We start from the raw sequence: 70217 nt of genomic DNA, 5'->3' as shown, positions 1-70217 counted from the left end.
CTCGTTAACAAATCTTGGTGTCGTGCTCATGTGATTGCTTGGTCCTCGGATGATCGAAGGTATGGTCTCGGACTTTATTCTAACAAGTGGTATCATGAGCTAGGTCGGTGGAGGTCGGTTGTTGATCCAGAGGATGTCAGTTTGATCGATGGAGCGGCTGCGAGGGTTGCCAGGTGATTGCGGTGAGATCGAAGTTGTTCGTGGAGGTCAACGGAAAGATCAAAAGCAGTCTAAACGGTGAAAAGTAGCGGCATGTTTCGACCAAAGCGGTGGTCGAGAGCAATCAGAGTTTTCGGCGAGTTCGTACAGCAGCAGATTCGATCCGGACAGGCAGGAGTAAATTGCATAAAACCACCACTTTAAGGGCTAGGTTTGTGAAAAACACTAGGATACAGATTCGCTGCAGAAAGCACCACGTCTAGCGTAATTATTTTGCAAAAACCACTGATCGGCGGATTTGGCTCGGTTAAGGGCGTTTATGACAGATGGGGCCCGCTTTTGCCTACGTGGCGTAACATTTCGTGCCAGGTCAATTTTAATATAATTTTACAAACTAGTCCATAGATTTTACAGAGACACCCCTAAATCAAAAAGGGAAAAGCAATCAGCCCATGTTCATCCTCGCAACTGGTTGGGGCGGTCAACGCAGCCAGCGTCGGGCGCCTCCTCGCGCAGCAGACCAAATTGAGGGGAGGGGGCGGCACCCCTCGCCGGATCCGGCAGCTGACGTTGGGCGGCTCCTCGCGCTGGAGGGCAAATCGGGGTCGCGGCGCAGCATCCCTCGCCGGGTCCGGCAGCTCGCACTGGGCGTCTCCTCGCGCGGGAGCCCCAATCGGGGCCGCGAGGCGGCATCCCTCGCCGGATCCGGACGAGGTGGCGACCGCGTGTGGTGCCTACCACCACCGTGGTGGAGTGGAGCGGGGAGCGCCGAGGCTGGCTCGAGGTGGGCCCTTACCCGCCTGGTCTCGAGGCCGGCACAGCGTGCGGAGTCGAGCAGCGGCTGTGGCAGGCGCGTGGTGGCGACCGGCGCCATCGAATTCGAGGAACGCTGCGGCGGGCACGCGTTGAGGGTGTTCGACTTCAAGTCCAAGAAATGGACCGTGGTGCGCCCTCCTCAGCAGTTCGCTGGCTTCATCTGCTCCGACGAGCTACCACTTGCGGCAGCATGCGGGATCCTCTCCTCGGACGGCTGCAGGAGCGAGGAGACGGGGGAAGGGCCTGGGCGGTATGGGGAAAGGATGTTGGGGGTGTTCTTGCCTTTTGACCCATCTAGCGCTCTTTTTGAGAAAACGTTACGCCACGTCAGCGAAAAGCGGCCCCCATCTGTCATAAACGCGTTTAACCGAGCCAAATCCGCCGATCAGTGGTTTTTGCAAAACAATTACGCTAGACGTGATGCTTTCTGCAGTGAATCTGTGTACTAGTGTTTTTCGCAAACCTAGCCCTTAAAGTGGTGGTTTTATGCAATTTACTTGGACGGGCAGCGGTTGGTTGGTTCGGTGCGGAAGCGCAGCAGCGAGGCACGCGTGGCGGTCCAGGAAGCTGCGTCAGGTGCGGCACGTACATAACGCGGTCCGCTCGGATGCTCGGAGTGCAGGAGGTTGGATCCAAGTGCGCGTGGCGGCTGAGGACCTGGCAGCGACACGATCGATTGGGTGCAATACAGCGCATGTGTCTGGACTGGGTGCAGCGCGGAGCCCACGTGGCGCCAGGAGCAAGCAGGCCGTGCTGGGTCATGGCTCGGTGGATAGATTGGGCCGTGAGGGAGCATGTGATAGCTGGTGGTCAAGGCGTGTTGTTCACAGGAGGCTGCGGAGCGTACGGATATGCTGCTGAAGTGCTGAGACATGAGATTTGTTTGAGGAAAAGATTTTGGCACAAGGACCTAGAGTTTGATCGTGATACTATCATCAGGAAAGAAATAAAAGAAGGGATCCAGAAGCTACATACGTGTGGTTCACACGGGAAAGCTATGAGGGAATTTTTTTTCTTTGGTTTTCTTTGTTGGTACACATGTGTGTATGGATGACGGTGGTCACGGTGATGACTTGAGAAGTCTGGAATGTGTCTGCAGTCGGAGACGTTTGGCTGGGTCGGACTGGACAGTCTGACAGATCGACGCAAGTCGGTTGGTACAAAAGACGGTGGTGGGATCGGCGACAACGACATATGGGCGTGATGCTGATGGTGACCGACTTCTGGGCGTGGAAACACGTGACGCAGGTCCGAGGGCTTGTGTGGCTTCGACAAGACTATGGCGCGGGATTGGTTCAATGTGGTGTATACACGGAGCTTGAAGTCGATGAGGCGCGGGGGTGGACTGATCATCTACCATGGAGTCATGTTGAAGGTGGAGCTGGAGTCTGGAGGACTTCACTCGGTGCTGATTGAGGGGCTACGGCGTAAGTGCACAGAGAGTCGAAGCCTATTCAACAGGAAAAGCGAGGGATACGTAATTCGGACTGGAGCCCAGAGGTCTGAAGCGTGAAACTCGTCATCGGTCGGTGATGATCGGTGGTACTCTGCACTGGTGGTTGAGGGGTGTGGGTTCACGACCCTTGAGACTCGACCGGGACAACAGAGGCTCGACGCGGTAATAGCGGCGAGGCGTGTGGTTAGCACGAGGCATGGAGACGGACCAGGGCTCTGGTGGTCATATATGTGGTGAGACAACTGCGAATTTGACTCGGGGTGACTACAAGCAATGGTGAAATTCCTTCAAGTTTCAGACAGACGGTCAAGAAAGGAGCGTTGATGTTGAGTTCAGGTAACTCTTATGTGTGACACCCAATATGTGAGTTGTTCACTTTCACGCAGGTCAGTGATCAGTGTGTGATGGCGTGGACGGATACTCTGGAAGTTGGGAGCACAGACTAGAGTAAAGAGGAACTTAATTTTGCTCGAGCGTTGACTGTGGTCAAGAAAAGAAGAGACTACAAGTTGCAGGTGGACTCATATGGAGTCTTTGGAGTAGCAGCGGTGCTCATGTGTAAGCTCAAGTCCAATGTACATGGAAGTTTGACGCATGGACGAATTCAAGGTGGTGGAGAATATTCGCCAAGGTGGAGCTTGTTAGAGTTGTGTCGATTATTGTGTACAAGGTAGGTTACAGTTGGACTTGTAGTTATATTATGTTTAGATAGGATATGGTGTCGCGTCCAAGTAGGACACTTGTATCCTAGGCCTATCTTATATAGCAGGGGTAGACACACGATGTAACCTATGCCAACATAATAGCACAGGCGCGCAAGGTGGAACCGGCGGCATGTGCCGGCGCCCGGGTGGCCGGTGTGCGATATTGTGACGGTGTCATGGGGAGGAGCGCCCGTAGTCAGGCTCCGGGATGTAGCCATATCGATGAACCTTATTAACAAATCTCGGTGTCGTGCTCGTGTTATTGCTTGGTCCTCGAATGATCGACGGTATGGCCTCGAACTTTATTCTAACATTTTTCTCATGCAGAAACATATGCTCCCAGCTAAACTAAATTTTTGTAACCGTGTGTCTTTGTTTGCCTCGGTGTTTCGTCGTAATTCTGGTTGGCTTTGCTAATTCAAAACTACACTGTCTTGAGCCTACACATTTCTAGAAAAAGGTATAAGTTAAACTAGTTCTAGCCACCAGAGTTTAACTCCTAACTTGATATTAGTGCTCACATTTTTCTAAATTTATTTCAATCCTTTCGGCGATGTGCGTTTAGTGGGAGGAGACATTTTCGTTGAATACAAAGACGTTTGTAGCAGCTTTATCAATCCCAAGATGATGCGCCAGCACAGACTTCCGGATGTGCTCATCAGAAAGGGTAGTGTGTGCATGTGTACGTTCATAGGAGTGACTGCATGTGCATCTGTATAACCATTGATGTTTGTATTATGTCAAGAAAAAATAATTAATTTCATCAAATCCAGCTATAACTAATCCGACGATCTTGGGTAGAAGCCGCGATAAAATGTTGTGTACTCGCTCCATCTCCCAAAGCAGAGTATATATAACTTTCCCTCTTTTCTCCAAAAATAAGGCATATGGTAATTTGGATCAATTACTCCCTTCATTTTTATTTACTCTGTATTATAAATTTGACTTAAGTCAAACTTTATAAAATTTGACCAAGTTTATAAAAAATATATGAACATTTACAACAGCAAATCTATATGATGTGAAAGTATATTTAATAATGAATATAATAGTATTGATTTTTTATTGTATATGCTAATAGTTTTGTTTATAAATTTTATCAAAGTTTAGAAAGTTTGACTTTGTTCAAAGTTAATATGCGGAGTAAATAAAAATGGAAGGAGTACAAGTTAAGATGAGTGGATGATTAATGGCTTGATTGGTTTAACATGGCAAGTTAGGCGTTCGCTGCGAACTCAAGACATCGCGGTCCTTTATTGGAGATCAAAGGGAGCAAGTCCTAATCTATACCTAATATTAAATGTTGAATTGTTTCTCCACTATTTTTGGTCCATCAATGTTTTTAGTACATTTTTATTTTTCGTCCGTCGCTGTTTTACGTGAAAAAATAAAAAAAATTGCTCTCACTCAGACTCAAACCCCTGCCCTCTTAGAGCATCTCCAGCCGCGCCCCCAACAAGGCCCCCAGGCGATTTTTCGGCTGCCGGCGCCGAAAAATCGGCCCAGTCGCGCCCCCAAAGGCCCAATTTCCGCCGGCTCGGGCCGAAATTGGCGCCGGCGGACCCAGGCCGAACCCGGCGCGCTGGGGGCGCTCGGGGGCGCCGGCCGAATCGTTTTGGCGCGAAAGTCGGCGGGCCCTCCTTGGCAACGACTCGGCTCTTCTCGCCGCTTCGTCGTCCTCATCGCCTCGGTTCCCGCAGCGAATCAATGCCAAAGATGCCGCGTGCTGCCGCGCCGGTCAGCCTCCTCCATAGATGCCTCACGGGCGGCGCTGTGAAGACCGGACGACGCGCGTCCCTCGCCCGCCACACGTAACACGGCGGCCACGCGTACCCGTGGCGCCTCCGCCTATATAAGCCGCCCCCCAGCGCACCGGTGACGCACAAACTCTCCACCGCCGACGCCCCATTCCTCCCCCGTCCCTCCCTCTCCTCTCGCCGTTCCAGTTACACCATGGCCGAGCGCTTCCCAGGCGACGGCGCGGCGGCGAACGGCTTCGGCCGACGCCACCTCCACGAGGACGAAGCTCGGCTCCTCTATGAGGCCGAGTACCCGGTCCCGCCGGACATGCGGGTGCCCGGGGCGTGGAGGATCAGCGTCGGCGGGGACCCCGTGCCACCACCACCCACCGGGGCGGCGGGGCGCGCGGAGATCGCGCGTATCCGCGCCTCTCTGCCGCAGGCGGCGAGGGAAGGCCCGCGGTACGTCCCCGACAGCCCGCTTTGGAAGCCCTACTTTCGTCGCCGCCACACCGACGAGCTCGAGGCCACCAACGACATCGTGCCCTCCGGGAAGCTCAACTCCGAAGGCCGCCGCTGATGGTGGGGCGTGCCCGGCCGCACGCTCGAGGCCGTTCTCGGGTACATCGAGGGCGGCAACACGCCTAGGCTGGAGTACCCCACTCCCCCGTCCTTCTCCCGCCGGCGTGGGAGCTCATGGGCGCCGAGGCACATGGACCCGGGGGCGTCCTCCTCCTCGTCCGGCTCTCCCTGCCTCCGCCCCGTCAAGCCGGAGCCCCAGGACACGCCGGTCAGCCACCGCACCCGCAGCTCCGGCGTCCGCATCGCCGACTCCTCCCCCGCCTCTGGTCGCCTCGTCCTTGTCAGGCCAAAGCCGGAGCCCGGCCTCCCCGCGGAGGATGAGAGATAGCCCGGCGCGGCTTCTCCGACGAGGAGGCCCTACAGTGGGCGCGGGACGACTACCTCCGCTACGAGATGATCCGGCAGCGCCGGGCCCTAGAGGAGATAGCCGCCCGCAAGCGTGGGCGCGAGGACGAGCACGGCGTGGTGATCCTCGACAGCGACGAGGACGAGGATGTTGGGGAACGTAGTAATTTAAAAACAATTCCTACGCACACACAGGATCATGGTGATACATAGCAACGAGAGGGGAGAGTGTTGTCCACGTACCCTCGTAGACCGAAAGCGGAAGCGTTAGCATAACGCGGTTGATGTAGTCGTACTTCTTCACGATCCGATCGATCAAGTACCGAACGCACGGCACCTCCGAGTTCAGCACACGTTCAGCTCGATGACGTCCCTCGAACTCCGATCCAGCCGAGCTTTGAGGGAGAGCTTTGTCAGCACGACGGTGTGGTGACGATGATGATGTCCTACCGACGCAGGGCTTCGCCTAAGCACCGCTACGATATTATCGAGGTGGATTCTGGTGGAGGGGGGCACCGCACACGTCTAAGAGATCAATGATCAATTGCTGTGTCTCCAAGGGGTGCCCCCCTCCCCATATATAAAGGAGTGGAGGAGGGGGAGGGCCGGCCCTCTCTATGGCGCGCCCTAGGAGGAGTCCTACTCCCACCGGGATTAGGATTCCCCCCCTTCCAATAGTAGGAGTAGGAGTCAAGGAAAGGGGAGAGAGAAGAGAAGGAAGGAGGGGGCGCAACCCCTCCCCCTAGTCCAATTCGGACTAGGCCTTGGGGGCGCGCAGCCTCTCCTCTCTCTTTCCCCTAAAGCCCAATAAGGCCCATATACTCCTCGGCGAATTCCCGTAACTCTCCGGTACTCCGAAAAATACCCGAATCACTCGGAACCTTTCCGATGTCCGAATATAGTCGTCCAATATATCGATCTTTACGTCTCGACCATTTTGAGACTCCTCGTCATGTCCCCGATCTCATCCGGGACTCCGAACTACCTTCGGTACGTCAAAACACATAAACTCATAATATAACCGTCATCAAACTTTAAGCGTGCGGACCCTACGGGTTCGAGAACAATGTAGACATGACCGAGACACGTCTCCGGTCAATAAGCAATAGCGGAACCTGGATGCTCATATTGGCTCCCACATATTTATCTTTATCGGTCAAACCGCATAACAACATACGTTGTTCCCTTTGTCATCGGTATGTTACTTGCCCGAGATTCGATCGTCGGTATCTCAATACCTAGTTCAATCTCGTTACCGGCAAGTTTCTTTACTCGTTCCATAATACATCATCCCGCAACTAACTCATTAGTTATAATGCTTGCAAGGCTTATACTGATGTGCATTACGGAGTGGGCCCAGAGATACCTCTCCGACAATCGGAGTGACAAATCCTAATCTCGAAATACGCCAACCCAACAAGGACCTTCGGAGACACCTGTAGAGCACCTTTATAATCACCCAGTTACGTTGTGATGTTTGGTATCATATAAAAGTGTTCCTCCGGTAAACGGGAGTTGCATAATCTCATAGTCATAGGAACATGTATAAGTCATGAAGAAAGCAATAGCAACATACTAAACGATCAAGTGCTAAGCTAACGGAATGGGTCAAGTCAATCACATCATTCTCCTAATTCCCGTTAATCAAATGACAACTCATGTCTATGGTTAGGAAACATAATGGCCATCTTTAATTAACGAGCTAGTCAAGTAGAGGCATACTAGTGACACTTTGTTTGTCTATGTATTCACAGATGTATTATGTTTCCGGTTAATACAATTCTAGCATGAATAATAAACATTTATCATGATATAAGGAAATAAATAATAACTTTTTTATTGCCTCTAGGGCATATTCCCTTCAGTCTCCCACTTCCACTAGAGTCAATAATCTAGTTCACACCACCATGTGATTTAATAGCAATAGTTCACATCACCATGTGATTAACACCCATAGTTCACATCGTCATGTGACCAACACCCAAAGGGTTTGCTAGAATCAATAATCTAGTTCACATCTCTATGTGATTAACACCCAAAGAGTACTAAGGTGTGATCATGTTTTGCTTGTGAGAGAAGTTTAGTCAGCGGGTCTGCCACATTTAGATCCGTATGTATTTTGCAAATTTCTATGTCAACAATGCTCTGCACGGAGCTACTCCAGCTAATTGCTCCCACTTTCAATATGTATCCAGATTGAGACTTAGAGTCATCTAGATCAGTGTCAAAATTTGCATCGACGTAACCTTTTACGACGAACCTTTTTGTCACCTCCATAATCGAGAAACATATCCTTATTCCACTAAGGATAACTTTGACCGCTGTCCAGTGATCTACTCCTAGATCACTATTGTACTCCCTTGCTAAAATCAGTCTAGGGTATACAATAGATCTGGTACACAGCATGACATACTTTATAAAACCTATGGCCAAGGCATAGGGAATGACTTCCATTCTCTTTCTATCTTCTGCCGTGGTCGGGCTTTGAGTCTTACTCAATTTCACACCTTGTAACACAGGCAAGAACTCTTTCTTTGACTGTTCCATTTTGAACTACTTCAAAATCTTGTCAAGGTATGTACTCATTTTAAAACTTATCAAGCGTCTTGATCTATCTCTATAGATCTTGATGCTCAATATGTAAGCAGCTTCACCGAGGTCTTTCTTTGAAAAACTCCTTTCAAACACTCCTTTATGCTTTGCAGAATAATTCTACATTATTTCCGATCAACAATATGTCATTCACATATACTTATCAGAAATGCTGTAGTGCTCCCACTCACTTTCTTGTAAATACAGGCTTCACCGCAAGTCTGTATAAAACTATATCCTTTGATCAACTTATCAAAGCGTATATTCCGACTCCGAGATGCTTGCATCAGTCCATAGATGGATCGCTGGAGCTTGCATATTTTGTTAGCACCTTTAGGATTGACAAAACCTTCTGGTTGCATCATATACAACTCTTCTTTAATAAATCCATTAAGGAATGCAGTTTTGTTTATCCATTTGCCAGGTTTCATAAAATGCGGCAATTGCTAACATGATTCGGACAGACTTAAGCATAGATACGAGTGAGAAACTTTCATCGTAGTCAACACCTTGAACTTGTCGAAAACCTTTTGCGACAATTCTAGCTTTGTAGATAGTAACACTATTATCAGCATCCGTCTTCCTCTTGAAGATCCATTTATTCTCAATGGCTTGTCGATCATCGGGCAAGTCAACCAAAGTCCACACTTTGTTCTCATACATGGATCCCATCTCAGATTTCATGGCCTAAAGCCATTTTGCGGAATCTGGGCTCACCATGGCTTCTTCATAGTTCGTAGGTTCGTCATGGTCTAGTAACATAACCTCCAGAACAGGATTACCATACCACTCTGGTGCGGATCTTACTCTGGTTGACCTATGAGGTTCAGTAACAACTTGATCTGAATTTCCATGATCATCATCATTAACTTCCTCACTAATTGGTGTAGGTGTCACAGGAACCGTTTTCTGTGATGAACTACTTTCCAATAAGGGAGCAGGTACAGTTACCTCATCAAGTTCTACTTTCCTCCCACTCACTTCTTTCGAGAGAAACTCCTTCTCTAGAAAGATTCCAAATTTAGCAACAAAAGTCTTGCCTTCGGATCTGTGATAGAAGGTGTACCCAACAGTCTCTTTTGGGTATCCTATGAAGACACAATTCTCCGATTTGGGTTTGAGCTTATCAGGATGAAACTTTTTCATATAAGCATCACAACCCCAAACTTTAAGAAATGACAACTTTGGTTTCTTACTAAACCACAGTTCATCCGGTGTCATCTCAACGGATTTAGATGGTGCCCAATTTAACGTGAATGCAGCTGTCTCTAATGCATAACCCCAAAATGATAGTGTTAAATCGGTAAGAGACATCATAAATCGCACCATATCAAATAAAGTACGGTTACGATGTTCGGACACACCATTACGGTGTGGTGTTCAAGGTGGCATGAGTTTGTGAAACTATTTCACATTGTTTTAATTGAAAATCAAACTCGTAACTCAAATATTCGTCTTTGCAATCAGATCATGGAAACATTATTTTTCTTGTTACGATGATTTTCCACTTCACTCTGAAATTCTTTGAACTTTTTCAAATGTTTCAGACTTATGTTTCATCAAGTAGATATACCCATACCTGCTCAAATCATCTGTGAAGGTCAGAAAATAACGATACCTGCCGTGAGCCTCAACACTCATCGGACTGCATACATCAGTATGTATTATTTCCAACAAGTCTGTTGCTCGCTCCATTGTTCCGGAGAACGGCGTTTTAGTCATCTTGCCCAAGAGGCATGGTTCGCAAGCATCAAGTGATTCATAATCAAGTGATTCCAAAAGCCCATCAGCATGGAGTTTCTTCATGCGCTTTACACCAATATGACCTAAACGGCAGTGCCACAAATAAGTTGCACTATCATTATTAACTTTGCATATTTTGACTTCAATGTTATGAATATGTGCATCACTAAGATCGAGATCCAACGAACCATTTTCATTGGGTGTGTAACCATATAAGGTTTTATTCATGTAAACAGAATAACAATTATTCTCTGACTTAAATGAATAACTGTTTTGCAATAAACATGATCAAATCATATTCATGCTTAACGCAAACACCAAATAACATTTATTTAGGTTCAACACTAATCCCGAAAGTTATATGGATTGTGCGATGATGATCACATCAATCTTGGAACTACTTCCAACACACATCGTCACTTCATCCTTAACTAGTCTCTGTTCATTTTGCAACTCCTGTTTTAAGTTACTACTCTTAGCAACTAAACCAGTATCAAATACTGAGGGGTTGCTATAAACACTAGTAAAGTACACATCAATAACATATATATCAAATATACTTTTGTTCACTTTGCCATCATTCTTATCCGCCAATTATTTGGGGTAGTTCTGCTTCCAGTGACTAGTCCTTCTGCAGTAGAAGCACTCAGTCTCAGGCTTAGGTTCAAACTTGGGCTTCTTCACTTGAGCAGCAACTTGCTTGCCGTTCTACATGAAGTTCCCTTTCTTTCCCTTTGACCTTTTCTTGAAACTAGTGGTCTTGTTAATCATCAACACTTGATGCTCTTTCTTGATTTCTGATTTCATCATCATGAAAAGCTCGGGAATCGTTTACGTTATCCCTTGCATACTATAGTTCATCACGAAGTTCTACTAACTTGGTGATGGTGACTAGAGAATTCTATCAATCACTATCTTATCTGGAAGATTAACTCTCACTTGATTCAAGCGATTGTAGTACCCAGACAATCTGAGCACATGCTCACTGCTTGAGCTATTCTCCTCCATCTTTTAGCTATAAACTTGTTGGAGACTTCATATCTCTCAACTCGGGTATTTGCTTGAAATATTAACTTCAACTCCTGGAACATCTCATATGGTCCATGATGTTCAAAACATCTTTGAAGTCCCGATTCTAAGCCGTTAAGCATGGTGCGCTAAACTATCAAGTATTCATCATATTGAGCTAGCCAAACGTTCATAACGTCTGCATCTGCTCCTGCAATAGGTCTGTCACCTAGCGGTGCATCAAGGACATAATTCTTCCGTGCAGCAATGAGGATAAACCTCAGATCACGGATCCAATCCGCATCATTGCTACTAACATCTTTCAACTTAGTTTTCTCTAGGAACATATAAAGATTAAACGGGGAGCAACATCGCGAGCTATTGATCTACAACATAGATATGCTAATACTACCACGACTAAGTTCATGATAAATTAAAGTTCAATTAATCATATTACTTAAGAAATCCCACTTAGATAGACATCCCTCTAATCATCTAAGTGATCACGTGATCCATATCAACTAAACCATGTCCGATCATCACGTGAGATGGAGTAGTTTCAATGGTGAACATCATTTATGTTGATCATATCTACTATATGATTCACGCTCGACCTTTCGGTCTCAGTGTTCCGAGGCCATATCTGTTATATGCTAGGCTCGTGAAGTTTAACCTGAGTATTCCGCGTGTGCAACTGTTTTGCACGCGTTGTATTTGAACGTAGAGCCTATCACACCCGATCATCACGTGGTGTCTCAGCACGAAGAACTTTCGCAACGGTGCATACTCAGGGAGAACACTTATACCTTGAAATTTAGTGAGAGATCATCTTATAAAGGTACCGCCGAACTAAGCAAAATAAGATGTATAAAAGATAAACATCACATGCAATCATAATATGTGACATGATATGGCCATCATCATCTTGTGCCTTTGATCTCCATCTCCAAAGCATCGTCATGATCTCCATCGTCACCGGCATGACACCATGATCTCCATCATCTTGATCTATATCAATGTGTCGTCACATGGTCGTCTCGCCAACTATTGCTCTTGCAACTATTGCTATTGCATAGCGATAAAGTAAAGCAATTATTTGGCGCTTGCATCTTATGCAATAAAGAGACAACCATAAAACTTTTGCGAGTTGTCGATAACTTCAACAAAACATGATCATCTCATACAACAACTTATATCTCATCACGTCTTGACCATATCACATCACAACATGCCCTACAAAAACAAATTAGACGTCCTCTACTTTGTTGTTGCAGGTTTTACGTGGCTGCTACGGGCTGAGCAAGAACCGTTCTTACCTACGCATCAAAACCACAATGATAGTTCGTCAAGTTAGTGCTGTTTTAACCTTCTCAAGGACCGGGCGTAGCCACACTCAGTTCAACTAAAGTTGGAGAAACTGACACCCGCTAGTCACCTGTGTGCAAAGCACGGCGGTAAAACCAGTCTCGCGTAAGCGTACGCGTAATGTCGGTCCGGGCCGCTTCATCCAACAATACCGCCGAACCAAAGTGTGACATGCTGGTAAGCAGTATGACGTGTATCGCCCACAACTCACTTGTGTTCTACTCATGCATATAACATCTACGCATAAAACCTGGCTCGGATGCCACTGTTGGGGAACGTAGTAATTTCAAAAAAAAAAATCCTGCGCACACACAGGATCATGGTGATGCATAGCAACGAGAGGGGAGAGTGTTGTCCACGTACCCTCGTAGACCGAAAGCGGAAGCGTTAGCACAACGCGGTTGATGTAGTCGTACGTCTTCACGATCCGACCGATCAAGTACCGAACGCACGACACCTCCGAGTTCAGCACACGTTCAACTCGATGACGTCCCTCGAACTCCGATCCAGCCGAGCTTTGAGGGAGAGTTTCGTCAGCACGATGGCGTGGTGACGATGATGATGTTCTACCGACGCAGGGCTTCGCCTAAGCACCGCTATGATATTATCGAGGTGGATTCTGGTGGAGGGGGGCACCGCACACGTGTAAGAGATCAATGATCAATTGTTGTGTCTCCAAGGGGTGCCCCCCTCCCCATATATAAAGGAGTGGAGGAGGGGGAGGGCCGGCCCTCTCTATGTCGCGCCCTAGGAGGAGTCCTACTCCCACCGGGAGTAGCATTCCCCTCCCTTCCAAGTAGTAGGAGTAGGAGTCAAGAAAAGGGGAGAGAGAAGAGAAGGAAGGAGGGGGCGCAGCCCCTCCCCCTAGTCCAATTCGGACTAGGCCTTGGGGGGCGCGCAGCCTCTCCTCTCTCTTTCCCCTAAAGCCCAATAAGGCCCATATACTCCCCGGCGAATTCCCGTAACTCTCCGGTACTCCGAAAAATACCCGAATCACTCGGAACCTTTCCGATGTCCGAATATAGTCGTCCAATATATCGATCTTTACGTCTCGACCATTTTGAGACTCCTCGTCATGTCCCCAATCTCATCCGGGACTCTGAACTACCTTCGGTACATCAAAACACATAAACTCATAATATAATCGTCATCAAACTTTAAGCGTGCGGACCCTACGGGTTCGAGAACAATGTAGACATAACCGAGACACGTCTCCGGTCAATAACCAATAGCGGAACCTGGATGCTCATAGTGGCTCCCACATATTCTACGAAGATCTTTATCGGTCAAACCGCATAACAACATACGTTGTTCCCTTTGTCATCGGTATGTTACTTGCCCGAGATTCGATCGTCGGTATCTCAATACCTAGTTCAATCTCGTTACCGGCAAGTCTCTTTACTCGTTCCGTAATACATCATCCCGCAACTAACTCATTAGTTACAATGCTTGCAAGGCTTATAGTGATGTGCATTACTGAGTGGGCCCAGAGATACCTCTCCGACAATCGGAGTGACAAAACCTAATCTCGAAATACGCCAATCCAACAAGTACCTTCGGAGACACCTATAGAGCACCTTTATAATCACCCAGTTACGTTGTGACGTTTGGTAGCACACAAAGTGTTCCTCCGGTAAATGGGAGTTGCATAATCTCATAGTCATAGGAACATGTATAAGTCATGAAGAAAGCAATAGCAACATACTAAACGATCAAGTGCTAAGCTAACGTAATGGGTCAAGTCAATCACATCATTCTCCTAATGATGTGATCCCGTTAATCAAATCACAACTCATGTCTATGGTTAGGAAACATAATGACCATCTTTAATTAACGAGCTAGTCAAGTAGAGGCATACTAGTGACACTCTGTTTGTCTATGTATTCACACATGTATTATGTTTTCGGTTAATACAATTGTAGCATGAATAATAAACATTTATCATGATATAAGGAAATAAATAATAACTTTATTATTGCCTCTAGGGCATATTTCCTTCAGGGGACGCCCCCGAACCGTCCAACCCGTCGCGCCAACCTGGGGAGGGGTGCAGCAGGGACGGCGGCCGCGGAGGAGGCGACGACGACGACGATGGCGACTACACGAAGTTCTACAGGCTCCTCAGCATGTAGAGCTTCATGGGCGGCGGGCGGCGAGGGCGAGGGCGAGGGCGGGCCTAGTAGCTTTTTTTCTTTTTTGTAAAATATTTTAAATATGTATGAACTCGCCGAAGTTTGGTTGAATTTGCGCCTAGTTTGCGAAGTTTGGTTGAATTTGTGCCTAGTTTGTGGTTTTCAAAAAAAATGTGTGGGCGCCACGACTGGGGGCATCACGCCCCCTGCACGTGGTTTTCGCCGATGCGCCCCCAGGGGGCGATTTTTAGCTCCTCCTGGGGGGCCAACGGCTGGAGATGCTCTAATGTGCAGCCGCAATGGAACAACCAGCTCATCTATACATAGTGTTTCTTGAAAAAATAGAGGAAATTTGCCTTATATATATGCTCCTCTCAAGAGCGCCCTATTGGGCCGGCCCATCAGTGGTGAGGAACTTCCCTTTTCCCTATCTTGTTTTTTTGTTTTTATTATTTAAAATAATTTGGGATTTCAGAAAGTTCCAAATTTCAAAAGAAAATGTGAATATTGAAAAATGTTTTAAAAACCGTGCGCCCTATTAGGCTGGCCCATGATCGGGGAGGGACGCCACTGTTTTCTTATTTCTTATTTTCTTTGTTTCTTCTTTAAATAATTTGGGATTTCAGAAAAGTTTCAAATTAAAAAGGAAAGTGAATTTTGAAAAATGTTTCAGTAGTAGTAAAATGTTTATGAATTTAACAAAAAAATTGAATTCAAAAAAATGTTCATTAATTTTTAAAACAATGTTCACAACAATAAAAAAATGATTGTTAATTTCATAAAAAGTTCATCGATTCAAAAAATGTTTGTTGATTCAAAATCTTCATGCATTAAAAAATAATGTTTGTCAAACAAAAAATGTTCATTAATTTCAAAAAATGTTCACCCATTCCAAAAATATGTGCCTACTGAAAAAATGTTCAAAAGTTATATAAACTGTTCATATCAAAAAATAATCATCTTGCATTGTAAGAAATTTTCCAACTCACAACAATATTCATCGAGATGCCGTCAACCTTCTAGATTTTGTTGATGGTTTAATTATTGTTGTTGGCTGCACGCAATATGATCCGTGCAATCCATGGTCATGAACCTGATGTTGCAAACTCCGTCATCGCCTCGATGAGGTCATCGAAATTTTGCTCCGATGTAAAATTTGTGTCACTTTGTTGCCCTAATCTCTTTTTTATATATACTAATTATTATATATTAATATTAAAGGAAGAAAGGATTCTTCCGTCCAATTATAGTTTCGGCTATAATCTATCTACCAATGTACGACACACCTCTTATGTTTCTCCGACGCGTGGGCCGAGCTAGGCTGCTTCACACTTTTTTTCTTTCTTCGATTCAATTGTGGAGCAGTGAAAAATAATACGTTTCTATTTCTCCCCTACGTCGGCCAAGATGGGCCTATTCCGAAACATTTTTTTTCTTTCTTCTCATTTGGTTGTGGCATGGAGGCGAGAATGAAACTATGAAGCCGCAAACTGAACTATGATCATTTTGCAAAGATGGTATGATTGAAAGCATAATTCTTTTTCATATTGGAAATAATTATCGTAGATTATAAATTAAATAATGGTCTATATATTAGTCTATGCTAGGGAAGTTCAAATTTCTCCCGTTGCAACGCACGGGCATTTATGCTAGTTACATTCAAAATGCTGCATGAGAAAACATGTGGTTATTCTTGGACACTGCATAGGACCTAATGCGGGGGCGAACCTTGGTCCGGAGCTCTCCCATGTGATCATACTTGCGGCTAAACAAGGTGACACGGAGCACGCTGTCCCCAACCATCCTTGCGACGCGCAGGACGTTCTCGACGAGGCAGAACCTGCCGCGGCCCATGCAGGTGAGGGTGGCCTTGAGGTGCCGGCCGCCGTTCTGGTACGTCTTCTCGCCGTTACGGAGGAACAGCTTCCCCTTCAACACCCTGCACTCCGGCGGCCGTCCGGCGGCGGCGCTGCGGGAGGCGACGGGGCAGCAGCAGACGTGCCCGTCCCCCTTGCGGTGGATCCCGACCCACGCGTCCAGGCCGGCGTCGAAGTAGGCCTGGCCCTTGAAGGGCAGCACCCAGTCCCCGAGCTCCCTCCACGCGCCGTCGCTGGTGTCGAGGGAGTGGGTGGCGGAGTCGGTGGACACGAAGAGGGTCCGCCCGTCCGGGTGCAGCGCGTGGGCGACGACGTCCATCCCGCAGCACGGCGGCGGCGGCGATGACGACGGTGCGGCGTTCCAGAACCAGTCCGCCCGGTCTCCTCTGGCGGCGAGGTCCCACGACAGGGCCTGCAGGCAGGGCGCCTCGGGATGGTAGGGGCTTGTTAGGGCGTAGAGCTTCCGACCGGCGGCCATGGCGGCCCCCAGGCTATAGAGCCCGGTCGGAAGGGGCGGGCCCACGGCGAGGGCGGCGGCCTGCGTTTCGTAGACGAAGGTTGCGGGTGGGGCGTCGTCACCGTGGAAACGCGGGCCGGCGGCGAAGAAGATGTCGGTGCCCAGAGCGGCGAAGTGCATGGGACCGCGCACCGGCCACCTGATCCGGATGGCGGCGGGCTCGGGAAGCTTGCGCACTCCTCCAAAATCGTCGTCCAAGATGTCGTCGGCGTCGAGCTTGTGGATGCTGTACCCGCCGTCCCAGTCGTCCAGCGCCAGATAGAGGTGCTGCTTCCGCCGCGGCCTCCTACTCTCAGCGCAGTCGCAGTCACAATCCCGCCGCCGCCGCTTAGACGACGACGAGGAGGAGATGGAGGAGGAGGAGGAGGAGGACCCCTCGTCCAACCAGCCGGCCATCGCGAGCAGCTACAAAAATCTAATCTGTGGTCGATGGCTCAGTTGATTATGAAGCGGTGTAGAATAGGTGATCTCTCTGCTGGTGGGAGATTGACTTTTATAGTAGAGGTGAGGGAGCTGCGGGGTGAAGAATCCAAGTCGTGATCGATTTCGAGTCGGCATCGGCACCCGGCAACCAAGACGCGACGGAATCGGAAGACTCGCAGCGGCTATTACCCGATTCAATTCAATCCTACTGCAGGGGCAATCGGTAACGGAGGCTGTTAGAGTACGTAACGTGCCTAATAGACCTAGGCTGCCGGTATAGCCCGTTAATTTTAGGGTTAATTAAAAATAAGGATCGCTTATTTAGTGGTCAAGTAAGCATTGCTTGCGAGTCAATGAAATCTTTCTATATAAAGAGAGGAGATATATCAATTTAACCAAGTAAGAATTAAGAAGAAAATCCCTTCCCCCGCCCGTGGGCAAAATGTCCCCCGGCCGACCCTTTTGCGCCCTTCTTCTAGCAGACACATAACGATCTGGTATCAGATTTCCCGGGTTCGATCATGTCCAGCCCTCCACCGAGTTCTTCCCACCCACCGCCGCCGCACACCAACCCGCCGCCACCAGCGTCTTCATCGGCGCTGCTGCCCCACACAGCAGGCGCGCCGGCATTGGGCGTGCCGGTGTCCTCAGGGGCGATTGCACCCTCTGCCCCGGCGCCGTCCGCCCTCGTCCTCACCCCGGAGCAGATGACAGCCGCAATCCTGAAATTACGGCAGGCCGTGGCGGGTATCAGGGCCTTCCTCGTCAGGCCCTATGCGCCCCAGCCGCATCCCCAGCAGCCACGCCTCCTCCGCCGCTACACCAACAGCAGCTACCCCCGCCGCCACCGCCCTCGACCGCGACCACGGCGCCGGTCATCTCGTACCAGTATGGGATGCCCTACGACGGGACTGTGACGACCTCGTTCCCATCAGCGCCGCCGCCGTCCCACGGCGTCCCCATCCAGCAGATCAAGTTCCCGCCGTCGCCGTCACCGTTTCCGTCTTGGATCGCTACCCGCCACGTGTCGGCGGCGGTGAGGCTGCAAGCTGCTGCGCGCGGCCTCCTAGCGCGTCGGCGTGTGCAGGAGATGTGTGGTCTGCAGCTGCCGCTCCTCCAAGTTGCCCTTCGCTGCGCAAAGGACCTCGATCTCGTCCGTTGCGTCGGGGATATTGGGCATGCGGTTTCCCCCACAGGCGGCGGGCATGCTGTTTTCCCCGCGGGCAGCGACCTCAAAGTCTGCAACATCGGCGGTTGGGGGGCACCCCTCCTCGTCATTCTCCATCGCAAGCCCTCCACTCTTCCCTGTGCGGTGCAGACCAACAGTCGTCGGCAGGGAGAAGGCACCGTGTAGCACCACTGCATTCCGCCGCGAGGGCGCCTCTGCTGGTCGCTCTTGCGACCACTTCCAGGTGGCCATACACATGCACTTCTTTTGTCCAGATGGTGTCCATGAGATCTAGGTGGCTGTACACGTGCACGTCCGACGTGCGGATGGTGTCCACTTTTTGTTAAGGGGTCCCCCCAGTCCATTTTAGGTTGTGAGTAATAAAACAAGCCGAGATGTAAAAGGCTTGTTTTTAGGTGTTAGGTTTGTGTTGCGTCGAGTCATGGTTATAAGTTGATTAGGGTGCAGCTCGAGGACAAGCTGCATGTCCAGGTGGGGTGTAGTGTTAGAGTACGTAATGTGCCTAATGGGCCTGGGCTGGCGGTATAACCAGTTAGTCTTAGGGTTAATTAGAGATAATGGTCGCTTGCTTAGGGGTCAAGTAAGCCTTACTTGAAAGTCAAGTAAACCTCTCTATATAAAGAGAGGAGACGTATCAATCTAATTAAGCAAGAATTAAAAAGAAAATGCCTTCCCTCTTGCCCGGCCGTAGGCAAAAGGCCCCTGGCTGGCTCTCTCGCGCCCTCCTTCTAACAGACACATAACAGGGGCACTACAGATACTACAAGCTAGATTTTCAGGCTTACAGAAAACTCAACTTTTCAATATCTCCTCTGCATTTCACACAACATCTAAGTACAAAACGTACCACCATAACTCATCGCAAATCACATCTCTATTTTATTCTCACTGTTATGCAAGGTGCAACAGATCTAACCAGCGTGACAACGGCCTTGCATACCAGGGTTTTTATTCTCCGATCGAGATATAGAAGGACAACAGGGGGTGGATACAGGGGCAAGGCCTACTCCTTCCCCAGGAGGGCAAGGAGCATGCTCTCATAGTCGCCGGAAGTGTCGCCTGCGACGGCCTTCTCCAGGGGAACACTGTTCCTCTTCTGGTACGCCTCTTTGATCAGCTTCAGGTCCACCTCGGCACGGGTGGTGATGACCCTAGTGAGGGAGTTCTCATCTGTTCCATTCCCTGCAATGGCCAGCCTGGCCACCTTCTCAAAGTACCTATCAGGGCAGGTGAAGCACCGGATAACAGCCCGCAGGGTCTTGAGGAACTCATCCTTGGGGTCAGCCTTCAGATCCTGTAAAAAGCAGGGATTGTGAGAAAGAATGCCTTAAATGGATACAAACAAATCTAGAACGAATTGAATTGGTCAAGCAAGATTGTCCCGAAACTCGTATGTAGAATTTTGCTAAATATCATGAACTGTGAGAACAAAACTAACAAATCTAGAACGAATTGAATTGTCAAGCAAGATTGTCCCGAAACTCATATGTAGAATTTTGCTAAATATCATGAACTGTGAGAACAAAACTGAGGAAAGCAGAGAACACAAAATATGTATAAAAATTGATTCGAACCGACTTTAGAAGGAAAATTTTGAGTTTGCAGAGTAGTTAAGAACTTAAGATTCATAATAATAAACAATTCTGGTATGTCCTAAAAACAAATCAGGTAGGTGAGTACTATTAAGTTCTTCCTTCTAAGTTGCAAGTAACCAGTTAAAAAGGTTTTACAAGAAAAATGGAGCGTTCAGAGCCACGCATACATCTCAGCGACAAAAAAATCTCAACTATACAGAATAGCAGAATAATTCTTAGTAATATGAACTCTTAAAATAACTAGGAATGTATTCAAATTTAACAATATGCATCTTTTTGAAAGAAAAAAACACCAAGGCAACAGATCCAGATAATATGCATATGGAAATTTATCTAAAATCCAGCTGGGTACAAAAGGCAGAATAAAGTTAAGCTTCAATTTGAATACATAGGCCCCTACCAGGCAGAGCAGGTAAAGACTACTTGTTGATTACTTCCCTTTAGAATTTAAATAGTGGAGTAGCATTACCAAAGATCATTAGTCATGTGAAACTGAGGTAAAATATGCTATGTTGCATATTACATATTTTCTGAAACAGAGATGCATCTTACTTATTGAACATTTGGTAATGCAAAACAGAGCAAAGGCACAACAATTACAACAGAATGAGCTGGTTACATCCTGTCAGATTTTCAACAGCAGAAGGGAAAAAAACAGAGCATAAGATATTTCTGCACCTTAGTGATTGGGTGACCAAATGTATCATTGTAATTATTGAATGTTGCAAGCAGCTGAGCTTTGCTCCTAGTGGTGAGAATTCTGATGACCTCATCATCACCATAAGCCTTATGCTCAATCTTCTCATGCAGTAATTTGGCCTCTGAATGAGCCAACCTTGTGTTGACCTCTGGTCCCTCATAGCGGTGTGAGCTTACAAGTGGCACCAACAGCTGAAAAAGAATAAAGAAAATTCAGGCCCCGCTTTGCCAAAATTATCTAGATCTGCTCAAATTTCCACCTCCAAAATCAGAAAATGGCCAGGAACAAGGTAACAAAAGCCACCATCGCAACTGAATTTGATCTGAATGTAGCCCAAAGGGATAAGATACTGCATTTTGAAATTTCAAATTTCATGGTTCATGAGTTAACACCAACAGCATGCAAAATAGAAGAAGCACTTTCATATCGTTTTCTAGAAGAGAAGATCAGTGTCATGAACAAAAGGAAGCACAGTAATTTCCTTTCATAGCAGTGAATATTTGGACCCATAAACCTTACTGTCATTTTAGCACAGTGCACGCAGATCAAATCCATTGTAAATGACAGCACAGCTTCGAACGAATTTGTTTATCACCGGGTAATTACGTCGAGTCAATTTAGGGACGCGCCGGTATATATAGCAGAGTATGCCACCTAGTAAGACTGAATGTGCAGGAAGATAGGAACGGGACAAGACAGTACCTTGCGGAAGTCGCCGGTGACGTGTGCAGCGACGTCCTCCTCGAGCGAGCGCTTGAAGCGGTCATGGTAGGCCTGCCTGGCAGCGAAGAGCTGCTTGGAGCCGCGCGCGCAGGCGATCTCGACCAGCACGGGGTTCCCGGGGTGCCACTTCTTGGCGGTCTCGTTGGCGAGCACCGCGTCCCGCTCCGCCGGGTCCAGCGTCCACAGGATCACGGCCCTCTGATCACATCACATCACATCGCAGCAGACCAAAACGCCCGATCAGCCAGAGATCTGGAAGGGGACGGGGGTTCGCGTGAGGGGAGGTTGTGCTGATGAGCCGGTGAACTGATTACCTCGAAGTCGCCGGAGATCTCGTCGGTGATGCTCCGGAGCAGCTCCTCGCCGTAGGTGTCGGCGTAGTGCTTGCGGATGGCGCGGCGCTGCGCGGCGTCGCGGTGGCCCAGGATGGAGATGATGAGCGCCTCGTTCGTGCCCCACCCTGAGAGACAGACGGAAAAAAAACCCGACAGATCAGACGATCGTGCCGCACCACGCCACACGGCGGAAGCGCGCGGGGGTGAAAGCGGCGAGTGAGCGTACCTTGGAAGGCCTTGCGGAGGTTGTCGCAGTCGTCGGCGAGGGCCGGGACGTTGGAGGGGACCTTGAGCGTCGCCATCGGGAACGGGCGCCTGCCGGGGATCGGACGCGGTGCGTGCGATGTGGGATCTCGAGACCGGGCGGGGAGTGAACGAATGGATTGCGCGTTTCTGCAGGGGGGGGGTGGAGGGGGGCTATTAAAATGGGTGGGGAGAAGAGGGGTTTAAGGAAAGCGATGGTGGGTGGGTGGGTGCCATGTAATTAGTGGGGTAGCACTGATTATCTGACCTGGATTACAGTAGTATGATTAGTGTAGTATGGGCGCGTGATGCACGGGGCCGGCCTGTGTCCTGGAAACATCTCGGAGTCTTAAGCGCTAAGTCTGCAGAGATGAGCTGAAAATGGAAATGTGTGATTAGTTTAGCGTGAATTGGCACGGGCAACAGCTCATGGTGAATAAGAAAATGATGATGTAAATTAAGACGACAGCTCATTTTGATGGTGTGTCGTCGATGGTCTGAGGGGGAGCCATGTGTGCTTGCGTGGTTCATCCTCTTTTGGACTTTTGGACTGCACTCGCTTGGATTGGAGGTTGGTGGGTCGCCGGTGCAGGTGCACCATGTGTGAACGGCCGCGACCATTTTGTCGCTCCTGGTGAAGTGGTAGCCATCGTGGTGCTGCTCTCGGCTAAGGGCATGTTTGGTTCTAAATAAGTCACCAACTTATAAGTTGAAAAATGAAAAAGGTGACTTATTTTATCAAACAGACCCAACTTATAAGTCACCCCAACTTATAAGTCATAAGTTGCTCCACCCAACTTAAAACTTACCTAAAATCTAAAAAGCGGCCGGCCACTATCTAACAAAACGGGCGGCTGATTCCTGGCCGTTCAATCGCGCCAGCGATCGCGCCCAGATCCGCCAGGTGCCACCTTGTTTGGATTGGCCGCTCGTTGCGGTCGTGGGCGGTTGTCCGTATCCGGACGTGGGCAGGCCCACCTGTAAGCGGTAGAGGAGGGGAGTAGTGGGGGTCGTGGGTGGCGGTTTTCGAAATCCGTGCCTGAAATCCCTCGCCGCAGCGTGCTTTCTCCCCATTCCGTCTTCGTCTTCCTCCTCGCCATCCTCTCCACCGAACGGGGCGTCGCGGCGGAGTGCTCTGATCGGCGGCGGCCTGCGGGTGGTTCTCCTCGCGGGGGAATCACTGGTGCTCCTCGCCGTCAGAGGTATGCTCGCCCTCCACTTCTACATGCTTCTCCTCCCTCTCTCTATCTCGCGGAGCGCGGATGGTGCCGAAATGTGAGGGGAATGCTCTCTAGGGTTCGGGAACGGCGCGAACTACCCCTGCTTATCCTCGATTTTGGTCACGTTGAGTTCCCTTCTCCTCTCTGGTAGCACGCGCCCAACAGTGGTCGGGATATACAAGGAGGTGTAGTTCACGGCACGGGGTGGCTGGCCAGGGTCAATGTGTAGTTGGCCAGGGTACGCGGTAGTCGTTAGGTAGAAGGGATGCATGTCCACGGCGCCCGTTGCGCGATTTTAGGCGATTTTAGGGGTTTGAGATCTGTTCATGATTCTTAGTCATTCTGCAAGTTGTATTAGATGTGCGCAATGTTGTGTGCAATGCATTGGCTGATTTTGTAGTTGGTGTTCAAAGATTTAAGTGGTTAGTTGCACAAAATTCTCCTCAGTTGGATGCGTCCATATAGTACTTGGCTGTCCATATGCTCTGCAGTTGCAGCAGTTGTCTTGGTCAGTTGGCTCACTGTTTATACTAGTTGGTTGTCTATACGGTGTTCAGTTGCACAAGTTGCCTGCTCAGTTGGCTGCATCACTTTTACTAGTTGGTTGTTCATATGTTATACACTTGCGCTAGTTGCTCTACTTAGTTGGCTTTGCTGTTTCCCCCTCTGCTGTGTGCAACCAGGGACTCTTGTTTGTGTAATTTAGCACCAATGCTTGCTAGTTTTCCAATATAGTCTATCCAATCTACCAGCCTTGTGGTGGCTGTGGTGGTTCATGTGTTTTCTCCTGCTTTGTGCAACTAGGGCCCCTTGATTGTGCAAATTAGTACAATGCTTGCCAATTTTCCAATTTAATATTCTCAATCTGCAGGTTGTGGATGTGGTTGTTTTCATGTGTTTCCCCTCATGTGTGCAACTAGGGACGCTTATTTTTGCAAATTAGCACTAATGGTTGCTAATTTTTCAATATAGTATACCCAATTGTTTTGCTGGATTTTTTGCTTTGCATTTTTTTCTTGTTCCAGTTTTGCACAAGTTATCATACTGAGCTTGTTGCCTTTAGTTAACTATTTTCTGCCTAGTTATTACTTGCCACAGTTGGCAAGTAATAACTAGGCAGAAAATAGTTAGTTGGCTTATATGCTGTCCAGTTTGCACAAGGTTTACTGCCCAGTTGGCTGCATCATTGTAGTAGTTGGTTGTCCACATGTTTTTTGGTTTTTTGCAATATGTTTCCTGCTTATGTGTAGATGTCTGCATATCAAAGCAACCTTCTATGATTTCTCTAGTTTGTTTCCGCATCTTCTAACTATGTTTTCTTTTGTTGTATTTCCTCCTGCAGGGCAAAAATGGTTATAATAGGAGGAGATGCGGATGGCAATGAAGAAGATGTATTTTTTCACTTTTTCTGTGTTTTTGAGTTGTTTTCAACTTATGCATGTATGCTAATGTCCTTTTTTTCATGTTTTCTTTTGGTTGCTTAATCAGCGTTCTGGAAGTCAGTCGCTTCGCCGGAACTCGAAGCGTCCTGCTAATCGCCAGCCACGACCTGCACGGAGTGTTGAGCAGGGAGAGGATGTTGAGGTAAGTGGCATGCTGATGACACAAGCCCATTTTTTGGTTTTGTTTGGGTCATATAACATTTTTTTGTTTTTTCCCATGCTCATGTTTTTTATTTTTTCTTAGGATGCTGATCAGTTCCGTGTTGTAAAGCGGACTAGACGTGCAGCACTTGGAAAGGGAGCTGAGTCATCTTCTAGGGTAAGTAAATTCTCGAATATAAGTGTTTCTCGCTTTTTAGACGCTGATGAAATTATGCAGCAGTTCGCACCACTATTTTTGTTTTTAGTTTGTCAATAACAACCTTGTAGTTGACATCTCTAGTCATGTTGATCTAAATACAGTTGGCATTAGTTGGCATCTTGTAGTTGACAAGTTGGCATCTTTTATAGTTGACATCACTGGTCAATTTTTTGTGCAGGCAGCAGTTGCTGGAGGAGCTGTCGCATCTTCCGCAGCAGATGCTGAGGTATGTGGGTTTTTTGTGTGTTTATGAGCTATTGAACAGTTCCTTGCAAACCTTTTTTTAGTTGTTGTTATCTTGTTGCAATATCATTTCTTATTGTTGCACATCCGCTAGAACTTTTTGTAGTTGCCAGGTCTCGTATATTTTCTTAGTTTTTTTTAAGGTTGCACACTGGCAGTCTTCAGTTGTCCTCATGAGCTTTATTAGTTGCACAAATACATCATATTAGTTGGCATGATCCATTTTATGAATATATAGCTTATTCCAATACTGATCCAAATGATGATTGCTAGTTTTTTTTCATTCTTGTTTTTTCTCTTGTGTTTAATGTTTCCTTAATGTTTTTATCTTCTCATCAACAGGCCAGCGGTGAAGGAGTTGAGGTGGCTGCAGGGGAAGATGTGGAGCGCCATCACAAGCGGGCAGGATAAGGGCATCACCAGCGCGGTTTGCAAATTTCAACGCCTCTCTAACCCCACTATAGAAGTCAGAGCTAGTTTCGAGGTTGTTCGGGGGGGCTATTGAACTTATCAGACACACTTCCAGCGGACCTCACTAAGTTCCTGATGCAGTCCTACCAGCCACAGACCTCTGAAATGGTTTTCCCAGGAAGGGGAAGGATCCGTGTCGATGCTGACAGTGTTTAGAGGGTATTTGATCTCCCAAACAGGGGTCAAAAAGTCAGATATTTAGTTGACAAGGATGCCACTAGGAGATTCAGACAGGCTTTCAACATAACTGAAAATTCTCATCTCCAGATCACTACATGGCTCAAGATGATTCAGGATATGGCTAGAAGAACGGATGACACATTCTTTATGGCCTGGCTTGCGGTTGCCTTCAGCACTTTTCTAGCACCAACCACGGCCTTGAAGCTCAGCCCAAAGTGTTACGGACTTGTGCTAGATCATCAAATGCTCAAGAATACAAACATCTGCCTCTTTGTAGCAGAACACATTAATGAAGCTTTCCGAAACATGGATCAGGAGAAGCAAACTGTCTGCTGCTACTTGTATCACTTGATGGTTAGTGAAAACGACCACTTCCATCTGTTCTTGTTCTTTTGTGCAGTTATAGTTTGCTGAAATACTCATAATAATAACTGAACTTGGCTTTTCTTTTGTTGGTTCTGGTGCAGATACTATACCTTGATGCGCTCGTACATGACATCCCAGTAAGCAACTGCGTGATACAATCGAATGCATGGGATGGTACTCTAATTGCCAAGGTGATCAAGAAGGATACTATCTCTCCTGGTGTGTTCGGCAAATTACAAGTGAGTTCTCTTTGTTTTTTTCCAACAATGTCTTCTTTTTATGTTCTTTTGATGTCTGGTCAATTTTTTGGAAATTGCATAAAAACTGTCATCAGTTGGCACAACAATGCATGTAGTTGCACAACTTGTAGCTTTAAGTTTGGCATCTGCACACATGTTTATTTTAAATTGGCACACCATCTTTTTTAAGTTGCACAGTTTTACTAATCTTGTTGCACAAATGTGTGGCATCAGTTGGTAGAAACTTTTTTTTAGGTGCCATGTGGGTTGCATTGTTTTTGTGTCTTTGTTCAGTTGCATATATGTATAGTCGAATTGTCTACCCCAGTATCTTGTTGTAGTTGCACAGGTTATAATGTTTGGTTTCGTTCAACACACAAATCTGTTTTGATAACCTTGTTCTTTTCTTTTCTCTTTTTTTACATCAGCTTAAAGAGGAGTATAGAGGCACGGAGCAGACACCACTGTTTGGTGGAATTTTGCAAGCTGAAGCATTCGTGGCATCCAAGTTACCAATAACCTACAATCCGCAGGTTAGTGTTTTGCATACAGAAATTTGTACCACTTACCAACATTTTCTTTTGGCAGGGATGTATGTTCAGTTGCACATGTATAACTTTGTAGTTGCGAGAATACATGATTCAGTTGGCTGGGATGTATGTTCAGTTGCACATATAAGCTTCTGTAGTTGCACATGTTCTTTGGACAGTCAAAGTGTTCATTTGCAACCATTGACATCAAGTTGGCAGAATGCATGTTTTTAGTTTGTGCCACAGTGCATGTGTAGTTGGCTAGAATCATGTTTTTAGTTGGCCAGAAAGTGTGTCTTAGTCGGTTTTTGCTCACCACATCATGGTCAGTTACAGACATTTTACTTTTTATTTTTATTTTCTAACTGAATCAGTACTAAATCTTTTTTTGTGTTGATGCAGAAAAAGGCAAAGATTGCGAAAGTGGTCAATGACCTGTGCAAGGCTGTAACTGAACAGGTTGGCACCTTCATTGAAGTAGTTGCCAAGATCGATGACGAGGAACCGGATATTGATCCTTACGTACAGCAACCATCAATGGGAACCGGGCCGTCACGCCGTGCTCCAAAAAGAAAGAGACGGGGGTCAACTATACAAGAAGAAGAAGAGTTTGTTGAGGAGTCAGAAGAATATGAGGAAATGGAAGCAGCGATAGATGTTGACGATGACGAGGACACAGATGCGGATGAATCAGAGGAGGAGGACAAGGAGGAGGATGACAAAGAAGAAGATGCAGAGGAGGAGGAGGAGGAAGAGGAGGAGGAGGAGGACAAAGAAGAAGAGGACAAATGAGAGGAGGAGGACAAGGAAGAAGATAGTGAGGCAGAGGAGGAGGAAGAAGAAGATGAGGCCAAAGAGGGGGACGGGGACAAAGGTGCAGCAGTTGATGGCAGTGAGAGGGGAGAAGACAAAGGCGCAGCAGTTGATGGCAGTGAGAGGGAAGAAGACGACAATGAAGAAGACGAGGATGGTTATGATGATGATGATAAAGGGGGATCCAATGGAGGCACCGACAGCAGCGATGATGATGATGACAACGCCCCTGGTTCTGGTGGTACAGGCGGCAACACATCCAGGAGGACTAGCACTTCTGCCACCCCTGCCAGTAGCAGCAATTCATTGAGTAGCAGGAGCACACTACAGATGTTGATTGACAAAACTTGCTGAAAAGACAAGGATTTGCCGAAGTCAAAGAAAAATGACGAAGCAGAGTCTCAGGGCAGCATTGATATGTTCAAGCTCTGCAACTTGAAGCCAGCTTTGCCAACCACCTTTCCCGTGCCAGATTTTAGCGACCAAGATATGTGTGAGAAGATCAACTTTGCCATTGACAAGAGCATGTTCTTATCAAGTGATGCTGAAAAGAATCAAATTGACATGGAGGAAGCAGGAAAGGGTCTTGACTGGGTTCATTCAAAGGAAAAAATACAAGGAATATTTGAAGCAGCTTCCAGACCTAAGCTCCAGCAAGAGCAAGGCAGCATCCATGGCAAACCCTCACGTGGTCCAGAAGCGTAAAGCAGTTTCAATGAAGAAGAATCTGCAGTTGCCTCAAACCAAGGAGAAGATGGTGAGTGCAGATGCTGAAATAAATATGGTCAAGGAAGTTGTGCTTCAAACTGATATGCCAACTGTAGTGAGCAGAGAGCCAACCACCATCACAGGAGTTCAACAGATTAAGGGGAAGACTCCCCTTTCAACAGTCCCACCAAAACCACCTAAGCAGCAAAAGATTGTCAAGTTTGCCAGGGGAACAAAGGGGGAACAGGCCACAAAAGATTTGGGGTTCAGAGACGAGAGAGAACTGCGTGCCGCAGCCATTGATGCAGGGGTGCCAAGTTCTGCTAGGTTGCTGCCAACTCAGACTGGAAAGATGCCAACTACAGATACCAGTGTGCCAATTGATGTGTCAGTTAGCAGCGTGGTCACAGTCAAAACCACCACAGCTGCTCAGGAAGGCACCACTGCAACTGCAAGCCCCAAGGTGCCTACTCATAGAGATGCTTCAATGCCAAATACAAAAGGAGGTGATCCAACTACCAAAGTGCCGTCCCCAAGAGCTAGCACACAGCAGCCAAGCAAGCCTGCATCACCAAGAGCTGACTTTCAGCAACCATTAACACAAGAGGAGGTGTTCAACATTATAAGTAGGTGCAAGCCTCCAAGGCCGCCAACTACAACACTATTGCGAACCAAGTCAGTGAACGATGCACCCGTGTTTGTGCCGCAAGGAGATGCCCTGGTCCTTGAACCCATACGAAGATCAAAGTCTTATCATGGTGACGGGTTCTGCGATGCACCATCTTTTGACCTTGGCATAGATGGTGATGCTCTAGCACCTGCTCCAGCAGCAGAAACAGCGGAAGCCAGTGTGATTTGCATTGATGAGTGTGAGTTGGACCCAGCAGCTGTGAATGAAGGATGCGCTGATGCTGATGCTGGCAAGGCAATAGCTCAAGAGCTATAGATGTTGGATCACCAGAGAATTGCCACACCCCGATATGCGCGGAACCAGAAGTTGGCACGAGCAGTTCTTCGGGACCACCTCTTGCACGAAGACAGAGGAGGGTAATAAGGCCCGCAGCATCTCAAAGGTCTCCATTCATTGACTACAACAAGAAGAAGACGTTCAGCTCCAATGAGGCAGTGAACAAGCTTTACGCTGCCCTCTTGTATTGGGTCAGGCATCACCCAGGAGCAAATGATGAAGCTACCAGGTAAACTAACTCCCCACAGCCTACGTACATATCTTTTTCAGTTGCACAGGACCAGCCACTTAGTTGCACAGAAAGCATAGCATGTTGCACAGAGCAGGGCTTTTAGTTGCACACTGTTCTGTTTCAATTTCATGCACTTTTTTTTTGCTGCTGTGACCCTTCGAGCTAACTTGTCTTTTTATTTCTTTCAAAAAAAATTCAGCCCTGAGATAATCAGGTTTGGTGCTTTCTACATTTCAAGGAGTTAGTTGATTCGATGAAGCCGGTTCAATGGCTGTCAAAAATTGTTATTGAGACTGGAATCTTACACATCATGGATAACTTACCAGAAGGGTCAAAGAAGGTCATTATGCCACTGAGGTTTTCTGTAAGTTTTTTCAAAACCTTCTTTACCCTCATCTTTGTTCTGTAGCACTTTTTTGTTGACCAATTGAGGGAGGCCTTTCATTTACTAAGGAGTTTAAGGCATGCTTTATAATCTCTGCAGATGAATTTACAGCAAGGGATCCACAACGTGAATGAGATAAACAAGAAGTTTGATTACAAGAACCGTCTCGACAAGAAAGACTTGGTGAGTGTTGTGCCCACATGATCCATCTCTTTTAGTTGGCACCCACAACATGTTCAGTTGCACATGACACATCTGTTAGTTGGCAAATACTTGTTGCAACCTGTTTTTAACTTGACCAAGTCTTTTACTGTTTTTCTTAGCTACAGCCTGTATCTGTGTCTGAAATCGTTCACGCTTGCAGGTCATGCTGCCAGTGCTCGAGTGCGCTGATGTAACCGATAAGGAGGGAGGGAGGCATTATTGGGTCTTCAATGTCAACTTGAGGGACAGACGCTTCGAAGTTCTTGATTCAAACAGGAAGTTGGACAACATTGAGCTGATGAACACTGCCTCTACCATCGCGGGGGCAGTACGCCAGCTATGGAGGAAGCATGACCCAAAGTTCAGCATCGAGCACTTCCAATTATTGACATTGACGTACCAAAGCAGCTCGGCAAGTAAGACATTAAGAATGGCATTCTTCTCAATTTCTCACCATCAATTTGTAGTTTTTACAATTTTTCTACTTGTGCAATCTTTAGTTTTTCAAGACACCGAACTAGTCTGCAATCTGTTTATCATTTTTATGAGTTTCTAATGGATTATCTAGCCAGTTGCAGAGTGGCACATAAGTAGTTGCACACTGGCACATAAGCAGTTGCACAGTGGCACATAAGCAGTTGCACAGTAGCACATAAGCAGTTGCACAGTAGAACATAAGCAGTTGCACAGAGTGCATTATCTTTATTGGTTTTAATTTTATGTGATAAATTTTCTTTTTTGCCCATCGCAGTAATGAGTGTGGGCTGTTCGCACTGCTTAACGCCACCGAGTGGAACGGTAGCCAACTGCCCAACTACGAACCCAAGGAAGTACTCAACATCAGGAAGAAGCTGGCATATGATTGGGTCACCAGCGTGCACAACACCGCCCCATGGAGGAAGTTGCTGAGATACGACAAGGACTAGGTCAGTACTCTTTTTCTTTCTCTGCTCCATGGAGGAAGTTGCTGGTTTGCACAATTTTTAAGCAGATTTTGTAGTTGCACACTAGTAGTAATTCCGTTTGCAACTTAATATCATCACTTTTGTTGATACATTAGGAGCACTGGACATACAATTGTTCAACAACTAAATATTTAACCAGTTGCCAATAAAGGCACAAATAGCAACCTTTTTTACACAGTGCATGAACTAATTCAATGAGCATAAAATTAGATAAAGAGAAATCATAGATGCTGAATGTGTCCACTTGGTCCCAACATTGCTCAAAAACATCATTCTTTTCCTTTTTTTGTCCCAAAGTTACAAACGATGAAACAGAATCACAGTAGCCTGAGTGGACACACACCAGCAGTGTGCTCTGTAGATTGGCACTGGCTGCATTTGTTTTTCTTCTTTGGGTGTAGCTCCAGCGCCGATTTGTACCGTCAACTCTTTGCCCTACCCTTTGTAGTAGACCTTGGAGGATCCCTGGGCACAAAATCATCAGAAGCTTGTGCAGGGGATGCAGCCTCCAACGGGGCAGTAGGACCATCACGATCACCTATGTAATAATCATATAAAAAGTTTAGTATTTTTTTGTTGTGCAACCAGCACTGATGTTCTCTGCAACCACACAACCCATGCTGTGCAACTAACTGGTTGCTGTGTGCAAGTTAAGTTGAAAAAAACACCTGTAGTAGCACGGCCCGTCATGGTACTTGGATTGTAATCGCCTATGGGCAGAACAGGAAAAACAAGTTAGATTTTTTAGCTTGATCCTCAAACTAACACAACGCACGCAACTAGGCAGCATGTTCTGTGCAACTGGGCACTATGATATGTGCAACTGAAGTCACACACCCTAGTTTTGTTGGGAGTTGGGGAAGGTATTTTACCTAGGTGATGAGCCCCCTGAGTCCTGCCTGTAGGTCCATTGGGAGTAGCACGCAGGGCACTGCTAGTTGGGCCAGGCGAGGAGGTCTTTGAGGGTTGTCATCACCTATAGCCAGAACAGGACAAACAAGTTAGTTGTGTTATCTTTGATGCTCGAACTAACACAGCGTGCGCAACTAGGTAGCCTGTTCTGTGCAACTGAGCACCATGATGTGTGCAACTGGAGTTACAGACCTAGTTTGATGGGGAGTTGGGGCAGGTAATTACCTGGACGATGAGCCCCCTGAGTGCTGCCTGTAGGGCCATTGGGAGGAGCACGCGGGGGAGGAGGTGGCAGAGGATGCCGTGTACAGCCAGGAGGTGGAGGAGGTCCTTGAGGGTTGACATCACCTATATCCAGAACAGGAAAAACAAGTTAGTTGTGTTATCTTGATGCTCAAACTAACACAGCGTGCGCAACTAGGCAGCCTATTCTGTGCAACTGGGCACCATGATGTGTGCAACTGGGCAAAATGATGTGTGCAACTGAAGTTACACACCTAGTTAGATCAGGAGTTGGGGCAGGTAATTACCTGGATGATGAGCCCCCTGATTGCTGCCTGGAGGTGGAGGAGGTCCTCGAGGGTTGCCATCATCTGATGGCCCCGTGGCAGGAGTCGGTTTTTTCTTTTTCTTGGACTTGTTCAGGTGGCCGATCTCGGTACATGCTGCGCGCATATGCTTGTATATAATAGCTTGTGCTGGATCAGAACCACTCGCAAACTTTGCTAGTTTCCGAAAATCGTATATCATGTTCCTCTCCCTTATCTGCTTCTTTGATTGAGGAGGCATTTCATCCGGTTGCTCATAACCAGTCCCTGGCGCACTAGGTACAGCAGTAGGTGTCCACCGTCTTAGCAGGTACCTTTCCGGTATGACATCAACTCCAATATGGGTGAACACCTTGAGGATGTGGCAACAGAGGATGCCGTCCTTGTCCATTTTACAGCACTCACACAAATAGGAACCCTCCTCCACCCTTGCCTGCACCAAGTAGTTTCGAGAACCATATTTGGCAACAAATTCCTGGTTCGGTCTGAGCTCAAATATATCAGCACCAACTTGGAATGCATTATAACGTCCAATCAGCTCAAACTCTTCTCTGAACTTGCGGTAAAGGTCCCTAGTATAGGTTTTGTAAGCTTGCTTCTCTATTGGGAAGTTGGACCACAGCTCAATCTCAAGGTGTTCTGTCCTGTAATCATTGCAGCCTTCCTTGGCAAGGATGTGGTTCTGGATTTTTTCATATTGCTTGACGAAGTTCAGCATTGAGTTGTGTGGGTTCACATATCTTTTTAGGACGGCGTTGAACCCCTCACTACGCTGTGTAGACTGTAGGAAGGGGAAGAACCTGTGTTTGAAGTAGCACGGCACCCAAGTTGACCTGTATTCGTACAACTTCTCAAAGTGCGTGTGTGTCATAGCCTCGTACTTCATCATTAACCCAGCCCAATTCTGCTCAAACTCGTCTATAGTGAAGCTGAAGTCAACACACTTGTTGAAATCATCAGAGAGTCCTGGATTCCGGCACAGCAGCCAACCAACTTTTTCCTGAGCCTTTTTCATGATGTGCCATCGACAACAGCGGTGCACGGTGGTTGGAAAGATGCTCTGTATTGACTGCCTCATTGCACCATCCTGATCGGTGATGAAGTTGTCAGGAGGTTTGCCATCCATAGCCTCTAGGAATGCTCCAAAGACCCAATCAAAGCTCGATGCCAACTCCTGCCTCACAAACGCGCAACCCAGCATGAAAGATTGGCCATGTCGGTTTATTCCTATGAAGGGCGCGAACGGCATATTGTACATGTTGGTCATGTAGGTGGTGTCAAACGATATGCAATCGTGGTACGCCTCCGCATAAGCTTTTCGAGCTAAGCCATCCACCCAAAATATGTTGACAACTCTGTCCTCTTCATCATATTTCACCTTATAGAAGAAGTCTGGATCGGTTTTTTGTATATCCTTGAAGTGCGCAATTGTCTCAATCAGATCACCCTCCTTTGTGTCATCTCTACGGAAACTTGTACACAGATTTGTTATTGCCTTTGGTCCGAATGGCACCATCATCTCAGATCCATAGAACTCTGCCATTACATGCATCATACGTCCTGCATAATACAAAAAGAAACAATATACATTTTATTAGTCGTACGAATGCACATATCCAGCTGCACAATAATACGATATGAGTTGGCACAGAAGATAGTTGCAGGAAATTGACAACCAGCTGCCCCTTTTAAAAAACACTTTCATTTTGCACACAGGACATTATGTAGGCGCACAGTGAAGGTGATCTAGCTGCATAGGAACATTATGTAGTTGCACAGTGAAGGTAATCTAGTTGCACACTTAAGGCATTTTAGTTGCACACCAGTAACATAACAGTTGCACACTGGACTACCTAGAGGGAAACTTAATTCTGTAAGGGATATAGAAACACACCTGTAGTCAAGTTGCAGTTATACAAGATGCGCAAAAACTCCTTTTCATCAGGAGAGATGCCTTGGTGGGATCTCAAGTATTTGGACAATGAAGGTTTGTTCACCAGCGGATGATTGTGGTCACGAACAAAATGCGTCACCTCCCATCGCCCATCCATTAGCTTCACCAACATTTTCGCTTTGCATTGAGTCTGCTTTATTGTCTCGCGTTTTCGTTTCTTCTTTTTCTTACTAGCACCAGCCTCCTCTTCAGCAAAGATTGGAGGTTCATCTTCCATTTCCTCATCAGTGTCAACAGGTCTTGGATCTGGTATAGGGTCCAGGATAGGAGGAGCCTCAGCTCCACCATCATCAGCTTTTGGCTTCTTATACTTGTTGCAGCAAACTGCTGTTTTACCAATACATTGCCTGTCCGCCTAGAGGTGTTCATTTTGACAGAGAAACCCGTCTGTAAGGCGTAGCTGTTGTAGTGATCCTTAGCAATTTGAAGGGTGTCAAACCTCATGCCAACATAGGGTTCCATTGGCTGAGAACCAGCCTCATCTTCTCCTTCTTCTCCTTGCACAACACCGTCAACAGCGCCAGCACCGAGCTCAGTCCTGGTTGGACCAGGAACATTTGCCGCGGTGCCCGTGTCATCAAGAGTATGACTCTCTGACTGCAAAGACACCACTACAGGGACAAGACGGGTTGATGACTGCCCTGCCACATTGTCATGGCCCATAGGGTTAGGCCCACGACTTGTCTGCGTGTAGTAAACAGAGCGCCCATTTTCTGTCAAATTCCCTTGCGGTATGCTGGGTTGTTGCTGATCCATATCACGAGGAAGCTCATTGAGATCAAGCATTTTTTTCCTTTTTCAGGCTGCTGCCACACATGCACTGCATATACAAAACAAGGAAGTGATGTCAAGTTTTAATCATCAAAGAGTGTTTGAAACAACCTAAAAACTTAGTAAATAGGTAGTTGCACACCATTTTATGACAATCTTAGTTCAAAAAGCAACATCTCTATAGCAGAATCTTTTATTTATAACAGGTATGCATTTTTTTGTTTGCACAGCCTTGTTATGTTAGTTGCACAGTTTGCAGTAAATAGTTGGCAAGAACATGACTTTTTTTAGTACAGAGTTTCTCTGACTTTTCCCTCTGTTTGTTCCAATGATCTGCAGGTTTTCTGTTGGCAAGCAGCTGATCTAGATTTTTCTGCACATAATTTGGACATAATTTGATGCCATAATTGAGACGGTGAAATTCAGGTGAAAGAAGAAAGAAGAATTGGATGACAGATTATAGATATATGTTTTTCATCGCTGTTTCTGTTTCTACTTCTAGTATATTGAACATATTTTTACACTATTGCTTTGCAGTAGGTTTGGCACCAGAATATATGTGTGGGACAAGATTATATGCGTGACTACTTTAATATTTGGTTTGTGGTTTCATTTGCTATGTACAAAAGTTTCTTGTGTTTTTGCTGTCGTACTACAAATTTTTGGTTTTGGCTAGAATAGATGTCTCAGTTGGCCAGGATGCATTTTTCAGTTGGCCAGCATGCATGTTCAGTTGGCTATAATAGATTTTCTATTTGGCGAGGATGCATATTCAGTTGGTCAGCATGCATGTTCAGTAGGCCAGGATACATGTTTTTATTGCACATATACTCCAGGTTTTCTATAGTGTTCACTCAAAATACATGTTCAGGATACATGTTCAGTTTTGCCTAGCATGCATGCTGAGTTGACAGAATACAGGTTCAGTTGGTTGGGATGCATGTTCAGTTGCACACTTATGCATTTTCCGTTGGCTACAATGCATGTTTAGGTTTTTGGCCAGAACCATGTTTCAGTTGGCCACTGAACTTGCTTTAGTTGGCTTCTTTAACACATCTAGGTGGGGGAAACTTGGCTGGCATGCATGTTAGAAAAATGTTCAGTAAAGTTGGTCTCAAACCATGTTTGGTGTGCAACTAAACCTAATGACTTGTGTTTAGTTGCACAAACCAGGAAACCGTAGGCCTCTATCCATGATTAGTTGCACAGCAATTCGTGGTACTTCTTTTCAGTTGCAGATATGACACTCATGGGGGGGAGGGTGGTGTTATTGGAGGGGTTATTTGTCAGGTCCACCTCAGCTTCTCCATGGATTTCTGCTAGATCCATGGAGGAAGGGGGGAAGCAGCTTCTCCAGGGGTTGACATATGCAGTAGAAGAAGGGGGGAAATGAAGAGGGGCAGAGGGAGGGAAATTACCTGCCCTGATGTTGCTGCCTGGTATGGATCTGACCACCCTGCCCTTAGATCTTTTCTGAAGCAAGTTCTTCTTCTACTTTGGGGCTGCAATGGCTGCTATGTAGGAGGAGGAAGAAGGGCCTTGGATCCCTTCTTTCGTGGAGAGGAAGAAGGAACCGTGGTGGCGTGGGGGCGAGCGGGCGTGGGAGGGCTGGGTAGGTACAGCTGGCCACGTGGGGGAGGACTTTTCTTCTCGTTCTATTTGCGCGTATCGCGAGTAGCCGCTCGATCGCGCGGGTTGGTGCTCGGTTTCCTTTTCTGGAGCGCGGGACCGCGGAGGGGACAGGTACTTACCTTTTCAGGCCGGCCGCTCCATCGCACTAGTGGGCAGTCGGCCGCCCACTAGACGCGTCCTAAAATTTATAAGTCACCCCCTTTTGCATGGGTCCCACCACCTTTACATAAGAAAACAAGATGGGAAGGTGTGGTCAGGTGACTTATTGGAAGCAAACAGGCCCTAAAGGCTACTCCGAGTGGCAAGTGGCAGTGATTTAGAAATGGTCTATTTAGGACATATCTAGATGTGACATAATAGATGTGACATAGTTATGTCACATCTAAGTTGATGTCCACTTTGTTTGTGGTTTATTTTTTTCTAGTTTTTTTGCTGCATTATATATTTGTGGGAGCTTAGATGCGACATCCTTAAAAAATATCTTGATGTGAATTAGATAAACTGATTTAGAAAACAAGGGAAATGTTATTTGACGAGCGTTTGCTGGGAGGGATTTCCCAGTGAACGCCCTTTTAACTGTTGGATGAAAAACGCAGATCTTAAAGCATCTCAAGTTGCCATGTCGGAAGGACCAGCCCGTTCGCTGGGAAGCTGACCGCAGCGAACGCGTCCACGCCCTGGTCAACACCATGCCCCTCTTCGCATCCACTCCCCCCCATTTCACGCATAGAGTGAGAGAGAGAGAGAGTAGACCAGAGCGCAGAGAGAGAGAGAGAGAGAGAGTAGACCAGGGTGCAGACCAGAGCAGAGAGATAGAGGGGGGGGGGTCTAGCAGCCTCGACAACGATCTCGCCTGACGTCCTCGACAGTGACCTCTTGACGATGTCCTTGACGGGGACCGCTGCAGGATCCGCTGGATAACGCGCTAGCTAGGCGCTAATCACCGATGCATCTCGATCTCGTGAGGTGGCGACAATGGTGCCTGTGGATGGTGGCGGCAGCGGACGACGAGCCGACGATGGTGGGGGTCGAGGCACCTTCTCCACTCTCGGGTGAAGGTCATAACCGACGACGCACGCCTCCCTGCGAGATGCATCTCACCAAGTGTCGGAGGCTGGTGCTCCCCGATTTGCTTACGACTCGCGTTGCGGCTGGCCTCTGCAGAGGAGGAGGCTGGTGCTGGCCTGGAGCAGGCAGTGGCGGGGGCGAGGGCATTGGGGTTTGCGGATGTTTCATTTTTTGCAATGCTGTCGAGTTGAGGGGGAGACCGGCGACCGGGCCGAAGCCATTGGAGCTCACGAAGGTTGACCCTCCTCTTCTTCTCCCCGCACCTACACCGTTCTCCCTAATTTTTCTGTTGTTCATTTTTTTCCATTATCCGTGTAGTGCTATGAAGTAAGCCCGAGGAGGGGGGAATTTCCATGATTTTGCATATAAAATGCAGGGAACAATGAAGAAATTGTCGTGTAGAATTAAAACAACGGATATAAATTGCCATGGGCAATTCAATGTTAAAAGTGCCACGATCTGAGTTTGCCTTGTGTGCGTTTTCATGTAGTTGTCATACTGTTGTAGTTCAGTCATGATTTTTTGACATGCATGTTCATTTTGATACTTGTCTGAAGTTTTTTTTGTCTAAAGTACCTTCAACAAGTTTGTAGACAAATATATTGACATATATACCACCAAATATATATCATTGGATTCATCATTGCATATATTTTCACATCATATAAATTTGATGCTGTAAATTTCATATTATTTTCTACAAACTTGGTCAAACTTTATAAAGTTTGACTTTAGTCAAAGCTAATATGCAGTGTAAATAAAAACGGAGGGAGTACTTCCAGTGCTACCAAACAATGGCAAAAATGATATAAATCCATTGGCCCTATTAATATGATTCTAAAATACATGGCATTTTTGTGCAACGTGGCATGCCAAATATTTGAAAACTCATATGGAAAACTCAACACATGGCAGTTTTTGTTTAGTCAAACATGGCTTTCTTTATAGCATTTTGTATTGATCGCATGGCATTTTCGTGCGAGTGTCATGGCATTTGCAGTGTGTATACCATGACATTCTTTCAAGAGCATGGCATTTTTATTTTAATGAGCATGGAATTTTCTGTTATCAAGAGCATGTCATGTTTGTTATAACGAGCATGCCATTTTTATTTGTAAAGAGCATGGCATTTCACTACTGGAATCAGGGATTTTGCCGTCTGCCAGTTCTTTACCGTCCGCTAGCAGACGGCAAAGAAGGTCTTTGCCATCAGCTACCAAAAAGTAGACGACAAACAACTGGCAGACGGCAAAAAGGTCTTTGCCATCTGTCAATTCTTTGCCGTCTGCTGGCTGACGGCAAAGAGAGAGGTGGCCCCCACTAACGAGCCGATTAGAAAAAACTTAACCGCCCCCTCTTTGCCGTCTGCTAGCAGACGACAAAGAAAAAAAAAGCGGACGGCAAAGGCTTGGCCGACGGCAAAGGCTAACTAACCTAACCTAACTAACGGCCGATCGAGCCCCCCCCGTTACTCCTCTCTGTTTCTCTCCCTCTCTCCTCCCCGACGCCACGCCACCAGATCCACCCACCGCCGCCCCCGCCCCCGCCACCGCCCCCGCTTGCCCCGTCGCCCCACCACCCCGCCGTCCCCACCCCACCCGCCGACGCCCCGTCGCCCCACCATCCCGCCGCCCGGCGCCGCCCCCGCCCCCGCTTGCCCCATCGCCCCACCACCCCGCCGCCCCCACCCCACCCGCCGACGCCCCGTCGCTCCACCATCCCGGCGCCCCGGCGCGCCACCACGTCGCCGGCCCACCCACCCCACTGCCCCGACCGTCCCATTGCCCCGGCGCGCCACCACGTCGCCGGTCCACCCGCCCCACTACCCCGACCGTCCCATTGCTCCAGTGAGTTATTTTTTTCTCTTTTTTCATTTTTTGTTGTTTAATTGTTAGTGATAGATTTAGTGCTAGATATGTGTTATATAGTGTTAGTGTTAGAAGAAAAGAAGTAGAAGAAAAAAGAATATGTAGAAGAAAAGAAGAAGAAGAAGAAGAAGAAGAAAAGAAGTAGAAGAAGTAGAAGAAGAAAAGAAGAAAAGAAAAGAAGTAGAAAAAAGATGAAAAAAGAAGAAGAAGAAAAGAAGTAGAAGAAGAAGAAAGGAAGAAAAGAAAAGAAGTAGAAAAAAGATGAAAAAAGAAGTAGAAGAAAAGAAGTAGAAGAAGTAGAAGAAGAAGAAAAGAAGAAACGAAAAGAAGTAGAAAAAAGATGAAAGAAGAAGAAGAAGAAAGGAAAGAAGAAGAAGAAGAAGAAGAAGAGAAAGAAAGAAGAAGAAGGATAGAAGGAAACACCCCGACCCCCTGAGCCCCCTGACCCCGACACCCTGACCCCCTAACCCCGACACCCCGACCCCGACACGACACCCCGACACCCCGACCCCGACACGACACCCCGACCCCCTGACCCCGACACCCCGACACCGACACCACACCCCGACACCCCGACCCCGACACGACACCCCGACCCCCTGACCCCGACACCCCGACCCCGACACCACACCCCGACACCCCGACCCCGACACGACACCCCGACCCCGAAACAGCACCCCAACCCCGACACGGCACCCCGACACCGACAGGACACCCCGACCCCCGACACCTCCCGAAAAGGTGCTCTTTGGCCGTCCAGAGGCCGACGGGGTCATATATTTGTGAATTATGAGTTAGGCCATATATTTTTCGATTTTGTTATGAAAAACATCATATATAATTGTGTTGATCAGGTAGATTTAAATGTGCAGTTGTTTCATCGCTGCGAGGTTTGGTGTTCGACGACCTTGCCGTGCGTTTGACGAGCTCTGCCCCTTCGTTTGTGGGTGAGCACAAATGACATGTCCTCCTCCCCCATTAATTATTTGCTCTGTTCCGGTGTTCGTGCCGATGAAACTTGATAGCTAGCTATATATGTGTCTTGAATCATCAGTATGCGTAACCAATATGTGTCTCCCGTTCGAAAGCGTTATAGTTATAAATATGCATGCATTTGCATATTTATAACCTTGATTCTTTCGAATTGTCCAACGCTATCCATGGACAGCCCGAGTATGTGTAGATTGGGTTCGTTATCCCATACGCTTTGCTCCGGATCCGACGCATAAATTTCATCAGTGCCTCCCCTGTTGTTCTCCGGGTACACATCCTCTCTGTTTATTGCAGAGACGTGTATCAGGAGAACAGCGGGGAGGTGCTGCCGAAATTTTGCGTCGGATCCGGAGCATAGCATGGGAAAATGAACCCAATCTACACATACTCGGGTGGGATTAGGACCTATCATTACCTATTAGAGTGTAGGTTGCATGGACGTAATAAAATTGACAAAGTAGGTCAACTGATGAATATATACATGGTGAATTATATATATATATTTGTTGTGTGTCCAGTAGCTCTGAAAGTCAAGATGAGTGATCGTGCGTGGATGTATACCGGTCACACTGGTCAGAACAAATGGAGCGCTGAATGGTTCACAAAAACCAAGGGGTTTGTGCAAGCCGCATTTGCAAATGGCCAGAGGAAAACCTGGTGCCCCTGTTTCCGGTGCGGCAATTGGGAAAAGAGGACAGAGGATGAAATGGGCAAACACCTGCAGAAGAGTGGTTTTACGCCCGATTATACGGTGTGGACATATCATGGTGAGTCTGCCCAACGTGACAGAGCTGAGGTGGATCGTCGTCGCACCGACGAGCATGGTACCGGGATGGAAAACATGGTGCAAGACTATGATGATGCTCGGGATTCGGACGAGGAGATGGAGGAATCTGCAAAGGCCTTCAATGAAATGTTGGAGTCTTCAAAACGTCCGCTCCACGAGCACACTGAGCTTTGTCAGTTGGATGCCATCTCACAAGTAATGGCTCTGAAGGCTCAGTTCAACTTGGGCAGAGAATGCTACGACGCAATAATGACAGTATTTGGACGCTTTCTACCCAAAGGCCATGTAATGCCTGCAAACCTGTACCAGTCGGACAAAATCCTCCGTGCACTGAAGATGCCCTATGAGAAGATACATGCCTGTGAGAAAGGATGTGCCTTATTTAGGCTTGACTATGCGGACTTGAACTATTGTCCCATTTGCAAGTCTTCCAGGTATGTTGTGGTAGACAACGGTATGGGTGAGAAGACACAGACCAAAATCCCCGTTAGTGTTCTTCGGTATATGCCAATCGTACCAAGACTTCAACGTCTTTTCATGGTCGAAGAGACGGCCAGACAGATGACATGGCACAAAACAGGCAAAAGAACCGAACTAGATGCAGATGGGAATCTGATGATGGTACACACATCGGATGGTGTTGCGTGGAAAAAGTTTGATGAATTACATGCTGACAAAGCGGCAGATCCGAGGCATCCTCGAGTCGGCATCAGCACGGATGGGTTCAGTGTGTTTGGTATGACGGCAGCCCAATACAGTTGTTGGCCCGTATTTGTCTTTCCACTCAATCTCCCCCCCGGACAGATTATGCAAAGAAAGAACATTTTCCTGACGTTGATAATTCCAGGGCCCAACTATCCGGGGAAAAATATGAATGTGTACATGCAGCCGCTTAAGGACGAATTGCAAGAAGCCTGGGATAATGGGTTCAAGACATACGACGCCTATAGCAAACGGAACTTCATAATGCGTGTCTGGTACATGTACTCGACGCATGACTTGCCGGCGTATGCGCTATTCGTTGGCTGGTGTGTGCATGGAAGGTTCCCGTGCCCCACATGCAAGGGAGCTCTTGAGTTTCGTTGGCTTCAGGCCGGTCGCAAGTTTTCTTGCTTCGACATGCATAGACAGTTCCTGGATCCTCGCCATAAGTTCAGGAAAGACAAGAAGAACTTCATCAGAGGTAGAGTTGTCAAAAACTCTGCACCACCTGCGTTGACAGGCCAACAGACCCTGGATCAGTTAAACGCTCTCGAGCCAGATCCAGAGCGTCCAGGGTACTTCAAGGGGTATAATTCTAAGCACGCCTGGACTCACAAGACATGCTTATGGGATCTGCCTTACTTCAAAGACCTCCTTTGCCCACACAACATCGACGTGATGCACACTGAGAAGAATATCGCCGAGGCACTTTTTGGTACATTGTTCGGCATAGATGGGAAGTCAAAGGATAATACTAAGGCTAGAGTCGATCTGGAGGCGCTATGTGATAGGCCGTTACAAAACATGAAAGAACCGAAAGGAAAGCAGAACTGGACGAAGCCAAAGGCATGGTTCAATCTTGGAAGGCCAGCTATGAGGGAAATTATCTTGTGGGTGAAAATGCAGTTGATGTTCCCCGATGGGTATGCAGCGAATCTAAAGAGGGGAGCGAGTCTTGATAAATTGAAGATATTTGGTCTCAAGAGTCATGATTGGCACATATGGATTGAGCGGGTAATGCCGGTGATGTTGCGTGGCTTCATCCCTGAGGATGAATGGCTAGTACTGGCAGAACTCAGCTATTTCTTCCGTGTTCTTTGTGCGAAAGAACTATCGCCTGGCGTGCTAGAAGAAATGGAAGAGTTGGCGCCGGAGTTGATCTGCAAGTTAGAGAAGATCTTTCCACCGGGCTTCTTTAATCCAATGCAGCATTTGATTTTGCATCTCCCGACCGAGGCAAGATTGGGGGGGCCGTGCAAAATCGTTGGTGCTACCCAACTGAGAGGATGCAGAAGACGCCTCGACAAAAATGTAAAAATAAACGTAGAATTGAAGCATCGATGGCTGAGGCATTCATCACTGAGGAGGCGGCAAACTTCGTGACAGCACACTACGAAGCCAAAAATCGTCATTTGCATAATCCGAAGCCTCGGTACAATGCTGACGAACCTCAAAAGGGTGGATCCAACCTCAGCCTACTCAAAGGGAATCTCGCACCAGCCAGTGGTTCGAAACCAGTATCTTTGGATAACGAAGAATGGCGGACCATTACGTTGTATATCTTCAACAACCTGACAGAAGTGCGGCCGTACATCGAGTAAGTTCTCGGTACATTGTTTCGCAACTTCTATTTCCTTTGAACTGCTCTTATTCCTGGATATTTCATACAGTCGATACGTCGCCATATTCTCGTATGGAGCGGTAATCCAAAAGGATTCCGTCGAAGAGTATGAGCTTCTCGCAAAGCAAGGAGGCGGCTATCCCGGTTTCATCTCTTGGTTCAAACAAACGGTAATTTCTATTAGACCATTTCATTACATTCGCTAATTTCTGCCTAATGCAACAATCCTTTCGTATTAAACTTGTAGGCTAATTCAGAGTCTATGGACGCCGAATTGAGACAAGTCGCTAATGGTTTTGACTATAAGGTCCGTTCATTTGACAAATACGACATCAACGGGTATCGCTTTCGTACCTATGGCAAAGAGCTATCTATGGCCGACCGAAAGTCTACAAATTGTTGTGTATCTGCTATCGGCGAAGGAGGTACCGAGTATTATGGGAGAGTTGAAGCAATTTATGAACTTATATTCTATGGTGACAACCCACCGAATGTCGTACTCTTCAAATGTTATTGGTTTCAGCCGAAGGAGACTAGAAGGACTCATGAACATATAGGGCTAGTTGAAATCAAACAAAGCACCCATTTAGATGTTCCTGATGTCTATATTACGGCTCAACAGGCGACCCAAGTATTCTATCTACCGTGGGCCTGCCAAACTAATCCAAATCTGAAAGGTTGGGATGTCGTTTATGAAGTGCCGCCACGTGCTAGACTATCTCCCCCAAAGGAAGAGGATTATGAACCTCACATTAACCCAGACACATATGAAGGAGAATTCTTCCAAGAGACACGTCTTTCCAAAAAGCGTTTCAAGAACCGCTATACTTCACCCCAAAATATTGAAGTAGACAGCGACAGTGAATCCGACATCAACCCAGAGGAGGAACAAGAAGAGCCGGAACAAGAAGAGGTTACTGCTGCGGATGACCTGTCAATGCTTGACCGATTACGTCAAGGTGGCCTTCCACATGTTGATGCCACTGAACCCTATGAGCCCGTCATTGATTATAGTGATGATGATGATTATGCATTTATTGATGATAGTGATCGAGATTATTAGTAGTGTCAGGTATATAATTTTTTTATGTTGTACTTGATGATGATACACTTAAGTGATATACATATTATTATTCATGTCGGTATTTTTTTATGTTGTACTAATTTCGTTTACTCTTTGTCATGGCAGGTGTTGAAAGATGGTGGGCGCTGGTAAGTTTCTTCTAGTGTTTTGCTTAACAAATGCATAAAGACCTAGACTTAGCCTTATTTCCTCCAATATGCTTACCACAATGACCTAGAGTTAGCTTCTTTTCCTCCAAAATGACTTAATAAGCTTACTGACCTCCAAAACCATCCATTTTACCTAAGTTAGCTCTAAAACGATCTATACTTAGCTTTGTTTCCTCCAAAATGACCTAAGTTAGCTCTAGTATGCTTAGTTAACTAGGTTTGCTCAATAATGACATGTACTTAGCTTACTTATGTCAAAAATGGCATAATTAGCTTAGTTAGCTCATAAACAATCCATTTTACCTAAGTTAGCTCTAAAATGACCCATTATACCTTAGTTAGCTCATAAATGATCCATTTTACCCAAGTTAGCTCTAAAATGACCCATTTTACCTAGACTAACTCCAAAATGATCCATTTTACCTATGTTAGCTCTAAAATGACCCATTTTACCTAGGTTAGCTCCAAAATGACCCATCTTACCTAGGTTAGCTCCAAAATGATGCATTTTACCCAAGTTAGCTCTAAAATGACCCATTTTACCTAGATTAGCTCATAAACGATCCATTTCACCTAGGTTAGCTCACAAACGATCCATTTTACCTAGTTTAGCTCCAAAATGACCCATCACACCTAGGTTAGCTCTAAAATGATGCATTTTACCAAAGTTAGCTCATAAACGATCTATTTCACCTAGGTTAGCTCATAAACGATCCATTTCACCTAACTTAGCTCAAAAACGATCCATTTCACCTAGGTTAGCTCCAAAATGACCCATCTTACCTAGGTTAGCTCTAAAATGATGCATTATACCTAAGTTAGCTCATAAACGATCTATTTCACCTAGGTTAGCTCATAAACGATCCATTTCAACTAAGTTAGCTCATAAATGATCCATTTCACCTAAGTTAGCTCATAAATGGCATATACTTCTTCTTCTAGTCACCTTTTTCTAACTTTCTTATTTGCCTTTTTGCAGATTCATTCACTTCACGGAAGCTAGCTTGCTATGATGGAGTGCTTGTTTTTTCTTTCATTCTCCTCTAGTATTCTTCTAGCTTGCTATTATGGAACTTGCTATCTTGATGAAACTTTGCATTGTAATATGTATGGATGGAACAATGTGTATGTGCAACTTGCTATGTATGAATGGATGGAACTATATATGTATGCACGATGAAACTTATGTGCTGGATATGTCATATGTTTGCTGTTAAATAGCCCTGTGAAATATATATATATATGTCATATATTTGCTGTGAAAATTGCTGGATTAAAAAAACAGAAAAAAGAGGCACCTTTGCCGTCAGCCTTTGCCATCCGCCGCGGATGGCAAAGAAGCCACGCGGCGGCCACCTGTGCTCCCTGAGAGCTGACCCATTTGGTCAGTTTGCCTACAGCGGCGGACGGCAAAGGCTTTGCCTACAGTGGCAGACGGCAAAGACTTGTCCCGCAGTGACGTCCAGCTGACGTCATTCGGCGGACGGCAAAGGCCGGATGCTCTTTGCCGTCAGCGGCGGACGGCAAAGGCTGCCGTTAGCCGCCTAACGGACTAACATCACATTTATTGCCATCGGCTTTCTTTGCCGTCCGCCGCTGATGGCAAAGGCCCCTTTGCCGTCCGCTTCAGAAAGCAGACGGCAAAAAAGCTCTTTGCCGTAGCATACTTTGCCGGAGCCTTTTGCCGTCCACGGCAGACGGCAAAGGCCTTTGCCGTCCGCCATCCTTGCCTTTGCCGTCTGCCGTGGCAGACGGCAAAGTAGCTGATTCCTGTAGTGTTTTGTTTTTTCCAAGCATGGTACTTTTATTATAAAGAGCATAGCATTTTTTATTATAAAGAGCATGTCATGTTTTTTGTACAAGCATGTCATTTTTATTTTAAAGAGCATGTCACTTTTTTATATCGTTAAGAGCATGGCCTTTTCTTTTATTATAAAGACCATGACATTTTTTGTGTACAAGCATGACACTTTTATTTTAAAGAGCATGGCATTTTCATTATAAAGAGCATGTCATTTTTTTTATTATAAGAGCATGGCCTTTTATTTTACTAAGAGCATGGCATTTTCATTATAAAGAGCATGACACTTTTATTATAAAGAGAATGACATGTTTTCTATAGAGCATGGTTGTTTTTATTTTTGAAGAGCATGGCATTTTTTTAGTAAGAATATGGCATTCTTATCATTAAGAGCATGGCCTTTTCTTTATTAAGAGCACGATCCTTTTAATCTATAGCATGGTAAAAAATGGCATGGTATTTTTAGTTTTTCTAAATCATGTAATGTTTCTTTTTTGTGTGATTTCTTTGTTTCCAATAAAGAAAATATAGGACATGGCAATTTTAATTTTTGTATTGTGGAATTTTTATTTTTCAATGTCATGGCATTTCTATTATCTTGATCATGCCATTTTCCATTTATACATTTTCTCAAAACTTTACCATATACGAGTTTATATGACGGCATTTTAGTAAAGTACTGTATATGATCAATTTTGATCATGATGGCATTTTGTTTACGTGATGGCATTTTTATATGTTGTTTTGAAGAAAATCCAGTTTTAAAGGATTTTAGTATTGTCTCATGAAAATGGGCTTTTTAGGTCCCTTTTTGAAGGCTTACGTGTGCGAAGGGCTCAAACTTGAGATCTCATTGTTGCAAAGGGAACTGCACCAACCACTAGGCTAACTTGTCATTGGTGAAGATATAGTGATTCGACGGTTTGCACTTTTAGGGGATCATCCTCGGCCAAGTACATTCGTCGATCAAGGCTTCCCATCTTTTTGGATGGGCGACTCAACGCGCTTTTAAAAATCATTATTGGTAATGTTCGTGCGGGTGAAAGGGTGACAACATCGTTACTTCAATGCTATTGCAGCCTTTTTACTAAAGTCTTTAGAGTATTTCTTCGAGCAGAGATTGATACCGCGAAGAAGATCTTTTCAAGAGATTTCATTGTAATTCTTAATCATAGGAGTTACTTTGTATTTTCTTAAATTTTAGGTCCAAATCGATGTACCTGTAATTGTTATGAGTGTGAATAAAGTTAGAAGTGTTTCTAAAAAAAAACTCTTGTAACCGGTGCGTATTATCTTCCTTTCTTTCATTTACACGCACAGGGAATGCCTCAATGTTTTCTTTTTTCCCTTTTCTCTTTTCCTGTTTCTTTTTTTATTTTCTTACAAATGTGTGAACTTTTTTCAAATCAATTTTTTTTAAATCAATGAGATTTTTTTCAATTTTGGCGAACTTTTCTTAAAAATGGATGAACTTTTTTCAAATTCGATGTTTTTTTTAAATGATGAACTTTTTTCTAAGCTTATAACTTTTTTGTAAAATTCATGAACTTTTTTAAATCCGTCAGTATTTTTGAATTTCTCATGAATTTTCCCTATTTTTTTTTAAGTCAATGGTTGGCCATTGGTCAACAGGTCAACCGTGACTGATGAACGCCATCAAGCGACCAGGAAACCTGGCAAGTGTTGGCCTTTTTCTTGGGACGCTCCACAAGCGGTGAGTGTGGGCGCCAAGACGCTCAAGTGGCGCTTGAAGCGTCAAAATCAGTAATTAAGGAGTACTCTTTGCAAAAATTAGTTCTATCTTGTTAGGTTGTAACAAGTGGCGTGTGCGTCACTTGTTGCAACCCGAGAGTTTTCTTTTTTCATAGATTCGTTTATTCAAATATTTCGTCTCTTAGACTAGGTGTTCAAATGTCAAACAGTTTTCAACTCGCGCCGAGATCTTTAAAGTAGATCCCTTGTGTGATAGGTTTCGGCGAACTTTCTTTTTCACGAAAAACCAAACAAAAAAACTGAACGGGAAGCATGTTTTTTCCCCTTTTTGAAATGGTACGCGTTTTTTACTTATTCCGTTCCTCTCGCGGAAATAAAGCCGTGCCTACACGGAAATTAAATCTATGCCTCTCACAGAATAAAAAATGAAAACACGTTTTTTTTCTTTCCGAGAGGCACAACCGTGCTTCTCGCGGAAACAAATTTATGCCTCCATGAAAAGTAAATCTGTGTCTCTCGTGAAAGGAAAAAGAACATATTTTTGTATCCAAAACCGAGCAAAGACCGAAAAGCCAAAAATAAGTCATCTAAAAGCCGAAAACATGTACAGAAAAATAAAATAATAAATATCGGAGGAAGCACCCAAAACTCGACACGTGACGGCGGCTGAGAGCGCACCAAGTGATGCACTCCCAATCCACACCAAATGATTCTTGCGGGGCTTCCTAAGGAGCACTAGGTGCTCTCGCCGTAAGTTGTAATAAAAAAAAAAGTTGCTCTCGCCGTATGGAGCTCCGGAAAGGGTCGCTGGTACCGAGCACGGTGCGTTCAAAACAAAGTGGCAAGACCAGCAACCCGTGAACGTCGTGGGCTCGCCTTCTGGAGTTCTGGGCCGTCGCCGCAAGCAAGGCCGAGCCGACCGAGTCTTCTTCCACTTCCCGGCCCCGCACGGCGCCGCAAGCCCGCAACCGCGCAGTGGCCTCCCCGTCCCCGCCCGCCATGCCGCGTGGCACTGGCAACCGCGGCAGCGCAGCCGAGCCGAGAGAGCAAACGAGACGGGGCACCTCGCCTCACGTGTCCTCCTCGCCCCCAAATCCACTCCGCTCTCCGCCACGCGCCGCTCCCCCCTCCTCCTGCCTGCCTCACTCCCCTCGCGGTCTCGCCCCCGCCTCCGACGCCGCCTCGACCTCCGCAGAACCACTCGCTCTCGATCCCAGCGACCAGCGCCCGGAAGAGGGCGAGGACGAGCCCGCCCATGCTGACCTCCTCGCTCGGCCCCTAGGCTCTTAGACAGCGCCACAAGGACGCGCGCGTGTCGCGGAGGGATGGGGTACCTGCCGTCGCTGGGCGGCAAGGCGGCGCACCTCGTCTCCGACCTCGCCACCGTCATCCTCAACCCCGTCTCCGGCCACGAGCGGGAGCGCTCCTCCCACCTCCCCGTGAGCACCCCCCTCCCTTTCCCTCTCTACGTTTCGCCTTGGCGTACACCCGGCCCGAGTGCTCGTCTCCATTTCAGCGCCTGTACTTCGCAATCCGCTCGATCGGCCAACTCCTAGGATGCATGGCTTGCGGCTGGAGATCATGTCTGTATGTCTCCGGACTACGCGGTGCGCAATCCTAGCGGTTTATGGCATCCTTTTGCTGTTGTGCTGCTAATTGAGATGGCTGGCCCTGTACTAGGATGATGATTGTTGATATCTGAATGTTTTAAGGCGGCCATCGGTCAAATATAAACTGTGGGAGCGGGAGCATGGAGATCAGTTTGGACTTTGGAGTAGAGCTGTACAAGCAAACTAGAGGGGTATTGTGCGATTGACCAACCAATAGGTAGTTTCGACTAATGAATTGGTGCCTATTCCAGTCTCTCATGTGTGTGTTTGGGCTTTGGAGAACCCTGACAAGAAAGGTTACTTAGTTTAATATCTAATTTGGGGTGATATGATGTTTGGTTTGCGGGGTTTACAATTATTTCCCCTTTCTGTTGAGATGCATGACTCGCTAATGGCAATTTGTCAAGTGCCAAAGGCAAAGTTTCAGATGGAAAATATCATTGTTGCCCATCGCTGCTGCTGCAAACCTTTATTTTTTGTGATTGGAGAGTGGATGGTTTCACCTACCGCGTGAGTGCCTGGGTGGAGACCCGGTCAGGACCTCACGCTAGTGCACATTCACTAGCCATAATTCATTGAGTTCCTGTTTGTATGGTAGTTTGTAAAAGAAAAGAAACTGAACCTGACATTCACGATAACTTGTTTAGGAGCAATTGGCAACTACAACGGCATGTACTGATCATTTTATTGATCATGTTTGGGCTAGAAGCTTAAAGTTCATATCTATCTTGTAGGAGGCCACTGAAGGGCAGGAAAATCTTTATGGTGATGAAGAATCTGAAATTCCTAATGGCCCCGACACATCTTCGTTTCGAGCATTTCTGATGTCATTTATGTCTGCGTCAAGCTCTAGCAATGATTCGATGGAGATCATACCTGAGAAGGATCTGGATATGGAATACCCAACTTTAACACCTGTTGGGAGGGGAATCAAGGAAAGGAAGGGGTTGCTTAGTAGAGGCAAGCATTCCATTGGAAAGATTATTAACAAGGCAGGTAGACTTGGTGGTTTCAGACAAAAATCCGGCCACATCGTTGATAACGAAATAGCAAATCAAATAGAGTCAATGTCGTCCGGTTTCGCTCTCAAGGTATCAAAGGGGTCTGCTTCAAATCATAAGTTGCCGCCTATGTCTGAACCATCGATGCTTTTATCAGAAATGATGCGAAATGTTCTTTATCCATCTCTTCCTGTTCTTGTTCAAGGAAAGAACTGGATGCTGGTTTACAGGTTATCTTTTGAATCCAAATATGTAGTGATTATTATCATTTTGCCAATGCAATTGATTATCTGATGTCTATGTTCATAAATTGTGCAGTACCTGGAGGCACGGGGTATCTCTATCTACTCTGTACAGAAGGAGCATGCTTTGCTCTGGTGATTCACTTCTGGTATGCTGCATACCGTGCTTTTGTATATCTTCCATTTTCATGCCCTCATGTGCAATATAATGTCATCTGAATATAGTATCGAAAGATACATGCTTGTCAAGTAGCACTGGCAAGTTTATATAACCTTCTTCATTCACCCAATTAATTTCGCATTCCTAAGCTATTCTATTAGAAGTTTGAGGACGTGCTAATGACCTCATTTTACTGGTGCATATGAAATTTTCCCGACAATATGTCTTTGGTCCTAGGCTCTGAGCACCAAACTTGCTTTGGTTGCGTCCAGCACCTTCCACCATCTTCTATACGAACCTGGGTCATACATGCAGTGGCATAAACATGGGGGTACCAGCAGGGATTTGCTACTTTGATGATAAACAGTGTAAAATCAGTCATTATTTGCTGTTAAAAGCAGATTTTCCTCCTGTTTGGCCCTCTCCAACATATTTTAACAGCTCTCGGCCCCCTTGACCCCTTTTTTTGGCTCCGCCACAGCATACATGCATCTTAAAATTTCGCTGACTTTGGTGATATTACATTGTTGTTATACAATTTCCAAATTTCTGTCTACGTAATTCCCTGGAGTGAAGGAACAGGTTGTTTGGAAACTAAACATCATGCAGCCGTGAACACAAGGGAAGCTCATTGTCTAGTTCCAATTTATTTATGAGCAGTATTGAGGTCAGTAGGTTAAGTTGCTGCATGGATCACCAGAAGAAAAGATGATATGTTTACATATATATTTTTAGCTTCTGACGGCTAGTTCCAATTTGTTTGTGAACACTATTGAGGTCAGTAAGTTAAGTTGCTGCATGCATCACCAGAAGAAAAGATGATATGTTTACATATAAATTTTAGCTTCTGACTTTAAGCAAACAATTCAACTCTTTTGTTTCGTTTGATTTCGTCCTTAGACACTGCAATCCTGGGGGTTTCAGCTATAGAAATTACTTTTTTTTAACACAGCTATAGAAATTACTGTATACAATGCTTCTCTTGATTTTTGTATAATTTAGTTGCTCACTTCCATCTCCTAATTTGTGCTTTGACAGATAATTGGGGATAAAAAGGGAGCAGTTTTTGGTGGTTTGGTAGAGGCCCCTTTGCGGCCGATCATGCAAAGGAAATATCAGGTTTCACTTCCACACATATTCTTATGGTGTTTCTTCGATGTGTATTCTACCTTACAGGGTTACACTGATTGTGTTTACGCCATCTTTCAGGGGACCAAGAATTGCTTCGTGTTCACCAATGTAGCTGGCCGCCCTGTTGTATATCGTCAAACAGGTACTTCTCTTTTACTTTTACAGGATCTGCATTGCATAAGAGAAATACACTCTTTTCTGCATTAGTTTCCACCTTTATAACAACCTGATGTGCTATTAGCACTAATAAGGTGACTCCCTGGTACAAACCATGAGATGTGCCTTTACAGAAGATCAGAAGATTAATACATTTTTATATGTTGTTGTAGATCCTATAGTAATTGATGTTTGTTCAGAGAAAATGTTGTGATAACTTTATTGCCTTATTGTGGGGACCCCTCGTATTTCTAGAAGTAAATATCAGTTTTGTGCTCCTAATTTTCTTGCTTCCTTAGGATTACGGTTAAAATTTTCCAATTGCAGGTGCTAATAACTATTTCACGTTTTGTTCCCCCGAGTATTTGGCAATGGGAGGTGGTGGTCACTTTGCACTTTATCTTGGTGAAGACCTGTAATCTACTAATCTCTGACCCATCTTTCCACATTGTCACACATAAATTTTATTTCGTTTTCATGTTAATTTGTCCGTGTGCCAACTTTAGCCACAAGCATGTGTTTTTACACCCTTCTTTGCAAGTGACATCAGCTTAACATCTTGTTGATCAAGTGAGTCACATGCTCACTTTTGCTGTTTGATCTGTGCAGCCTGAATGGTTCAAGTTCTACCTCAGAAACGTTTAACAACCCATGCCTGTCACTTTCCCAGGACTTTGAAGTCAAACATGTTGAGGTACATGATCAGATTACTATGCATATGGGTCAATTCTCAGCATCCCTGTTTCCTCATGATGAAACTTGAGAGTAACAACGTTTTCCGACGCAGTTGTGGGGCTTCGTCAATGCTTCCAAGTATGATGAGATGCTCACCGTCTGCCGCACCGAGAAACCTGGAATTTGGAATTTGTGAATGTTCACAACTTTTCGGAACCGTTGAGACTTGATGCTAGGTGTTGTTCTGATGGCTTGTACAGTTTAGTAAGTATATAGGCCTCGTTAGAGTCTGACTGGAAGTGGTAAAGTAAAAGGTATGTAGGAAAACTAGTTCGCTTGTCGATCTAAGGAGGTGAAACAAGAGCGCAACTTGGAACTTGACTGGAGCAACTTCCTGATCGTGCTTGTAAATATTGTAGTGTACTCGAATTCTAAGCATTTAGATATGTACCAGTATACATCCCCATGTTCCGCTTATCTTACCAATGATACACTCGAAGCGCTGATATCATATGAGAGTGCACACCTGGTGCAATCCTTCTGAGAACAATAATAAGAAATACTTATAGTACTCCCTCTGTAAACAAATGTAAGATGTTTTTGCAGTTTAAGTTATGTTGCTCTGAACACTTCCACCTGTGCTTGGGGAAAAGAACTTCCACCTGTGCTTGGGAAAAAGGAGGAGGAAGAAGATGACATCTAGAAAATCGACACTTTGTTTGCTTGATGTGGCCTCACGGGAGGGAAGGAGGAAGACGACAACGAGAAACTCAATGTGTCCTCAGGGGAAGTGACCTCCATGAGAGCACATGGCAAGCTGATATTGGCCCTGTTCAAAACAGTGTCTAGCACCCATGTTCTGTTTGTTTTTTAGAAGGAAAAAGACCATGGGAAGAATAGAGTTGCTTGGTAATTAGGATTTTTATAATAACTTTGGGTGATTCAATTTAGGAAGTTCCTCCATGAACCATTTGGTCAAAGGATTAGAGTTCCCGAATTCCTAAGAAGTGTTCCCTAGTTTCATAGAAAGTTCAATATGGTCTCAAAAGTTTATTTTGTTTTTGAGAAGTCCAGTGCAATATATCTAGTGTTTTCTCCCGAGTTCCTCCATGATTTTTGTGTTATTTTCTCACAAAACATTCAAAAGCAACACTCGTCAAAATTCTACACTTTTTTGATCTAGTACAAATCCATAATATGACATCCATTCTTGTATGTTTTAATATTGTGAACGGGAAATGCTATGTTTATAGCCTCACTATATTTTGACAGGCGAGTTGCAGAACAGATGATTTTCCACACATCATTTTCTTTAGGGGACACATCTTTTTCAGCCTTTCAGGGTAGTTTTGATACTGGGCTCAAAACACGGAGCCCATCTAACTGGCCCAACTTTCTCAAGCCTCCTCTCTCCGGTCCTCCTCTCTACTTGCAGCCGTCACCGGAGGGCGAAGATTTGCTGGGCTGGCGGCGGACCAGACGGACGGAGGCTGGGCAGGTGGAGGTGGCGGCGGACCTCGAGCTCTCCCCACCCATGGCGGTGCCAAGAGTTCAAGTCCGGGGAGTCCCTCCGAATGCGTTGAATGGTACGATACGGCACAATGCCCTTTTGGTCAACTTGCGAGGAGAGCTTAGGGCAATTTAGTATAGAAAAGCTCTCTAATTGCTTCATCACTCCTCTAGATCCCGCAAATCATCTTATTTATTGAGCTCATAAACTGTGTGCTTATGGCCAAAACTGGTATTTTCTTGATGTAATTCACTCCAAAATTACCTCCAGGTTAGACTGGTGCCTCCGTGCATTGATTGGGTGGAGAGGAAATGCGCAGCTTGTTTTGTTTGCCCTGGTTGGTTGGGTAGGGAGGAAATGCAAGGTGATGTGCACTGTGATTTGATTGTCCTTACACCTTCCACCATTGCTGATGTATCATCTAAGCATCCTAGCTCCTTTAGGTTGAAAGAAGAATGTCTCATGTTTCTGTGTTCCCACCATTTTCTGTTCCACATAGGTTACCCTTTGTGTCCTGGAGCAACTTAAAAGTTAAAATATACCAGACCTCACAGCTTGAGCTGAAGTCTGTATCACGATTCTTAGGCTGGGGTTGTAGAGAGCGTTGAATTGACATGTCCACTTTATGCTTGACAATTGAAGATGCTATTGTTATCTGTATCATATCAAACTTCAGACGCGTAAATAGAAGTTAGAACAAAATATCAATTTACCCCAGCTTAAAGAGTATACTTGCAACTTCAGAGGTACAAGGGTAACAGTTGACATGTGTCAGGGCAACAACAAAACTGTTGTGATTATGTATAGTTTGACCATAAGCAAGAAGTTACTGTATAACCATTTATCTCTGTGTCATATGGACCGACCGACTGCCTAGTTACTCCTTACCAGTGGAAGCTATTTATCTGATAAGATTGGTCATGACCTTTCTATTTTTCTTTCCCAGTTCTACCAAACACGCAAGTCTAGGTGTGGTGTAGTAGTTGAAACCTATGATTAGACTTGAATTTTCATTTTTATCAGTGGCACAGGAAACGTATTGCTCTGTCCAACATATAGTGATGTAAATGCATATGACCTTTTTCTCTTCTATAAAGATATATGCGCTCTCTTAAAGTAGTGATGAATCTGTTATACTCTTAAAGCAGTATTTTGCAAGTGGAGTAATTGGCGGTTGCAATGAAGATATGCACCATGATTTAAGATTTGCGCTTTTGCATTTTTGGAAAGCATATAAGCACACATCTTAGTGTTGATGTTAGGTTGCTACCTCTTTAAAACATGTTCTCAGAGTCAATTTCTTGGAGGAAAAGGGGGCAAACTTTTACCTGCTCTAAGGCGAGGACATGCTGACCCTAACAGGAAGAAAAAACGCTAGCAATCCTTCATAGAAGCTTATGTTTATGACAGTTAAATATTCCGGCATGTTTTTCAGCTAGCCGTTTGGGATTTTCCTGTAATTCCTACCAGTTTTCAGTCACTGTTGGTTGACATGACAGAATTTAGTCAATCCTCTTGCTACCTGACTCAACAAACTTCTTCTGCATGCTCGTGTTTCTAGTTTTATTTTTCGCACTATCTGTAATAGCATCTAGATGGCTTCAGTCATTCTAGATCACCAAACAGTACTTCAGGAAAAGCATTTAGAAGCTGCCTAAAGTGCAATCAGTCAAGCTTTTCTTTATGTTAGTTCTACTATATGATAGCAGTGAGCGGTATTTTTCTTTCACCCGTGTTGTCACTCAAGCTATATCATCGCACCATTTGTATCAAAATTGTAAATGACCTATTTTCGAGCAACTAGGACAAAACAGTACTCCAGGAACTAAGATATAGTGGCAGGGAGAGAAAGGAAGAACAACCCAAGCAACCTTACATGTGTATTATATGTACATATACATACCATAGTAGTCAGAATAAAAACATCTCATGCTTGTAGGCTTATCTACGGACTCCTTTCTGAGTCTACAAGTGCATGAAAAAGAAATCTAAAGAAACTATGTAAAAAAAGTGGTAAAATGATAAGCCTAAATTCCAAAAATGCAAGCCACAGGCTAGTATGCAATTCAAGCTAGGGAATTCAGGTTGCATCATGCAAACTCGCAGAGCAGCTCTTCATCAAGTAGGATTTCCGACCAACTGGGAAACGGACTACTGACGCCGTCACAGTTTGAGGTGCTGATGGTATTACAAATGTTGGAAGCTGCCATGTCAGTGAGAGGTGGAAGGGAGTTTTCAGAGAGAAACGACCTTTTCTGGCTACTGTTCTCTCCCTCGCTGCGGTGCTTCTCACTGGTTTCAACATTGTTATGTGAACCCGGGTTGATGTTGCCAATTGTGTGGTCAAAGGTAACGCTAGGCATTTGGTTCTGAGACACCTGCCCTGCTAAGTCTATGCCATCAATACCCTCAAGTACACTTGGAGAAAGCATCTGCGGAGGGCTCAAGAAGTTGATCTGCTCCAGGTCCATGGTGAGACTGTTGAGGCTGCTGCTGGTAGTGGGGCTGGCGGCAACGGAGGCTGCAGAGTGAAGCAGTGACTGCACGTACTGGAGATTGGCAGCCTGGGCTGTCTGAGCTTGCAGCCGGGCAGTGTGGTCATCCAATGGTTGCTGAGTGATGAACTGCCGAAGGTTGGCGAGTGCGATGAGCTGCGGGAGAGCAGCAAAGAAGTCTGTTCTCGGACGGTGGGTCATCGGATCGATGCCCATCTTGATGAGCTTCTTCCTGAGGTGGGTGTTCCAGAAGTTCTTGATCTCGTTGTCTGTCCGTCCAGGGAGATGCTTCGCAATAGCCGACCACCTGGTACGGTTACATACATATTAGCTAAAACTTTTCATGTGAGATTTATGCAGTGGATGTAGGTGCAGTTATTACTTGTTGCCAAGGATGGTATGCAGCTGGAGGATGGTTTGCTCTTCCTCCTGGGAGAACTTCCCTCTCTTGATGTCTGGCTTCAGGTAGTTGGTCCATCTTAGCCTGCAGCTCTTACCACACCTGTTCAGGCCTGCAAGAAAAATATGGTTCTCAGTGAAGGAAATGTGCACGAGGCAGAGAAAGAGAGAGAGAGAGAGAGTGATGTATCATGTATGAGTACCAGCAAGTTGAGGTAGGGCTCTCCAGCTTCCATGGCCATGCTTCTGGATGTAGCTCATGAGCTTCTCGTCTTCTTCAGTAGTCCAGGGACCCTTCTTGAGGCCATTCTCATCACTAGAAGGTGGCCTCCCCATTGATGGATACTAGGATAGGTCAATGCCGGCAGGATGGGGGAGACGAGACGATATGCCTCCCCTTCACACCTTAGTGTTCCTGTCTTTGGGATTGCTGGTCGCCTGAACATACCTTCCTATATATAATGGCTTGCTGATCCATGTTTCCTAGAAGAACAACACCATGCTAGACATAATCATTCAAATGGAAAAGACTGATATGCCCTTGGCATTTGCGTTCACTTTATGGTAGATAGCTTGTTGTTGCTGCATGCAATTGCATGTGCATGGTCTTGGGCTGGGGTCTTGTCTGTGTCCATACCATAAAATATGTGTGGCACTTGGTTCTGTTGACTTGAGTATGCTGGCCATTTGGGCAATCACTATGACCACAATGTGATGGCGACACAAATCTCACCTGCTTCTTTCCTCCTACCTTTGTCCTCTGCTACTAGTTGTTTTATGTGTGTAGCCTTGCGCTTGGTTCTGTTAGATGTAGATATTTAACAATAGTTTCATGAGATAGTTTGCTTTTGAACGATCATGAAATTGAATAATTGATGGTATATCCTAGTATCCATCAATGGGGAGGCCACCTTCTAGTGATGAGAATGGCCTCAAGAAGGGTCCCTGGACTACTGAAGAAGACGAGAAGCTCATGAGCTACATCCAGAAGCATGGCCATGGAAGCTGGAGAGCCCTACCTCAACTTGCTGGTACTCATACATGATACATCACTCTCTCTCTCTCTCTCTTTCTCTGCCTCGTGCACATTTCCTTCACTGAGAACCATATTTTTCTTGCAGGCCTATCCTTTTCATCTGAGCCTGTATGGTTTTTGGAACAGAAGGGAACCAGATAGAGCTTAATTTCAGTATGCTTTGACTTGAAAAATTGCATTTGTTGGGCTTATATGCTTACTCTATGTTTCCTTACTGAAAATTGCACAGGATAGGGAACATGGAAAGGCAAATGAAACTCTGAATGAAGCAAGTGAAGGATCTGTGTTCAAGGCACGGAATATAACAGGTAGCCAAGAAATTTCGTGGCTGCTAGCTACTAGCCTGGCGTAGTGGCGTATAATGCATCCAGATTATTCAGTGAAGCTACATCAGAGTGTCAGCAGGACACAGGATTGGACAAACAGCTGAACAAGGTTTGCTGGACAACGCCAAGTTCTGAAAAATGGTGAAGCCCAGATCATGTCACTTGTTCTCTCTGAGTCCAACAATTGCACGGAGATATAAAAAAATCACATCACTCTTCAACTTGAATTTAAACAAATGGAAGCCTAAATTCCAGATTCATGGGCTTCACAAGACAACATGAGGGCACTGGGAGAACACGCAATATGAGAATTCACTTTTCTTGTCTCCTCTTGATAAGTCGTAACTACCAACTCCAGGTATTGTTTTTGTCTGGTTTCATGTAGCATGCGGTATCCGTCATTCCACGTGCTTTACCAGGTGTGGGCTCAGATTTTATATTTCTGAAATCCATCCATGCACGCAACGTGAGAAGAAAGCAGCCATGGAGCTCTCGTCACCTTGTCTGTCTTCCTCCTGTCCTGTTATTTGGGTCCATAAACAAATGCAGAATCAGGTGTCCACCACTGGACAGAAGCATAATGCTCTGAGAAATATAGGCCAACGCTAATCACTGCTTTTTTCTGTTCATATATTTATGCTGTTTTCTGATGTCCGTTGACTCCTGGACTTATATCATCTAGTGTGTTATGTGCGAACTAGCGGAACGTCTTGCCTTGCTCAGGCCGACGGGTTCGTGTTAAATAGATGGGGCGCACCTCCCATGACAGCGCATACATGTGGTTGAGATTACAATCTTGGAGATCAAGAAAGGAGATAGAGATAAGAGGTTACATGAGATAAACATAATACCCTAACAACCTAACTATCTCCTATGCCACATATATCTGGGCTAACGCGCCGGTCATGTAGCGTGACATGTTGACATGTTTAACATGTTATTGGTTAATTTGTTTAACTAGGTTGTTGTTTGTCTGGAGTATTCTAGACCTCTCTAAATTTTTTGCAGATTAATACAAAGATTAAACAGAAATTGTGCCTGGTAACTTTAGGACTGGTCTGATCCTATAAAACTGTTAATATTGCGGTCGAATTTGAAGGCTTCGTTTAAATTAGTCTCGGTTGCTAATTCCAATTTGGTCTCGATGTTTACTTGCAGAGTTAGATCATTATATTCTCTGTTTTAAGTTTCAATGGTCTTTTAAATAGCGAATCCCACTGTCCTAGTCAAAGTTGGTTGAGTCTGCCGTCCTCGATGATCTCATTAGTCATTACATCTAACAGTCCTATGTTCTTTAACTAAGGCACTCCTTGGTTAGGCTTCTTCATGCCGTGTCATGTACTCATGTCAAGCCGTATGCATTATGCACCTATACACATATATCCTTTTAGTTAAGGAGTGATTATGGTGTTATTTTGTTTATTCACTATATGAACACTTGCAAAAAGGTTAGCCATTTTTGGTATTGCTCTGTTTGCACCATCCCTACCCCATCTTTTTCTGTGGTAAATTAGAGAACCACATTGTTGTTTTTTCCTTATCAGAAATATCAATGTGAATCATCATGTAGAATAGTCAAAGCCGCAAAGGCAATCGTGTTTATCATCTCAATCCACATTAGAAGGGAAGTTTTACTCTTCTTAAAAGCTTGTAGCATAGAAGATAAGTACTCTACATGTATATGTCATGAGTTAGCACTCTCAACGGGTTGAAACTCTCACCAACTACCTTTTTCTTGTAGGTTCCAGCGGGTTGTAAATGTAATACATAATCGGCCCAGATCTTTGCTGATGTCTTGTAGCTGGCCATTTTTTGTATAGCTCTCTGTTTGCACCCTATCCCCATCTATTGTTGGGGTAAATTAGAGGACCACATTGTTATTTTTTTCCTTATAATTCTTAAATATCAATGTGAATCAGCATGTAGAATAGTCAAAGCCACAAAGGCAATTGTGTTTATCATCTCAATTCTACATGTATATGTCATGAGTTGGCACTCCAACGGGTTGAAACTCTCACCAACTACACTTTTCTTGTAGGTTCCATTTGCAATACATAATCTGCCAAGATCTTTGCTGGTGTCTTCTACCCGACGAATAGAAAAATCAAGTGAAAAGTACTGGTTTTTCTTTGGATGAATGGTTTGCAGTACTCTACTGAAGAAGGTTATTCTAATTTGTAAGGCGTTGTTGTCCTCTTTCAGGGACCTTCCACCCCGAGGAACAGGTGACCTACTGATGAGTTTGTGTACCAGTGCCAGGATCTTATCCATTTCCAAATTTGTCATGCATGACTGCAAATGATTGTACAGGAACAAATAATTGGTTTAGATGATTGAACACAGGAATAGATGACACATTTTTATGATATAGTACGAGCACAATGTTTATATTTTAACACAATTATGCTTGGTATCATTTGACTAAATTGTTTTGGGTACGTCTTCCACTGTATCGTTAGATGGTCAAACATCCACACATTCAGGTATGTGTCGCATGACAAGTGCATGAATGTGTTGCAATTCAGCTATATCCTACGGTCAGAAGCCTATGTTATGGAAGAGAAGATTGTACCTGCATATTCAAGTTCAACACAAAGATGATGCCATCAATGACACCAGCCTTTGACATGTGTGCAGGAAAACAAAAGTTGGTGCAGGCAAGTGGGCACCAGTATCACCTGGAAACTGGAGCTATCCAATTAGTTTAGTTATCTGCTTCAAATGAGAAGCATCGCCGTCCTTCGTCGATGACGGATTTTGCCGCTCTGGACACTCCAGATGCAGCAGCCCCCATCAACTAACCGCCTTTGTTAAATTTTGTAGAGTTTGTGAGTGTATTTGGGTATGCAATACTATGTTATGGCGAATCTGACCACTACAACCTCCATTCACATGTGCTCATTGTTCTTTATTACACATCTACAACTGACCTATGTTCCGTTTCGAAAAAAAAATTAATCCGTTTCGAAAAAACAACTGACCTATGTTTTTTTTACTGTTTTTTATATGGAAATTCTTTATTGTGTATATTAGTGAGCAAAGTATCATTTGTTTTTTTTACTATGCATACTAAATTGACAAATGTTTTTCTGGCATGAAATGGAAGTGATTATTGATACTCCCTCCGTTCCAAAATACATGGCATATTAAATTTTGTTTGGACAAACCTTTGACCGACGGATACACTAGTTTTGAGTATGAACCTAGTGACATTAATTTTATATATCACACAAAATGTCATGTTGATACTTGTTGGTCAGAGGCTTGCCCTCGGGAACAGAGGAGTATTCTATAGCCAATTAAATCCAAAATATTCTCTAAAGACTAGCAGCAGCCAGCAAGTCTAACTTCACTCCCTGATCCCTATTGACAATTTGCGAAAAGGCAGTTGATTGCCCCCAGTTTTTCCTAACTGCTTTACATCCAATTTCGTAGGAAGAAAAAGTTATCCACAAATTTTATTTTATTTTCTATTTTGCAAGTTCCCCATTATGTATTGACTGAACCTGTATTTTGCTGCAAGAAAGAGAACCAGTTATCCCAAGATCTTCATGTGTCTACTACTCCCTCCATCCCACGGTTTTTGCAAGCTCTTGCAAAAAGGGTCTTAGACAGGCAAAACCAAATTAGTACATCCGCGTCCATGTCAAAGATAGTTAGCCCGTCAGGCGTCCAAAACACAATAATAAGGCCCTCTCCAAGTTATGTTTGATAGTCACTCTCAAAACTAAGGTTCCATGTGCTGCGAACCTCGGATGAGTAGCTCAGTGGCTCAAGGTCAGACTAAAAGTGGCGAACAGTTCAATTGGCAGCACACATTCCTTTTGGATACAGGAGTATGAGACTGCCAGGCTTTTTTTCTTCTTCATCCTATGTTGGCAGTACTTTGGTCAAATCTTTGCTAGGTTTGCATGATATATAACAAATGTTACGAACCAAGACCTCCTCGGCACAGGAATAGTGGGCAGTGATCATTCATGATAGATGTTGAAGGACATCTCAATAATGGAACAGCAACACCTACTTCTCTAACCAAGATCAATGATGAGATTTTGGCTCATGGACAGTGATACGCATTTTGAAAGTTAGGTTCAGCAAAAGCATTTGTTAAATAGCCACGATTTGGCAAGCGTCAATGCGTGCAAAAAAAAACATGTGGCAAGGCCTAAAATTACTATCACCTTCCTCAGCCATCAGATCAAGGTTGAAGGGTATCTCCCTCTTATGTAGCACAATCCTGTGGTGCTATAGCACAATTCTGAACCTACGTTGTAAACTGTGGCAGCCAGAGAGGGATTATGCCCACTCCAACTCACAACACCATATTACTTAGAACCATAAAGCTAATGTCAAAAACAGCCACAAGCCAAACATGCATATATGATCATAGAAACGAAAGGAATCTCCCAAATTACGCATGCTTGCATAGTAAATTAAATTGGACATTATAAGAAGTTCCCATAGCAGATTAATGGGAATAAGGGGGGGGGGGGGGGGGGGGGGGGCATCACAGGCAAAATTTACAAGCGTCGTCAGTTCCCATAGACAAGTCCAAACATAACTACTGGGGGAATCCATGAAGTTCATATTTTGAACATTGTCTGTCACCCGAAAGGCTGAAGACGGTTCACGATCTCCATTTGCAAACTTGATGTCCAACTCCGTCAGGTAGACCTAATTGACCAAAAGACCTGAAATTTTTAGTAAAAAGGAAACAAGGTTGGTCAGATAATAGTTAAAAAAATGTATGATAGAAAATTGTGTGGGGAAGTAGATTGTGAAATAGGAGTTCTGGTGGTCGTTGACAAATGGCAAGCAATGACACTATACATGTACATAAAGTTTTTCTTCGGGCAACCAGCAGGAGCACTGCCTTTTCATTAAGATAGAAGAGAGAACAAAGTATGTAGGAGTCAGCGGGTCTTTAAGGGGAACACACCAAAACCCCAAATGAAACAAAAGGCGTACAACATGCACACGAGAGTGAGCTTGCACTGCTTTATATCCTTGAAAGCTAGATTTGCCAGTTCGACTATATAGGTAATGTCTTCCCTCAGATATGACACATTCATGATATCAAGATTCGGAATGAAGAAATGATTTAGTTGAACATATGTGGTTTTGTCATTCTTTTAGACTGCCAATGCAGCAAGGTGGGTACTGTTTCTGAGAACATTTCTGAGAATATCAAGAGTGTGCTTTTCTCTAAGAACTGTGAAAATCAATTTGCTGCACAGAACTACAGATACTCATGCAAAAGTGGAGTATGCAATACAAATGCCTATTTATTGGGGAGGGCAAGACAAGCATAATCTTGCATAGAGCACCTACGGAATGCTACTTCCACCATCCAAACAATCTAAGAGCAATTCATAAATGCCTAGCATGTAATCAACTAGTAAATTCGACATTTTGGCCAGCTGTTTTTATTCCTGTTTACAACTAACTGCGACGTAGCAAACAGTTAAGGCAAACTAAATCATAATAAAACAAGTTCCGCAATTATTTCAGCCATGTGAACTACCAACAGAAAAAGATGCATGTAAGCAACTAGTTTGGCAGAAATCAAAAATTTGGCCAGCTGTTATTTTTTTCGTGTTCACAACTAACTGCGATGCAGGAAACAGAGTTAAGGCAGACTAAATCATAATAAAACAAGTTTCACAATTATTTCAGCCATGAACTACCAACAGAACAAGATGCCTAGAAATTAACTTTTAAAATACTCAGTTCAAATATTCAACCAATGCTGGCACAATGATATGAACAATTTACCTGCTCTAAGTGCATATTCAAATTTCAGTATCTCACATCCTCATAAGTCATCGTTCATAGTAGGAACTTTGTCTGATAATGTAGACCTGCATCATTGACATAACAAAGGCAGCATTGTTAGCAGTGACACACATGATTTCTCAGCTGACAATCTTTCCAAAAATTATTTCCAATCAGAGGCAGTAAGCATTCTACGATATGCTTTTAAAATGAAGGAATGCTGCAGGGATGTTGAATAGTAATGTTTCCAGCAATAAACAGGTCCAATTTGTCATTCTGTTTAAATAACTAACAATGTAGGCAAGTTTCATCTTCATTTGTAAATAGATCTGCAGCTGAACTCAACGGTTTAACTCTACAACATACGGAACCACAGGAGCCCAATGCATAATGTCATGATCATAACGAGAATTTCTCATGAATTAACTCAATCAACTTCACATTATTAATTGGGTGTACAAATATTGTGGAACATTCATGATAATGGCAGCAGCACCAAACATGAAAGCTTCAAGATTTTCTAGAATTGTAAGATGCAACTGGCACGCAATTCTGCAGAAATTGCATGAAATGCACATCCATTCTCACCAGATACTTCGAATCTCACCTTGAACGTCGTCCGGTTGATCAGCTCGAACACCAGACAATCACCATCAACCAGGTTGTGCTGGATGGCGAACCCTCTCCATCCGGCACTGAGGCCGTTCTTAAGCGCAAGGTAGAGCGTTTCGGACTCGACACCCTGCTCATCCTTCAAAGTGAGCCTCTCGTCACGCTTCGGGAGATGTTTCCGGCAGAAGGGCAACGGGAGGCCCTGCAGCAATCCAAATGAACAACCCCACAATTGTGAACACATCGTCGGTTTTGATCAGCGGGTGAACTGAATGCAATGGTGAGAGCCTTTAGCTTACCAGCCAGAACCCTCCGGTGACATGTGACTGCGTCATGGGCTTGACAAAACTGGGGTAGCCGGACCCCAGCTTGGCCTGCAGCTCTTCGGCCATGGTGGTGGCATACTCTCTGGCCTTGTCTGTAGCGTACACTCGATTGATCAAGTCGCTCCTTGTGCTGGTCGTCGTCCTTCTCCCCCTGCTCGAAGACAACCAAGAAACAAGATTAGTAAATATGCATCGAATTTATCACTGGAGAGGAAGAATCGGGCGAGACATCACCTCCTGATCTTCTTCTCGAGGACATGAAAGACATCCTGCACACACCACATCAAAAGATGCATTCTTCGGTTAGAAATCGAATGAAGGCAAAGAAAAAGAGGAAAAAATAACTCGGCATCCTCACCTCGAATCGGTACTTGGGCTGCTCGGGGAGGCTGGCGACGCGGCCGGACCGCCTGATCGGGGTGTCCTCGCCGGCCTCCCGCGGCACCCGCTTCCGCTTCAGGGACTTGGTCTGCGACACCGACCCAGAACCAGGCGAGTCAAAGAAACGAACAACGAGAAGGCGAATCGAAGCGGAGGGAGGGGGCGAGGGCGGCGGATCTGACCGGCGAGGGCTTGGGGGTGGCGGCCTCCCTGACGGCGGCGGAGAGGTGGTGCAGCTTGAGCTCCTCCAGCTTCCGCTTGTTCTCCTCCACCTGCCGCCGGCGCTGCTCCTCGTACGCGATCGCTCCGGCCATCTCCTCCCTCCTCCTCGATTTCCTCTGCCTCTCTCTCGTGGTTTGAACTGGGGGAGGCGAAGGCGGCAGAATGGATGGGATTGGGAGGAGGCCAGAGGGGAAAGCTGCGGCGGGCTATAAATTAGACTTGTGGGTGCCAGCGGAGGGTTCTAGCAAGGACCGGTCTATGGACCGTTTGACGAGGGGTCTGGTCTCTGGTGTGTTCGCTGGGTGTCGACGGGCGCATGGGCTGGGTCCTGGGATGGCGGGGGCGCCAGGCCAAGAGCCGCGAGATTCGAAAGTTCAAACGTTCGAAATCTCTCTCGCGAGGGTTGGGGGGCGGCAGCTCACCCCCGTGATTTTCTGCGGGGGCCACGAGTCAGTGTGACGCACATGGTGGGTGGTAAGGGCCAGTTCTTTTGCAGCTTATTTCAGCTTATTGTCAAAAAAAGCTATAAGCTGAAAAGAACTCATTTTAGAGAAGCCAGCTCAGCTTATTTCTACCTCCTCCTCCTTCACAATGAGAAAAAGCTGGGGTCGGATGGCTTCCCGCAGCTTCTGACTTAAAAACGAAAGGGTATAGGGACGTGCCCCTCTAGTTTGATCTTATTACATCAATATTGCCACCCCCAATCCCGCACAGAACCACCGGTCGCAAAAGACAGCAGCGCTCGATCCCCTCCCTCCCCCCGCTCGACTCCTCCTGCTCTGTTCTCCGCTCCGCCTAGGGTTCCTCCCGTCACCGCCGCCGCCGCCGCCGTCGCCGCCGGTCCTCCAATCCTCTGGACCACGACGAGGCCAGCGAGATGGCATGTGGATAGGGCTGCATCTTCCACCCCCCAACTCCCACGGGCGCGACCCCTCCCTCGGCCGCATCCCCTCCGTCCCCTTTGTCCAGGAGCAGCGCCTGGCCAGGTCTACCCAGGGCCCCTCTCCGGCAAACGGCGCCCATCTCCGGCGGTCGGCGACCCCCTTTCCCCCTGCCCTCCTCCTGGCCGTGAGCCACCAAGGTGAGCAGCTCCTGTGATTTTTTTGCAAAAAAATTCATGTATATTAGTTGTAAGCTACTGCTGAAGGATGATGATTTCATCTTGATTGTACTACTGCTGAAGTGTGATGATTTCATGTTGATCTAAACGAGCTACTGCAATTCGGCGTATTGCTGATGGTGCAAAAGATTGCAAAAGATAGTGATGATAGAATGCAATTTAAGCGTATTGCTGACCTTTGGGAAAAGAGGGAGACTAGCCGCAATTCGGCGACATCTGAAATGAAGGAGGATCCTGTGAGAGATGAGATTAAGGAGATGAAGGACATGGTGGTGAATGATGGAGGTAAACCTGGAAGTGAAGTGTATTTTCATGCTCTAGAACTCTTTACGAAGAAGGAACATCGTGATGTCTTCAGTGCACTAAAGGAGGAAGATTCAACTGTGAGGCTTGAATGGATCAACAAGGCATGGGAAACATTTATGAAAAAAATAGAACTTATTTGCTTTGTTGGGAACTCATTTGTAGTGTTGTGAACTTATTTGCTTTGTTGTCAACTCATTTGTATTGATTTGAACTAATTTGTACCGTTGTGAATCTACTTGCTATAAATCTTTGTTGTGAACTTAATTGTATTGCTGTGAACCAATTTGTACTGATGGAGCTGTGATTTGTTGTCTTGTGGACAAATGTTTATGACATTTCTATTTCTATATCACAGATGGACATCTCTGTTCAGGAGGATGAGGAGGAGGAACTTGATTTCTGCGTGGTTGCAATGGCATTTTATCTTCTAAACAAAGAAAGGCTGCCATATGGACCTAGGAGAGCACCAATGATGACAGGATTGCAGTGTGTGGAAGAGAAGGAGAAGCAACCACAAATATTCTACTCTATGTTCAGGATGCGAAGGTCTGTGTTCTACTCACTACATGACATTTTAGTTGAAAAGTATGGTTTAAAGTCAACTTGCAACATGACAAGCAAGGAGGCATTAGCACAGTTCTTGTGGACTTTGGGGTCACGCCAGACCACCGACAATGTCGCCGATCGATTTGAACACAGTCGGTCTACCATCAACAAAAAATTTAAGGAGGTCTTGTTCTGTGTCTACCGTATGGCCGGAGATTACATTCAACCGAAAGATCGATCTTTCACCCAAGTTCATGACTCGCTTAAAAAACAAGATTTTGGCCTCACTTCAAGGATGCCATTGGGGCAATAGATGGAACACACATTGAATGTATTGTGCCTGCAAGTGAGCAACCCAAGTATCGCAACAGGAAAGGTTCGACAACTCAGAATGTCATGGCAATTTGCGATTTTGATATGAGATTTACATTTGTTGTTGCTGGATGGCCTGGATCTGTTCATGACACACGTGTACTCAATGATGCACAAGCTGAATATTCCTATTTTCCACACCCTCCGGACGGTATGTACATGCATTCTTCTCCTCTAATGTTTTGCGTGAACTAATTAGTTTTGGTCATCTTTATTATCAATGCAGGAAAATATTATCTTGTTGACTCTGGATATCCAAACAGAGTTGGATATCTAGCACCATACAAAGGACAACTACCATGTACCAGATTTCCAACAAGTAGCGCCGCGAGGAAGATATGAGACCTTCAATCATATACATTCATCACTACGGAACGTCATCGAACGATCGTTCGGTGTTCTAAAGATGAAATGGAGAATCCTCCTCGGCATCACACGGTACAAACCTGCTACGCAAACAAAGATCATTACTGCATGCACGTGTCTTCATAACTTCATTCGTGAGAGCATACTAAGTGATCAACATTTTGACATGGTTGAGAGTGGATCTTATGCTCATGAAGAGAGCCTTTCTCATCACCATGCACCCATTGATGATGGTACTATGGGTTCCATCCGTGATACGATTGCTACAAGTGTTTTCC

The 70217-nt window shown here is 45.6% G+C and overlaps 4 protein-coding genes, 1 long non-coding RNA gene and 1 pseudogene across 8 annotated transcripts; 2 read left to right on the top strand and 4 right to left on the bottom strand.

Annotated features, from left to right (window-relative positions):
• Positions 1-16161: 16161 nt before the first annotated feature.
• LOC123165577 (uncharacterized) lies at positions 16162-17482 on the bottom strand (annotated as a pseudogene).
• A 1946-nt stretch (positions 17483-19428) lies between these two features.
• LOC123165576 (annexin D1) lies at positions 19429-22407 on the bottom strand. The gene is made up of 5 exons (XM_044583247.1): positions 22227-22407; positions 21980-22125; positions 21645-21863; positions 20921-21133; positions 19429-19941 (listed from the first exon to the last, which is right to left on the bottom strand). Exons 1-5 carry the CDS (start codon positions 22300-22302, stop codon positions 19651-19653), a joined length of 945 nt encoding a protein of 314 aa, XP_044439182.1. The 5' UTR covers positions 22303-22407; the 3' UTR covers positions 19429-19650.
• Positions 22408-50168: 27761 nt separating this feature from the next.
• On the top strand, positions 50169-54776 carry LOC123165323 (oxidation resistance protein 1). 2 transcript variants are annotated; one of them, XM_044582950.1, is made up of 8 exons: positions 50169-50611; positions 51517-52013; positions 52102-52174; positions 53224-53304; positions 53395-53458; positions 53800-53887; positions 54082-54166; positions 54260-54776. In XM_044582950.1, the coding sequence occupies exons 1-8, from the start codon at positions 50498-50500 to the stop codon at positions 54341-54343; spliced, it is 1086 nt and encodes a 361-aa protein (XP_044438885.1). In that variant the 5' UTR covers positions 50169-50497; the 3' UTR covers positions 54344-54776. The 2 variants fall into 2 exon arrangements, 1 of the variants encoding a protein (XP_044438885.1); XR_006482930.1 differs by having other exon boundaries at positions 50203-50611; positions 53800-53877.
• A 716-nt stretch (positions 54777-55492) lies between these two features.
• Positions 55493-62889, top strand: LOC123167160 (uncharacterized). 3 transcript variants are annotated; one of them, XR_006483821.1, is made up of 5 exons: positions 55503-55733; positions 55928-56021; positions 59441-59582; positions 59673-62028; positions 62116-62889. It is a non-coding gene; the product is annotated as an uncharacterized lncRNA (long non-coding RNA). The 3 variants fall into 3 exon arrangements; XR_006483820.1 differs by having other exon boundaries at positions 55493-55733; positions 59673-62889; XR_006483822.1 differs by lacking the exon at positions 55928-56021 and having other exon boundaries at positions 55493-55733; positions 59673-62889.
• Positions 57505-59015, bottom strand: LOC123167159 (transcription factor MYB93). The gene is made up of 3 exons (XM_044584998.1): positions 58755-59015; positions 58535-58664; positions 57505-58459 (listed from the first exon to the last, which is right to left on the bottom strand). The coding sequence occupies exons 1-3, from the start codon at positions 58885-58887 to the stop codon at positions 57748-57750; spliced, it is 975 nt and encodes a 324-aa protein (XP_044440933.1). The 5' UTR covers positions 58888-59015; the 3' UTR covers positions 57505-57747.
• A 1397-nt stretch (positions 62890-64286) lies between the features above and the next one.
• LOC123165897 (B3 domain-containing protein Os06g0194400) lies at positions 64287-67422 on the bottom strand. Its single transcript, XM_044583638.1, has 7 exons — positions 67190-67422; positions 66985-67095; positions 66861-66895; positions 66600-66777; positions 66296-66502; positions 65689-65774; positions 64287-64604 (listed from the first exon to the last, which is right to left on the bottom strand). The coding sequence occupies exons 1-6, from the start codon at positions 67319-67321 to the stop codon at positions 65736-65738; spliced, it is 702 nt and encodes a 233-aa protein (XP_044439573.1). The 5' UTR covers positions 67322-67422; the 3' UTR covers positions 64287-64604; positions 65689-65735.
• Between the last annotated feature and the right edge of the window lie 2795 nt (positions 67423-70217).

The sequence above is a fragment of the Triticum aestivum genome, chromosome 7D, assembly GCF_018294505.1.
Source record: "Triticum aestivum cultivar Chinese Spring chromosome 7D, IWGSC CS RefSeq v2.1, whole genome shotgun sequence".
NCBI lineage: Eukaryota > Viridiplantae > Streptophyta > Magnoliopsida > Poales > Poaceae > Triticum > Triticum aestivum.
Note: the sequence above shows the minus strand (reverse complement) of the source record. Positions and strands in the feature narration are given on the sequence as shown.

Excerpts from the sequence above, each read along its gene's own strand:
- LOC123165576 (XM_044583247.1), bottom strand. The coding sequence starts at position 22,302 with ATGGCGACGCTCAAGGTCCCCTCCAACGTCCCGGCCCTCGCCGACGAC. Across the intron at positions 21,864-21,979 it reads AGATCTCCGGCGACTTCGAG|AGGGCCGTGATCCTGTGGAC; the intron begins GTAATCAGTTCA and ends TGATGTGATCAG. Across the intron at positions 21,134-21,644 it reads TCACCGGCGACTTCCGCAAG|CTGTTGGTGCCACTTGTAAG; the intron begins GTACTGTCTTGT and ends ATTCTTTTTCAG.
- LOC123165323 (XM_044582950.1), top strand. The coding sequence starts at position 50,498 with ATGGGGTACCTGCCGTCGCTGGGCGGCAAGGCGGCGCACCTCGTCTCC. Across the intron at positions 52,014-52,101 it reads AACTGGATGCTGGTTTACAG|TACCTGGAGGCACGGGGTAT; the intron begins GTTATCTTTTGA and ends TAAATTGTGCAG. Across the intron at positions 52,175-53,223 it reads GCTCTGGTGATTCACTTCTG|ATAATTGGGGATAAAAAGGG; the intron begins GTATGCTGCATA and ends GTGCTTTGACAG.
- LOC123167159 (XM_044584998.1), bottom strand. The coding sequence starts at position 58,887 with ATGGGGAGGCCACCTTCTAGTGATGAGAATGGCCTCAAGAAGGGTCCC. Across the intron at positions 58,665-58,754 it reads AGCCCTACCTCAACTTGCTG|GCCTGAACAGGTGTGGTAAG; the intron begins GTACTCATACAT and ends TTTTTCTTGCAG. Across the intron at positions 58,460-58,534 it reads CATACCATCCTTGGCAACAA|GTGGTCGGCTATTGCGAAGC; the intron begins GTAATAACTGCA and ends TAACCGTACCAG.
- LOC123165897 (XM_044583638.1), bottom strand. The coding sequence starts at position 67,321 with ATGGCCGGAGCGATCGCGTACGAGGAGCAGCGCCGGCGGCAGGTGGAG. Across the intron at positions 66,778-66,860 it reads CTCGAGAAGAAGATCAGGAG|GGGGAGAAGGACGACGACCA; the intron begins GTGATGTCTCGC and ends GTCTTCGAGCAG. Across the intron at positions 66,503-66,599 it reads TCACCGGAGGGTTCTGGCTG|GGCCTCCCGTTGCCCTTCTG; the intron begins GTAAGCTAAAGG and ends GGATTGCTGCAG.